General features: G+C 47.3%; 1 long non-coding RNA gene and 1 pseudogene across 1 annotated transcript; both read left to right on the top strand.

Moving 5' to 3' along the window:
- Positions 1 to 2,471: 2,471 nt before the first annotated feature.
- LOC123394268 lies at positions 2,472 to 9,764 on the top strand. The gene is made up of 4 exons (XR_006608990.1): positions 2,472 to 2,856; positions 8,290 to 8,358; positions 8,725 to 8,795; positions 9,148 to 9,764. It is a non-coding gene; the product is annotated as an uncharacterized LOC123394268 (long non-coding RNA).
- Positions 9,765 to 10,133: 369 nt separating this feature from the next.
- Positions 10,134 to 32,876, top strand: LOC123394260 (annotated as a pseudogene).
- Positions 32,877 to 63,086: the final 30,210 nt, after the last annotated feature.

The following is a 63,086-nucleotide window of genomic DNA, read 5'->3' as shown; positions in this document are numbered from 1 at the left end:
GAGGTGACATGCAGAATCAAGTGTACCGATGTGCCCTTGCAATGGCCTTGCTCCCTCATAGCTCAACTGAAATAAAATCAATTGGTCTGATAAGTTTCTTCTTTTTTAATAGGTTTTGGTATCCAGCCATTCATTCAATATATACATTTTTCAATATATACATTTTTTTCATTCAATATTATTTTTTAAAGGTTTTATTTATTTATTTGACAGAGAGACAGCGAGAAAGGGAACACAAGCAGGGGGAGCAAGAGGGAGAAGCAGGCTTCCCAGTGAGCAGGGAGCCCAATGTGGGACTCAATCCCATGACCCTGGATCATGACCTAGCTGAAGACGCTTCATGAGTTAGCCACCCAGGCACTCCTCATTCAATATTTTTTGAATACCACACTGAGAAAGGCATGTAGTCAGGGGCTGAGAGGAAGACAAAGAGCAAAATACGGTCCCTGTCCCCAGGCTAATAACATGTGCAAACAGGAAAAATCCCATTAGAGAGGCCTGTACAAAGCACGATGATACTTTGGGGAAGCCTGAAATCTGAAATCGTTTTATGTTTAAATGACCAACTTAAAGGTTTGAAGAATTGGATGTAGTTAAATGGGGGAAGTTATCTGAAGAAGAAAGAATGATAGGAGCAAAGGCAAATCTCATTAAGAGACAGTAATTTAATACAGCTGAAACTATCTTGCAACTAGAACAGAAGAAGTAAGGCAGGAAAAACAGGGAGGCCAGCGCAAAAAAAACTTTGAAATTTGGCCAAGGTGTTTAGGCTTATTTGGTAGGAAAAAGACAGTGAAAGTTCTGGAATGGGAAGTAAAACAATCAGAGTTGAGATTTAAGATGAAATTGCCACCAGCTTATTGTTTTTAATCACCCCCCCCAAACTACGCACTGCTCAGATGTCCAATTTTGAAGTGATCATCTCCCAGTCGACTATTCTCTTCCACCTCTGTCCACCACCTGGTCTTCAACGGTTCTTCACTAGGGACTTCCCTCCTTGAAATAAAACATTTAGCCTCTAAATTAGCCAATTGTGTGATTAATTACTAGGGCTCCAGAGCTCTGGTTTGAAACTTTGTTACTTGTCACTCCTAACCCAGGTACCTCCAAAGTCCCAGGTTTAAAAGGCCTTTTTTTCCCCCTCCCCCCATCAAAATCCTCAGAGTCAGAAAACAGCCTCACCACCACCTTTACCCCCCCAACCACCGCTTGATTAAATTAGGTTTGAAGGCCTGAGGGTTCCTCGTTTTCCTTGCTCATCATCTTCCTTCATCATTTTGCCAATCCTGGGCCTTTGCCCTACCCTGTATCATGACATCCTATTTTGAAAGACTGAAGGGGATTTTCACTTCCAATTATTCCATTAGGGTAAAGGAATTTTTAAATTACAATTTCGGGGGCAGTTTCCTGAGCAATGAGCACTTCTCTCTTTTGTTCTAATTTCCCTCTCTTCTCCTAATACCACATTCACTGTGAAGCCTTCCTCATTCCTCATAGCACTGCCTGAGGATTCAATGGGGACCGGGAGTAGAATAATAAAAACTAACCTTTAACAAGATCTTTCCATAGACTAGGCAGTTTGATAGATGCTCAATATGCATTGTCCTTTTACTTCAAAACGCTGAGACAGAGATGATTATGCATATTTTACAGATGGGGAACCTGATTTCAGAAAAGTTAAGTAATTGGCTCAAATTTACATACACATTCCTAAGGGGGTGGAACCAAGATTTATATCCCCGTATGTCTGACTCCACAAACCACAATCCTAACTCTTTAAATGATGCTGTCTGGCTACATAGCAAACATTCACTAATGGCAGATACTATCATTAGCTTTGTCTGAGTCTATCCTTTTTATTTTGAATGTTCTCTCTCGTCTATCAGATTCTACGGGGCTTTTTAGTTCGCGAAGGCTTTTGCGAACTCTTCCCCCAAACCCCCTCAGGTTGCTATCATTGTTACTCCCATTTTCCCAATGAAGCCGCTGGGTGGGCGCTTAGAGACTATGTGCCGAGGGCTTCAGGTCAGCGGGATTGGACCATTTATTGAAAGTGCAGCTGGCACTAGGACTTGAGTGCTGGTCTCCTAGCTCCAAAACCCAGCCTCTCTTCAGCATGGTTCCTCTCCCGGTGCCCAGCCTTTTCCGAATCTGAGATCTTCATCATCAGAACGAACGGGAGGTCTTCCGCACTCCGTCTTTGGGGCTTTTACCTAAAGCGCTCGTTTATCCGGGCGCAGACATAGGTTCGCTGTTTCCATGTGCGCCCAGCACGGGGCCTCGTACACAACGGATGTCAAAGGAAACGGACGAAAGCTACCGCGGTTAGCGGTCCGTCCTGCTACGGCACACTACCCACCGAGCAGAGATTCCGCATACAGTAGGCGCTCACCATCGTGAGATTTCAGTTCCCCCCCCCCCACTTCTCTGGGAACGTTAAGGCTGGCGGGGGAGGGAAGAGGCACGCAACTCCTCACCTGAGGGCTCAGCAGCGTCCTCAGGTGCTTCAACTGCCAGACGAACACCTGTCTCTCGGATGCCACCAATCAGCGACAACTCCCGTGGTTACCTGGACAACCCGTAACGCTGCCGCAGCGACTGCCGCTGACGCGCTGTCGCTGACGCTAACGCTGACGCGAGTACAGCGAGACACACTTCGCAAAGTCACCACATAGCTTCGCTGTGAAGCAGAGAGAACGTGCGCAGGCGCCGTGACGTCTAGGGCGGGGCCGAGTGGACGCGAATCCTCTCTTCAACCAATCCTGTCGTCGCTTGCAAACTCAAGCTGAAGCCACGCCCACGAGCCCTCCGCAAACTCGAGGTCCTATGGGTCGCGGTCTTCCTCCCGCCTGCATTGTGAGTGAAGTGTGGCTGAATACTTCTTTTAATACTTACGACCCTGGAGGAAGGCAGGGCGGTTGCTTTCATACGTTTTGGAGCAGCCCGGGTTGAATCCAGATAGGCTCTATGATGTGCACGGGGTATCACAAGGCTAATAATGATAGCTAACCGATTCCTCAGGATGCGTCTGCCAGGTACCGTGCAAAAGGTTGTAGATGCATTATCTCATTTAATCTCAAAGACAGCTTTTGTAGGGGATGGCATTATTAGTTCCATTTCTCATGCCAGGAGACTCGGGATTAGAGGGGTCCCTTAACAAATGAAGAGTAAAGGATGTAACTGGGATTCAACCCAGAGCTGATGCGTTGAAAACAGCCTTTATATTCTGAACTCGTAGCTCCCTATATCTATGCCATGCTTCTATACCCCGTGCCACTTCCATCCCAAGAGATGAGGTGTCCAGAGTCTGCGATGTGAGTGTTTCCGCGCCAGTGGCCAGTGAGAGGTACTACTGCAGAACTGGGTAGCAGTGGATCAAAGACTGCTGCCCAGATCTGGATGCTTTTGTGGTTCAAGGCGGAGGGCAAATGAGAACGGGGCTTATCTGATAGGATGAAGTTAAGTCTTGTGATACGTGGGATTGGAGCTTGGTGAGGTAAAAAGGATAATGACTTCTTGATCTGTTTGGATTGGGGTCCCTTTCAGAATTACTGGTCTAAATTCTTGGAACATGCCAGAGAGGCTGAGATGCAGAAAAGGAGCGTTGATACACCTGCTCTGGAAAGATCAGTGGTTTCCTCTGGAAAAACAGTGGTTTTTCTCTCACTGGCACCATCCCCTCCACCCCGCTTTGGAATTTAAGAAACAGTAGAGGAAAGCCTCTATTTTCACAGGAAGGAAGTAGCCCCAGAGCCCAAAGTATAAGTCTTTTGACAGGGGAGTTCCAACCCTTCAGTTTTATTTCCATCCTCCTCCTCTGGATATAGTGGCAGAGAGTGAATATAAAGTCATTTACACTTTACAGTTATTATTGACTTTGACCGAATCAGCGAGACAGAGGCAGACAGAAAGAAAAGGAAAAGTGAGTGCGGGAAAGACTAGGAGTACAGGAGTGCACAGGATAGGAGCACATGGCACTGAAGGGTCTATTAGCGGAGCTTCTCTTTCATTTGCCTCAAAACACCGTTCAGTCCCTTTCTGGAAATTAACTCGAGGTTGATGGAGGAGTCAGAGGAATCAGTGGTGAAAAGCTTGGGTGTCAATGTGGGCAGTGAAGTTAAAAAGGTTACCGGCCCCTCACATGTGGTATGACCTTCGTTTCCACGGATGCAGGAGAATTTATATACCTCCCCTTCTTTTCCTTCTCCCCCGTTCTCACTGAACAAAACAAAAGGAACTAGGGCTTCAGTTTTCTACAACCATTTCTGTCCTCTCCCCAACCCATTCAAGGCTACAGAATCAAAACAAACACCTTAAAACAATGTTAGTCCTCCTGTCCAGTTGGTGGTGGTGAGAGGCCCTTGTGGTCAGGGTAGAGACAGTGGGGAAGTGTCTTCAGCTTACTGTACAGTATCCCAAACAGTCATCTCCAGTTTGTCCAAGAACATTTATTGGAAAAATGTCCAAGGGGCGAGGTCACCAGCAGCTGGGGGGCCACCAGGTGAGACGGGGAGCCCCTGAGACTCCGTGGAAGACATTGGAGTAGTGCAGTGCAGCATCTGCCTCCAGACCCAGACAATTCCTTTGAGTTGCTGGGGGAAGGGGAGTACCCAAAGAACCCTCCCCCTTTGAGACCCAGAGGCAAGATGTGAGGGCAGCTGGGGATGCCGAGAGTCCTGATGCAGGTGCAATGGGGGCCCATCTGGGACCTAGTGGGATACAGTTGAACAAGTGTCTGTCCCCCGGACGCGGGGGATGGAAGGACATATCCCATCTGATAGCCATTCCCCAGGTCCAGGGACACAGATCCCAAGAGACCTACCTTCTGGCCCTGCTGACAGTGGAAAGAGGATGGGCACCAGGCCTGAGATTGTGGGAGTGTCATTACCCTCTAGGAGATTACGGGATCCTTCAGTCTTGGGCAGATCACCAACTGAGGCTCTCCCTGACCCTGTCCCCATCCCCAGGGTGTTAGTGCATCTGTTTTTGAGTTCGGTTTCCTCACTCATACATACAGCGCGGGCAGAGGGCAGGCGGAGGCGCAGCGGGAGCGGGCCGCGGGGCTGCGGGGGACCCCAGAGCTCCGAGGGGCCGCTTAGTCTCTCCCTGAGCGGGGGGCGGTGCCGGCGCGGCCTGGCCGCTCGCCGGCGTCCCGGTGCGGGAGGCAGTGAGGCCGCTCCGCCGGCCCCTGCAGCGGGATGTGACCATCCCGGCCTTCTAGCCGCCGCCTTCTGCAGAGCTGGCCCCGCTCGCTCCGCCGCAGCTGAACCGGGACGTGCTGGCCCGCCCCGCCCCGCCGGGGTTCTTGCCGTGGTCATCCCCCTACCCCCCCTCCCCCGACCCCATTCTCCAAGGGATCCTCCCAGGACCCTCCCATTGGCGGCCTCCCCGGTCCCCTTGCCTCTGATCCTGGCTCTGTCCAAGGAGCCAGCCGGGGGCGGGGGGGGGGGGGCGTAGAGAGAGGCACAGGTGCGAGGGACTCGGGCTCCCGGGAGGGCCCCTTCCCTGCCCGGGTAGAATTAGCCAAGTTGGGAGGAGGAATCCCACTTCCCCTGCCGGAGGGGACAGAGTGGCGAGATAATTGATGTAAAATCTCCACTTGTAGACTGCGTCAGCTTTTAAATCTCTTCCCCCATGGGTAATCTGATATTGGTTCTCTTCGCTCTCATTCATTCTTTAATTTATTAAAAAAATATTTATTGAGCGTCACCTAGGTGTCTGGGCACGGGAGGAGCTGGAGTCCAGCGGTTAAGACAGCAGGCTGGGTATATAGCGGGGAAGTCTAAATAAAGAGCAGCAACCTATGGTTTTTAGCTCTTCTTCCTGCCTGGTGTGCAGAAATTCGTCGTCTAAGTGTCAGGTTTCCTAAAACCAGAGCGTCCAGAACCTCATAGGGCTGTTGGCAGGATCCAGTGAGATAATGTTGGGGAATGTCTTTATAAATCTTATGACACTGTGTGAGCGAGGGATTATCATGAATTTGCACCAGCGTGTTAGTTACTTCATTCGTTTAACCAACATAAATCCTTAAACTATTTCATGAGATCTGGAGTAACAACCTGGTGGGAGTCCCCTTTCTGTCAACTGTCTGATCTTCAGCAACGACCTAACTTCTCTGAGCCTCTGCTTTACCATCTGTAAAACAAGGGTGTCAGTGTGGTCTCCTTAGTGGGAATGCACCCAGTGAGATACTGCATGTGAAAAGTGAATTGTTCAGTGTAAATAACTGTTGGCTCATGTATTTAGGGCAGATACTTTGGTTTCTAATTCTCATTGCAGCATTTCTATTTCCGTGGCACTTTTTTCCCGTAAATTTCAGTTCAGCGTGTGTCCCCCTGGGGCTCCAAAGCTTCTGTTACCTTCCTTCGGAGATGAAAGAGTGAAATGGAGCAAGAGGGGCCCGGAGTACTGTGTGTTCTGGACATGTGATCAAGCCACGGCTCAGGTCCTCTGACCTCTGCTGTCCCTGAGGACCCTGATCTCTGGCCTGCTGTTTCATCCTTGTCCCAGAAGAATCCTCTGCTCAGGGATTCTCATTGTCATGGGACTGGGTATTACCCTGCACTTCTGAGCTCCAGGTCCTCTGGAGAAGAGGTCATTATTTCCAAAGGTTAAGAGTGATGAACCTCAGGTTTGCCCCTTCATGGGGCAAAACAGAGGCTGGGCAGTGTGCATGTATGCAAAGAGGGAGCCCTAGAGCTTCCCTGGGGTGCCCAGAGGGATGGGGGCCCACTGATAGGGAAAGGGTGTGGGGAGAGATACTCAGAGGGGGCGGTGCTCGGAGAGGCCAGGGTACCTGGGTTAATCATCACTGTGGCTCAGATAAGGCCCCCGCCAGCTGGAAGCAGAGTTAGCGTGACAGAAGCGTTTGTGTAGCTGAAGATGGAGGTACGACAGGGTGTCCAGAGCATGAGACCATGCCAGGCACAAAATGGTTTCAACACGCGATTGAGACCCCAGAGCCTGGCAAGTGGGAGGTGAGACTCCCTCATCCCACCTTCTCCATGTTGGTCTTCTGCACTGATTCCTAGAATCATTTCTCTTCTGGACTTCCCTCCACCCTGGGTTTCTGTTTTCCCTCTCCTCCTTCCCATCTTCCTTCCTGACCTTCCCCTTTAGGCCCAGAGTACCAAGTTCAGGCTAAATCCTTGGATGCTGTGTGGGTGTGTGTGTGTGTGTGTGTGTGTGTGTCCCCAAACCTTGTGCCTGCTGCCGCTCCCACCTCCAGATCCAGAGGCGTGAGCGAGGCCTGGGCTTCCTGTCTGCATCCTTGTGCTCCCTTCCCTCTAGAGGTCTGGGTATGAGGCAGCCCTGCCAATCACAGAGGAGTCAAACCCACTGACCCAGGACCTCGACAAAGCAGATGCCGAGGGAATTGTTCCATTGCTGGGACAATGTGATGCTGAGATCTTCCAGGAGGAGCGGCAAGTCATGCCCACAGACTAGGTAACCCAGACCCATCCCCTGGACACTGAAAATAAAGATGCCAGCTCCATGCCAATGGTCCTTCGTGTTTGAGACCTGAGAGCCCCTCCACCACACCATTCATTCTCCTTCCTCCCCGTCCCCCAAATCCACTGTCCTTTTTTTGGCTTCTGATTCCCACCTGCTCCCTACAGAGACTGTATAGTGAATCAGTTCTGACCACCATGGTCCAAGTGGCTGGCAAAGTGCAGGAAGTGCTGAAGGTACAGTCTCTCTGTCTCCTCCCCTCCTAACTTCTCTCCCTCCCCACTTGATCTCTTTTCTTGGCTTCCACTTCTCATTTTACTCCATCTCCATTCTCCTTTCTCCCAGTCCTCCCTCTGGCCTCTTTATTGTCATCTTATTAATCAACAGTAATTAGAATAACTATTATCTACATCACACTCTGTAATTGACATTGTGCTTTCACACTCATTACCTTTGCAAAAACCTGTGAAATGAGTGTGATTGTTTCCATTTTTTTTTTCAGATAGGAAAACAAAGGACAATCACAGTAGCTTGCCCAAATATATCCAGCTAATAATTGCTGGGTAGCACTGCTTTTTATTGAGTGATTGCTGGATACAAAGCTGCTCTCCGTCCTTTCTGGAATGAGTAAGGTTGGAGTAAGTAGCTAAGCCAGATTTAGGAGTCAGAATGAAGTTTCGTTCTCACATCCAGGCATCTTTCTGTTCCCTTTTGTGGTTAAGGAGGGTTAAGGAGTCTCCCCAGGAGTTCTTCTGTTGCTGCCAAAGAAGGAATGTGCTTCCCCCAAGCTGAGCTAGGAGCTAGGCCTTGGCGACACTGGGAATTTTTCTTTCTCAGGAACCTGAGGGGGAGCTGGTGGTGCTGAGTGGAGGGGGCAGCTCTGGCAGGATGGCGTTTCTCATGTCTGTGAGTATCCTGGTCCCCGATTTTCCTTCCTCTGCCTTCTCGGGGTAACCCTCAGGACCATAAAGCTCATCATAGCTAAGCTCCTAGGTGGCCCTCTTGAGGCCTGGCTCCCTCTCTTCTCAAAGACAGATCTCACCGTGGAACCTCGTATCTTCGGAACCCACCTGGGCCCCACTCCATCTATTGAGGGTGTCTCTACATCCCATGCACCCCAAGCTGTCATCTGCAAGTAGCTTTCGACGTGCCAAATTCCAAGCAGGACTGGCTTAAGCGCTGGCCTGAGGGAATCCTCACACTAGTTGTCAAAATCCAAGGTTACCGCTCCCTTCACTTTCATCACTAACCCGTGTCCTTCCCCGGTGACAGGTCTCCTTCAACCAGCTTTGAAAGGTCTAGGACAGAAACCTCTACACCTACCTCATTGCAAGCAGTGACAGGTAAGCCACGTTGGCCTGTGAATATTTTCTTTGGCCTGGATAGTATTTTCTAGAAATAGAATTTTCAGGCTTTCAGGTGGAGATCGTGCCCAGTTTGCTTTGGTCGCCATTATTTCTTATTGCCTTATCCTCGGCCCATTTCACATACTCATGTCACCTGTCTGGCCCTTGTTGGAATTGGAGTGTCCAGCCCTAAAAAGTGTCTGTTGTGGTGTTCAGCAAATAGTAGGTGTTTCAGTCAATGATATCTTTCCATCATTCCCTTCTCTTAATGCATTCCCTTTTCTTCCCTAGTATACCATAATCTTCTGCTTTCCAACCAGTGCCACTGACTTTGAGTCTGTCCTCTTAGGTCTGTGGTGGCATCTAGAGAGGGGACAGAAGATAGTGCCCTGCACGGGATTGAAGAACTGAAGAAGGTCTGTGTTTTCCCCTGATAGTCAACCAGACGTCTCTGTCTGTTCCTTCTCACGAGGACACTGAATCCCCATCCAGCCAAAGCCCATCCTCTTCCGCAGTCCTGACCCTGACATCGCCATGCAATAGGTTTGTATCCTAGAATTCTCCTGGTGGCACTGTCTCACCCACCCTCCTCTCCTAGGTGGTCTCTGGGAAGAAGAGGGTGATTGTCATTGGCATTTCGGTGGGACTCTCTGTGAGTGTGAAGACAGCCTGGGGGGATCCATTCTACAGGGAGGAAGGGGGTGGGGGCAGAACAACATGGAAAATAGATTGCGGAAGTGGGTACTAGAAAACAGAAAGGGTTCACACAAGGAATTTTGATTTTACTCTCACTAATTGAGACCCAGCTGCATGAATGTGGAATGACAGGGAAAGGATCCGATTCCAGAATACCTGTGTGTCAGTCCATTCAACAAGCAAGGTAGATGGACTAGTCCCAGGGTCAGCAAACCACAGTGGCCATCATGCTGCTGCCTGTTTATGTAAATAAAGTTTTATTGAGACACAGCCATTTGTATTTGAGTAAATACGGCCATAAGATCTATGGCCACTTCATGCTACAACGATAGGGTTGGGTATTGCATAGAGTTCACAGGGGCCCCAAAGCCTAAAATATTTACTCTCTTGCTCTTTACATAAGAAGCTGACCCCTGGACCTGTCCTTTGCTACTTAAGCATGGTCCTTGCTTAGCAACATCAGTATCTCCAAAGATTTGCTAGTAATGTAGAATCTCGCCCCCCACCAAGACCTACTGAGTCTGAATCTGCATTTTAACAAGATTCCAAGCACTGGATTTGGTGTCCCCAATTTTCTCTCACCACTGCAGTATACTGATTCTAACAATTCACTAAGAGAAACAGGTCGAGCAATGCTAGATGCGGAAGGAGACACACAAGGAGGGCAGGACACCGACCTTAAGGAGCATACAATTTAGTCCAGTAGTTTTGAAACTTTACCATGCAGAGGATTTCCTTGGGGGACCATGTTAAAAATACAGGCCTGGAGCTTTCCCCTTCCAAGGCAGATCCAGTAAATCTTCCCTGGGGCTGGAACTCTGCATTTCTAACAAGGACTCGGGGGAATCTGATGGTCCTGCGCCTCAGGAAACACTAGAGTAACCCCTGCGCTCTCATCATACCCTTTTTCTCCCCCTGCCATCAGGCTCCCTTTGTGGCAGGCCAGGTGCACTCCGGCATGGACAGCCCAGGCACCTTCTTACCAGTCCTGGTTGGTTTCAGCCCCGTGAACATGGCCAGGTGAGCCCACTGTAATCAAAGGCAGTGACGGGCCAGGCCCCTGAGGGAGGCTGAGAGGAAACCTGTCAAAATCTACAGTACAGGGGCGAGTGGGTGGCTCGCTCAGTGGGTTAAAGCCTCTGCCTTCGGCTCAGGTCATGATCCCAGGGTCCTGGGATCGAGCCCCGCATCGGGCTCTCTGCTCTGCAGAGAGCCTGCTTCCCCTCTCTCTACCTGCCTCTCTGCCTGCTTGTGATCTCTGTCTGCCAAATAAAAAAATAAAAATCTTTAAAACAAAACAAAACAAACAAACAAAACCAAAATCTACATTACAGCCACGAAGAGGAGGGCATGGTGGCTATGGTCTTGCTCACCACATCTCAGAACATTAGAGTAAATACGGACTGTCCCTGAGCTTATGAGGATTTTGTTTTTGGTGGGTTTTTGTTTTATTCTGTTTTGTTTCTGTTTTTATTTCGTTTTTTTGGTCCACTGGTTGATGTAGTCTCTTCTTTCGGGAAGGACTAAAGGCAGCTTACAGAGGCCACATCAAATACCAGAAAGCAGACATTCAAAACAGGAATGGAGAGACAAGGAAAACAAGGCCCAGGAGATAGAATAGGGTTGGGACGATGCGGACCCCAAAGAGAAGCATCTGTTCAAAGGAGCCGTGGGTGCGGAGTGGCCTCTGATTCCCCTTTGCCCAGCTCCCTTATTGTAGCAACCATTCTCCTTTGTCATCCTAGGCTCCCCTTGGGTCCCCCTCTGGCTACTCAAACCCCACCCTGTCCCCCTTTCCTGAGGACTCTGTGCCACCCAATCACCTCCGCCTTATTGTCTATGTAGATGGCCGCTTTGATCCCAGAGATCAGCATGTGAAAACGATAGTGCTCAGGTGTGGTTCCCTGGATGTTCAGCCTCAGGAGTGTTAAAGCAAGAAGAAAGTAGATTCGTAGGCACTTGTGCGAGAGCTCGGATGTTGTCACTTTGGGGTGAGGCCCTGAAATCCCTTAATTTTTGAGACCACCCCTGGAGATGCTGGTGCCCGGCCAGGAGCGGGGAGCTCTGCTGACTTCACCATTGGCGTGGGCCTCTTGATGAAGCTGAAGGCTTCTGTCGCTGGAATGTTCCATGGAAGGCTTGTGGATTCCTCAAGAGCGGCTCTGCACATGCAGTGGTGGTCCTGGGGGGCGGGGCGGCCGGGTGCTTTCTGAGGTCCTTTTCTCAACTCCCAGATTCCAGGCTTGTAGCGTAATTCAAGTGACGATATAAATGAGTCTGAGATACTGTGAACCCTGCTCCTTTTAATGGAGGACTCTCCTTCACCAAAAATGTATCTGCCGCAGTGGATGCTAATTTCAGGGCCAGTCCCACCGCCACCGCACCCTGGGCCATGGGAAAAGAGCTGGCTTGGGTTTCTTTTTTTTTTTTTTTAATTTTTTATTTTTTATAAACATATATTTTTATCCCCAGGGGTACAGGTCTGTGAATCACCAGGTTTACACACTTCACAGCACTCACCAAATCAAATACCCTCCCCAATGTCCATAATCCCACCCCCTTCTCCCAAACCCCCTCCCCCCGGCAACCCTCAGTTTGTTTTGTGAGATTAAGAGTCACTTATGGTTTGTCTCCCTCCCAATCCCATCTTGTTTCATTTATTCTTCTTCTACCCACTTAAGCCTCCATGTTGTATCACCACTTCCTCATATCAGGGAGATCATATGATAGTTGTCTTTCTCTGCTTGACTTATTTCGCTAAGCATGATACACTCTAGTTCCATCCATGTTGTTGCAAATGGCAAGATTTCATTTCTTTTGATGGCTGCATAGTATTCCATTGTGTATATATACCACATCTTCTTGATCCATTCATCTGTTGATGGACATCTAGGTTCTTTCCATAGTTTGGCTATTGTGGACATTGCTGCTATAAACATTCGGGTGCATGTGTCCCTTTGGATCACTACATTTGTATCTTTAGGGTAAATACCCAATAGTGCAATTGCTGGGTCATAGGGCAGTTCTATTTTCAACATTTTGAGGAACCTCCATGCTGTTTTCCAGAGTGGCTGCACCAGCTTGCATTCCCACCAACAGTGTAGGAGGGTTCCCCTTTCTCCGCATCCTCGCCAGCATCTGTCATTTCCTGACTTGTTGATTTTAGCCATTCTGACTGGTGTGAGGTGATATCTCATTGTGGTTTTGATTTGTATTTCCCTGATGCCAAGTGATATGGAGCACTTTTTCATGTGTCTGTTCGCCATCTGGATGTCTTCTTTGCATAAATGTCTGTTCATGTCCTCTGCCCATTTCTTGATTGGATTATTTGTTCTTTGGGTGTTGAGTTTGCTAAGTTCTTTATAGATTCTGGACACTAGTCCTTTATCTGATATGTCGTTTGCAAATATCTTCTCCCATTCTGTCAGTTGTCTTTTGATTTTGTTAACTGTTTCCTTTGCTGTGCAAAAGCTTTTGATCTTGATGAAATCCCAGTAGTTCATTTTTTCCCTTGCTTCCCTTGCCTTTTGCGTTGTTCCTAGGAAGATGTTGCTGCGGCAGAGGTCGAAGAGGTTGCTGCCCGTGTTCTCCTCAAGGATTTTGATGGATTCCTTTCGTACATTGAGGTCCTTCATCCATTTTGAGTCTATTTTTGTGTGTGGTGTAAGGAAATGGTCCAATTTCATTTTTCTGCATGTGGCTGTCCAATTTTCCCAGCACCATTTATTGAAAAGGCTGTCTTTTTTCCATTGGACATTCTTTCCTGCTTTGTCGAAGATTAGTTGACCATAGATTTGAGGGTCTATTTCTGGGCTCTCTATTCTGTTCCATTGATCTATGTGTCTGTTTTTGTGCCAGTACCATGCTGTCTTGATGATGACAGCTTTGTAATAGAGCTTGAAGTCCGGAATTGTGATGCCACCAACGTTGGCTTTCTTTTTCAATATCCCTTTGGCTATTCGAGGTCTTTTCTGGTTCCATATAAATTTTAGAATTATTTGTTCCATTTCTTTGAAAAAGATGGATGGTACTTTGATAGGAATTGCATTAAATGTGTAGATTGCTTTAGGTAGCATAGACATTTTCACAATATTTATTCTTCCAATCCAGGAGCATGGAACATTTTTCCATTTCTTTGTGTCTTCCTCAATTTCTTTCATGAGTACTTTATAGTTTTCTGAGTATAGATTCTGTGCCTCTTTGGTTAGGTTTATTCCTAGGTATCTTATGGTTTTGGATGCAATTGTAAATGGGATTGACTCCTTAATATCTCTTTCTTCTGTCTTGCTGTTGGTGTAGAGAAATGCAACTGATTTCTGTGCATTGATTTTATATCCTGACACTTTACTGAATTCCTGTATAAGTTCTAGCAGTTTTGGAGTGGAGTCTTTTGGGTTTTCCACATATAGTATCATATCATCTGCGAAGAGTGATAATTTGACTTCTTCTTTGCCGATTTGGATGCCTTTAATTTCCTTTTGTTGTCTGATTGCTGAGGCTAGGACCTCTAGTACGATGTTGAATAGCAGTGGTGATAATGGACATCCCTGCCGTGTTCCTGACCTTAGCGGAAAAGCTTTCAGTTTTTCTCCATTGAGAATGATATTTGCGGTGGGTTTTTCATAGATGGCTTTGATGATATTGAGGTATGTGCCCTCTATCCCTACACTTTGAAGAGTTTTGATCAGGAAGGGATGTTGTACTTTGTCAAATGCTTTTTCAGCATCTATTGAGAGTATCATATGGTTCTTGTTCTTAATTTTATTGATGTGTTGTATCACATTGACTGATTTGCGGATGTTGAACCAACCTTGCAGCCCTGGAATAAATCCCACTTGGTCGTGGTGAATAATCTTTTTAATGTACTGTTGAATCCTATTGGCTAGTATTTTGTTGAGTATTTTCGCATCTGTGTTCATCAAGGATATCGGTCTATAGCTCTCTTTTTTGGTGGGATCCTTGTCTGGTTTTGGGATCAAGGTGATGCTGGCCTCATAAAATGAGTTTGGAAGTTTTCCTTCCATTTCTATTTTTTGGAACAGTTTCAGGAGAATAGGAATTAGTTCTTCTTTAAATGTTTGGTAGAATTCCCCCGGGAAGCTGTCTGGCCCTGGGCTTTTGTTTGTTTGGAGATTTTTAATGACTGTTTCAATCTCCTTACTGGTTATGGGTCTGTTCAGGCTTTCTATTTCTTCCTTGGCCTGAGTTTCTTAGCACACAAAGTCTCACTTGTTTCCTGGGGACCCTGGGCTCCTCAGGTCCCACTGATCTCTGTGCCCACCTGGGACACCTAATCCCTGAGCCCACCTGGGACACCGAAAGCTCACCTCGTTTCAGAAAGTCTTTGGCTGGGGGAGGGCCCAGGTCGTGCAGGAAGAACTCCTTCTGCGGGGGCCTGTGTCTCTGGCCTGGCTCCCAGAATCCCCGCTGACCTCCCCGTCCGCTCCGAGCCCGTCCTCCTCGCCCCGCTCTCTTCATGTCCTTCGGCCTCGGTTGGGTCTTGTGTTCTGCTCACGGAAGTCCTTTCTGTCCTCTGCCCTGCGTTCTGACAGGACTCCCCGCACCTCCGCTAGGGACCAGCAGAACTTAGTTGTCAGGGAATTGTGCCTTCCCCTGGGCAGGGCTGGGTACCAATGCTGTCTAGAGGGGGCCCTGGGCCCGCCCCTGGAGCTGGAGGCCTTTCTCCCAAGTGCCTTCTGGAAATCCTGCGGACATTAGAGCGGGCTCATCAGGTAACCTAAGGTCAAAGCCCGAAGATCGCTGCCCTGACGATGCAAGCCAGCATCAGGTGTGTGGAAACGTATTAGGAGTGGGGAGGTTGCGTGGATGGGGGACTGTCCTGAGAACAGCGGAGACCCTGAGGACTCCTTAACGCGGTGAGGGGAGCAGGTCTGCGTGGTGGAGGGCGCGGTAACCTTTCTGTTGGTTTGCACCTGTGCTTGGCCGTGTGCATCTTGCTCTGATCCCTGATCTTTTCTCACTGCCGTGTCTCCTCTCGTGTCCTGATTTCTGGCCCGTGCTCAGCCTAGAGGAAAAAGGCCGTGTGTACCTGGTTGGCTGGCAGACCCTGGGCATCATGGCTATCATGGATGGAGTGGAGTGTATCCACAGCTTTGGTGCCGGTGGGACCCCAGTCTAGACTTTCTTCCTGGCTCCTCCTGAATGCTAACTGATTTCCTACCCCCATCCGCAGCCCATGGGGGTTCCTCATTCGATGTCCAGACTGTCCTATTTGAATAGGCATTTCAGTCAAATGCTCCTTGCTGTGAACCCCTACTCAGGACTTGGTTCCTCAACTCCCAGCCCCGCTTAGCTGTGGCCTCCCATGTGTGTGATACCTCACCCGCCACCCCTCTGGGCACTTTCCTTCAAGACCCATGAATGTTCCCCCAAGCCTAGAATCAATCTTTCCTATAAAGCCCATCATTCCTTTCTCCCTGTCCTTAAACGTTCCAGACTACCGAGATATCCACGGCTTTCTCACTGGTGATCAGAGTGACATGTTTAACCAGAGGACTGAGCTCATCCACGGGGGCGAGTGTATGACGGGACATGGGGCAGGGTGTGAAGGTGACAGGTGTGCAGGGAGTGGGAGGTGAGGGGCGCTGGGGACAGGTGGGGGAGGAGAGCAGGCAGACAGTCCAGGGAAGGGAATATGGGTTAGAGGTCGGGAGGCTTTGGGGAAGCACAGAGAGGGCGGAAGGTTCTGGATTCTCCCTCTAAAGCTGGCTCTAGTCCAGGGCTCTTCCCTCAACTTGCTGCATCATCTTGGGCAAAACACTTGACCTCGTTGAACCTCGGTTCTTCCATCTGTGTACAAACACGCTGTGTGAGAGGTCCTGTGAGGCCCTCTGTGGTCCGCAGGTCTGTGGGTGGGAGTTCTTCATGGGAGGGGGCCCCCCATTTTCTCGTGCCCAGGGTCCCCAGTTCTCCTTCTCCCAAGAGGACTTCCTGACGTGCATCTTGCCATCTCTCACAGAAATCGGCACCGTGGTCTTCATTTTCACCCTGGATGGTGAGAGGGAAGGCAGGAGTGGTGGGGTGAGCAGAGGGAGGCAGGGGAGTGACTCAGGGGAGCTGTCATTTTTCTGGGTCTTAAAGCACCTGCTCCGAGGGAGGGAGAGGGGCGCGTGTCCTGACAGGACCACAGGGAACAGGAAGAACAGCTTTGGTCTCTGGCGCCCTCCCCTCTCCTAGACAACCTCACGGAGGTGCAGGCGCTGGTGGAGCAGGTGAAGGAGAAGATGGCCCACATCCAGGCCCTGGCGCATAGCACCGTGGGGCAGACCCTGCCGGTGAGGGTCCAGCCTTGGGGACGGAACCTGGGGTGGCAGTTACAGCAAGGCCTTCCTGGGGATGCTGCTCTGGCTCATTCTCTCTCTGTTTCTCCAGACCCCTCTGAGGAAGCTCTTCCCTCCATCATCCGCATCACGTGGCCACTGCTTTTCTTCGAATACGAAGGGAACTTCTTCCAGGTATGGGGAATGAGAGGGTGTTCTCTGTGCTGAGGGACTCAGAGGGGCAAGGGTTCCAGAAATTAGAAAACTCAAGGCTGGGGTGCCTGGGTGGCTGGGTGGGTTAAGCCTCTGCCTTTGGCTCAGGTCATGATCTTAGGCTCCTGGGATTGAGTTCTGTATCAGGCTCTCTCCTCAGCAGAGAGCCTGCTGCCCCCTACCGCTACCTACTTGTGATCTCTGTCTGGCATATAAATAAATAAAATCTAAAAAAAAAAACAAAACAACAACAACAAAATACAACCAAACAAACCTCAAGGCTGGAGGGTGGAAAGCTTTGTTGGACTCCCAGAAAGCCAGCTGGGCAAGTTCTTGTGTTACTGGGTCACTGGTCAGTGTTTCCAAGGAAGTGGCTCAGTTCTCTCCAGGAATATATGAAAAAGACAGGCCAGGCCACCAGTCACCTCACAGATACTCATTTGTCCCTTGTTTCAGGTTCATTGTTGATGTTATAGTCATCCTCACCATACAAAAGTCTTTAAGGTATATCCTTGCAAGGTCACTATGCTGAATTCACTGCAGACAAAATACAGATATTGTCTGTAATATAAGGAAATGATAATTTCACTAGTTTTCACTAATTATAATTGATTATATTTGTAATTATAATTTTACTAATTATAATTTCACTACTGATGCACTGATAATGCTTTAGCAAGACATTATCAGTACAAGCACTGAAAATAATCATAGCAATAATTATCAATTTGGATATACTTTGCATTTTGGTCTGGAGAGGGCACTGGGACATCTGAATATTAGTTCAGCTGTGCTTTGTGGCCCAAGAAAGAAAGCAGTTTTGCATCTGTGGTTCCTCGGTTTTCTCACCTAACTCCTGCCCACCATCCACAGGGCACCGTCAGGGCCCTGAAGGGTTGCGCTGGAGAGATGTGGTCTCATCCATTATCAGATCACCTCTTCCAGGAAGCTTCCTGACTTGACCAAACAGCTGCCATGCTTTCTTACCTGCACTCAGAACTCAAAGGAAGCCCTTCTCCCTGAGCCAGGGGGTCCATGCTCCTTCCAGTGCGTACCTTTGTCTTCCCTTCCAAATGGTGTTCATTGGTCACAGCTCTATTTTTTGGCATACTTTCCACATTCGTTGTCTCCTTTGACATCTCGCATCTCCTGAGAAATCTTCTCTCGATGAAACCCACATTGTCTAGAACCCTCCTTGATGTGAGATGCCTCTTCCAGCTTCCACTGTGCCGTCATCATACCTAATACACACGTAGGACTCTGTACTTTACAAACTATTTCATTTATAATATCATTTCTCATAATGGGTTCATAAGGGATGTAGGATGTAGGTTATTCCCCCCATCTCAGATAAAGAAGCTGAAACTAAGAGATTAAAGCATTGTAATCACAGCCACGTGGCTAAAGCAGGATCCAGGACTGGAACCCTGGCCTTGTGACTCTACGTCTGTGGTTTATTTCACTTTACAGTACAAATTTCCACCATATCCATGAATTGAGCCAGATTCTTTTACTCATTCATTCATTATGTACCTATCACGTGCCTGGTCCTATTCCAGGGATAGGGGATATAGTAGGGAATGTTATCCTGTGATCTTTGAAAAAGATCTGTGTTTTTAAAGAAAATTATAATTATAGTAGCAATATTTTTATTGTAAACACTTTGGAAAATACAGAAATCAAAAGGAGAAAAGCATCCATAAGAACCTTCTTCTAGGGGCGTCTGGGTGGCTCAGTGGGCTCACTGAGCCCCAGTGTTTTCAGGAGACTAAAGGATCTAAGGGATTGCTTATATTCCTTAAATTCGACCTTGACTGTGCCAAGGAAAAGAATAAATCTCAGATACAAATGCTTTTTATTTTTTAATGTTATGAAAACAAAACATCCAGTGTCCCATTTTAAAAACATATCCTTAGAATGGGGTGCCTGGATGGCTGAGTGGGTTAAAGCCTCTGCCTTTGGCTCAGGTCATGATCTCAGGGTCCCGGGATAGAATCCCGCATCTGGCTCCGTGCTCCACAGGGAGCCTGCTTCCTCCTCTCTCTCTCTGCTGCCTCCCTGCATACCTGTGATCTCTCTGTCAAATAAATAAATAAAATCTGTTTAAAACAAAAAACAAAAAAACCCACCCTTCTTCCAAAAAACCACTTAGACAAATTTTGGAGAATGTCCCTCTAGGCTTTTGTATGCATGTGTAAGTGTTTAAATATACTTATACAAAAATAGGACCATCCTTGCCATGCTGTTTTTAACTTGCTTCTCTTCACTGAAAAATAAGAACACTTTTCCATATAAATATATCCATATCATCATTTTTTAAAAATATTTTATTTATTTGACAGAGATCACAAAACTCGAACATAATGGTGAGTGAATATTCAAGACACAAGGAATATATTTTTTAAAAAGATTTTATTTCTTTATTTGAAAGAGATCGCAAGTAGGCAGAGAGGCAGGGAGAGAGGGAGGGAATCGGACTCCCCAGTGAGCAGGGAGCTTGGTGCGGGGCTCGATCCCAAGACCCTGAGATCATGATCTGAACTGAAGGCAGAGGCTTAATCCACAGAGCCACCCAGATACCCTGAAAGACTACATTTTTAAACACATAGAGAAAAAAGTGGGGCACCTGGGTGGCTCAGTTGCTTAAGCATCTGACTTTCAGTCAGGTCACCATCCTGGGGTCCTGGGATTAAGCCCTGTGTCTGGCTCTCTGCTCAATGGGAAACCTGCTTCTCCCTCTCCCTTTGCCCCTCCCCCTGCTTAGAGACTCCTCTCTCTCTCTCACTCTCTCAAATAAATAAATAAAATCCTTTTTATAAGTGTTTGTCAAATTGTACACACGTGTTCTAAGAACCAAAACTGTACCTCGAAGCTTAACCTTAGAACATCAGGCTGGCATATACTAGTAATCTGCCTCGGAAGGTGTGCTCAGCCTATCAAGTATCATTCTTTATAATCTTTATATGACTGCAAAGTCTTTCATAATCTGGACATATCATGTGTTTTTTAACCACTTCCTTGATGATGGGCTTCCTGAGAACATTACTTGGTCTTCCCCAGTGGGTTGAAAATTCTGTGAGGTGAGATACCATCATTGTCTTTTTCAAAAACAGTGCCTGCTATTCAATAGCTATTTAATTGAATTGATCTTCCAATTAGCATTCCTACATGAAAAAAAAAAAAAAAAACCTGGCCCAGTTTTATAGTATAGCACAAGTTGATTCTTTGTAAATCTTGTTTACAGGGAATTAACCATAGAGAATCCAGTTTACTCTGGTTGTAATGACATAATAAATCTTCTGGAAAATGAGACTATGGGTTTTAGAGCTGAGTGATCCTCTAAGATCATTTAATTTCCCTAAGTGACATCTCATCTCTGTTTCAATGCTATAGCAACTAAGAAATGTGTCAATCTTTGGAGTTAGAAACAATATATAATCACAGTTCCTGAGCGTATCTGTACTTACGATAGCCTAGTTTTCCTAAATGTACTTGCCTCAGTATTCTAATTTGTGGTTGGGAACATAGGACAGCAGACCTGGACCTCTAGAGAGTGAAAGGTTCCAGAGTAGATGGTTATAGGACAAGATAAGCCCTTTGGAGGGGCTGCTCCTTTGAAATCTTCCCTCCATACTCTCTATGCCAACTTGGCCAACCCAATCCTAGTAGAATGCTAAAGGAGGTCTTCCCTGAGCATTGGCTGCCAAGGCAGAGCCCATGGGCACCTGCAGGAAGGGGCCTCTGATGGACACATCTCAGAGAAGAGACCCAAGCAGCTCGCACATTGGCTGGGCCCTGTCAGGTTGACCTTGCAATGACCATTGTGCTGTCATATGGAGTCACAGCCTTGAGGGGTAATATTAATTGGCTGAGAGAGGCAGGGGGTTGAGAAATGGCACCGCTTTGGCGGCTGGCCATACCTCCTCCGTCATGTGTCAGCCTTCTACTACTACTTGGCTTATTCCTTTGGAGGCTTTGGCTGCTCTTCTCTGGAAGACAGAGCAGGGAACAGGAGGCAGCCAAGAGAGCCTCAGAGGTATGTGATGCAACCTTCCCTGGAAATCCACTGCTCCCCGTCCCTGCCTCTGAAGCACTGGAAACGCCTACCTCTTGGGCCAGGGGAGGAACTGGGTGGGGGAAGAGGGGAGTTGAGACAGTGCCTATGGATGTCTTCCTAGAAGTGTCAATCATGCTCAGTCGTGTTCCATTCAGTTTATTTCAGCAAACCTTGAGCTCCTATTATGTATGGTGGCGCACTAGACATTGAGGAAAAATAAAACCCCAACCACACCCTCTAGGAGCTCTAGGCGAACCTGGGGGGGAGAGATGGATATATACATAATGAAAGAGAAAATGATAAGAGTTAGTAGAAGTATAAATAGTGCTGAAGGGGTTGGAGGCAGTCTTTTGAAGCAGGGGGATCTAGAAAATGCCTCTGGGGGAGCTCAGGATTGAATTGTGCTTCAGAAGAAGGGAAGGGCTTTGGACATGGATAGGGTGGATGGAAGACAGTAGGGACGACTTTCCAGTTGGAAGGAATGGATTGGGGAAAAGCGGGGGAAACTGAAGAGTGTCGGATATGTTTGAAGAGAGGACACCTATGTGGTTGGAAGGTAGAAGTATAGGGAGGTCAGTGACAGAAAAATCTGGAAAATTGACAGAGGTGACATTGTAGAGGGCTTTCAATGCCTGGCTGAAGAGTTCATACATACATAAATATATGTATGTATATGTACATATATATATATCCATTCTATATGCAATGGGAAGATGTCAGGGGGCACCTGGGTGGCTCAGTTGGTCTGTGACTCTTGATTTAGGCTCAGGTCATAATCTCAGGATTATGAGATCAAGCCTGGTGACCTGCCTTGCGCTCAGCAGGGAGTCTGTCTCTGTCCCTTCCTCCTTTCTCCCCCTCCGTCCCCCTGCTCCACGCTCTCTCTCTCTCAAAAATATAAATAAATCTTAAAAAAAAAAATTATGTCCAAGGGTTTTTTTTATTTTAAGATTTTATTTATTTACTTATTTTTTAAGATTTTATTTATTTATTTGGCAGACAGAGATCACAAGCAGGCAGAGAGGCAGGCAGAGAGAGAGGAGGAAGCAGGCTCCCTGCTGAGCAGAGAGCCCGATGCTGGGCTGGATCTCAGAACCCTAAGATCATGACCTGAGCCAAAGGCAGAGGCTTTAAACCACTGAGCCACCCAGGTGCCTTGTCACTTTTTTTTTAAAGAAAGGAAATTTGTATATTATTTTATAATTTTATAATTTTAATTGCCGTATAGTTAACATACAGTGTTATATTAGTTGCAGGTGTACAATATAGTAAATCAACAATTCTATACATCACTCAGTGCTTATCCAGATAAGTGTACTCTTAATCCCGTGCACCCATCCCCCCACCCCCCACCTCTGGGAACCATGTTTGTTCTCTGTACTTGAGTCTCTCTTTTGATTTCTCTCTTTGTTTTTCCTTTGTTCATTTGTGTTTTGTTTCTTAAATTCCACATGTGAGTGAAATCACGAGGAATTTGTCTTCCTCTGACCAGCTTATTTCACCTCGCGTTATATTCTCTAGATCCATGCACGTTGTTGCAATTGACAAGGTTTCGTTCATTTTTTTCAAGATTTCATTCATTTTTATGACTGAACAATATTCCATTGTGTGTTTGTGTGTGTGTGTGTATCACATATTCTTTATTTATTCATCTGTCAGTGGACACTTGGAGTCCTTCCATCATTTGGCTTTTGTAAATAATGCTACTCTGGGGACACCTGGGTGGCTTAGTTGGTTAAGTGTCTGCCTTCGGCTCAGATTATGAATCTGGGGTCCTGGATCAAGCCCCGTGTCAGGCTCCCTGCTCAGGGGGAGCCTGCTTCTCTCTTTCCCTCTGTCCCTCCGCCTCACTCATCCATTCTCTCTCTGTCAATTGAATAAATAAAATCTTTTAAAAAAATAATGCTGCTATATACATAGTGGTACTATATCCTTTTGAATTCGTGTTTTCAAAGTTTCTGGGTAAATATCCAATAATGCAATTACTGGATAATATAATTCTATTTTAAATTTTTAAAACTATTTTACTTATTTATTTTAGAGAGAGAGAGAGAACACGAGTGTGGGGGATGGGCAGAAGGCCAGCGAGAGAATCTCAAGGAGACTCAGCCCTGAGTGTGGAGCCCAACGTGGGGTTTGATCTCATGATTCTGAGATCACGACCTGAGCTGAGACAGAGAGTCGGACACTTCGCTGACTGAGCCACCCAGGCACCTCTCTTCGGCCCATTTCTAATTGGATTACTTGGTTTTTGGGGGTGTGTGAATTGTGTAATTTCTCTCTCTCTATTGGATAGTAACCCTTTATCAGATATGTCATTAGCAAATATGTTCTCCCACTCAGTAAGTTGTTGTTTGGTTTTGTTGGTTGCTTCCTGTGCTGTGCAGAAGCTTTTAGTTTTGGTGTAGTCCTAACAGTTTATTTCTGCTTTGCTTTCCCTTGCCTCAGGAGACATATCTAGAAATATGTTGCTGTGGCCAATGTCAGAGAACTTACTCCCTGTGCTCTCTTCCAGGATTTTTATGGTTTCAGGTCACACATAGAGGTCCTTTACCTGTTTTGAGTTTATTTTTGTGTATGTTGTAAGAAAATGGTCCAATCTCATCCTTTTGCATTTAGCAAGTCAGTGTTCTCAACACCATTTGTTGAAGAGACTTTTTCCCATCACATATTTCCTCCTTCGTCAAAGATTAATTGACCATATCATCATGAGTTTATTTCTGACTTTCTATTCTGTTCCATTGATCTGTGTGCCTGTTTTTGTGCCAGTACCATACTATTTTGATTGTTAAAGCTTTGTAGTAGTATACCTTGGAATCTGGGATTGTGACCCCTCCAGATGTGTTTTTTTCCTCCCCTAAGATTGTTTTGGCAGTTTGGGATCTTTTGTAGTTCTGTACAAATTTTATGATTGTTCTAGTTGCGTGAAAAATGTTCCCTGACATTTAGTAAGTGCTCCCTGGGTGTCTGTGAAATGAATACATGACTTTTCAATTTTAACCCTGGGTGACGGACAAGATGATGGCATTTTGAACAACATAGGAAACATTAGGCAGACGTTGTGTGGTAGGAGGCTGAAAATGAACTCTACCATTTGAAGTGCTTGTAAAATCTATGCAGAGATGTTCACCTTGCCGCTCAGATTAATTGTCTAGACCTGTGCTACCCAGTCCGGTATCCACTGGCCACGTGGCGCCATTCAAATTAAATTAACCAAAATTACATACAATTTAAAATTCAGTTCCTTACTCGCACTGTGGACGTTTCAAGTATCACATGTGGCTAGAGGCTATCACATTGGGCAGAGCAGATCTTGGATATTTCATCATCATAGAAAATTCTATTGGACAGCATTAGCCTATACTCTAGATCTTGGAGGTAGATGTAGTTATCAACATATTTGGCCACAAAGTTCCTTTCAGTGTTTTTTCTTCTCATAAACATCTCTCAAACACAGCAATCCCACTTGAGTATTACTGTCCTCACTAGGACTTCATCTTTTTATGGTATGCTGGCTGGTCTCCTACCAACTTTTTCCAGCCTAGAGCATAGAACATAGCCCTGGCTTTATGGAAGAGAAAACCACACGCACAGAGCTTCCCACGGCTGACTGTGTCACTCGCCAAAACTGACTGAACCAACAAACAAAATCTCTCAGCACCCCACCCCCTGCAGCAGCTTTTCCCAGCCTGTTTGGACCCTGAAAACTTTCGTTGTCAAAATTTGTCAACCCCTTGGGAATTTATACATCGCTTTATCTCTTTTTCATAATACATGATAAGTGACATTAGGTATATAATATTTTCATTTTAAAGCAGCATGTTTTTTAAAGTTGGAAAGTTCATTTTAACATCTTTAAGAGGAAAAGACGAATGCCCACTTTCCCCCATGTAACAGGTGAGGCATGAAAGTTCATTGACTTTAACAGGTGTGCATTGTTCCAGAACACTTAGAGATATAAGAAAGGGCAAATATAGTTCCTTGTCTACATTGAGTATAATCTGCTTTAAGCCTCCTATGACCTAGGTTGGCTAAAAAGCCCAGGGTCCGTTTTTCCTCCCCCAACCTTTGTACAGTATGGGAGTTCTGGAGCTTTTGCAGTTTATCCCAAATGGTGGAAGGTCATGTCCTTTTTTAAAAAACAAAGATTTTATTTTTATTTATTTAGGGAGAGCGTGTGCGCAAGCAGTGAGGAGGGGCAGTGAGGGGGAGAGAGAGAGAGAAACCTCAAGTCGGTTTCCCACTGAGCATGGAGCCCAATGTGGGGCTTGATCCCATGACTCTCAGATCAGGACACGAGCCCAAATCAAGAGACACTCAACCAACTGACCCACCCAAGTGCCCAGATGGTTAGGTTCTTAAACCATGGGAGTAACTGTTGCTTTTCATCTTGGGCATCTGAAGGCAAAAATGGTGGCTCAAGGGCACCTGGGTAGCTCAGTGGGTTAAAGCCTCTGCCTTTGGCTCAGGTCATGATCTCAGGGTCCTGGGATCGAACCTTGCATCGGGCTGTCTGCTCAGCAGTGAGCCTGCTCCCCACCCCCCTGACCCCCGCGTGCCTCTCTGCCTACTTGTGATCTCTTTCTGTCAAAGAAATAAAAAAATAAATCTTTTAAAAAAGTGCATAATGAATCTTCGTGATTCCATAACCCACATTGTTTTGACAAGGCAAATGTCGGGTAACATAATTTCATTCCTAATTAAATGCGTGTTTCTAAAAGGTAAAGACTCTTTTAAGAGAAAATACTTAATCACAGTATCATTATATGCCTAAAAATTTAACAATCATCTTTGAGTACCATCAAATATCCATCAGTATTCAAATACCAAATGTATCATAAATGATAAAAATCATTTTTGACAGTCTATTTGACTCAAGATCTAAATAAGGTTCACATATTGAGATTGGTTGGTGTGTTTAATTTCCTTATAATTTGTAGATTCCCTACTTCCATATCTTTCTTTTATTCTTTCCATTTATATGTTAAAGAAATGGATCATTTGTCCTCTAGGGTTTTGCATGCAAGATTTTACTGATTAAATACTCATGTTGTTATTTAATATGTTCCATTTTTCTTCTCTATTTCTTTAAATGGGTAAGTTGGATCTAAGTCTTATCAGAATTACTTTGGAGGGATGGGAGACAATTTCAGAGGTCATGATGATTATTAGGAGGGACACAACTCTGGTATTTTATTTTATTATTATTATTACTTTTTAAAAGATTTTATTTATTTATTTGGCAGACAGAGATCACAAGTAGGCAGAGAGGCAGACAGAGAGAGAGGGGGAAGCAGGGTCCCCGCTGAGCAGAGAGCCCAATGCGGGGCTCGATCCCAGGACCCTGGGATCATGACCTGAGCCGAAGGCAGAGGCTTTAACACACTGAGCCACCCAGGTGCAGAGGCTTTAACACACTGAGCCACCCAGGTGCAGAGGCTTTAACACACTGAGCCACCCAGGTCTGGTCTTTTAAATGCCATTTTCTAGGGGCACCTGCCTGGCTCAGTCAGTAGAGCATGTGACTCTTGATCTTGGGATAGTAAGTTTGAGCCCCACACTGGATGTAGAGATTATTTCAAAAAAAAATCTTAAAAAAAAAATGTCATTTTCTAAATTATGTCAACACTTCAAAATAGAGTGCCTGGGTGGCTCAGTTGGTTAAGCAACTGCGTTTGGCTCAGGTCAGGATCCTGGAGTTCCGGAATTGAGTCCCGCATCAGGCTACCAGCTCCATGGGGAGTCTGCTTCTCCCTCTGATCTTCTCTCCTCTCATGTTCTCTCTCACTGTCTCTATCAAAAATAAATAAAATCTTTAAGGATTTCTTTTTATTCAATTATTTGACAGACAGAGATCACAAGTAGGCAGAGAGGCAGGCAGAGGGGAGAGAAAGAGGAGAAGCAGGATCCCTGCCGAGCAGAGAGCCTGATGTGGGCCACCATCCCAGGATCCTGAGATCATGACCTGAGCTGAAGGCAGAGGCTTAACCCACTGAGCCACCCAGGCACCCATAAATAAAATCTTTAAAAATAATAATAAATACCTCAAAATAAAATGGACTTTTCAAAAACAAAAGGGGGGGTTCCTATATTGACCTTTTATCTAAAAATCTTGCTTAATTTGCTTATCAATCCTGAAAATGGATCGGTAGATGCTTTTCCAAAGGCATTTTGTGATTCCCTACACAGTCCCATTGTCTGCATATGATAACTTTATTTCTTCTTTTCTAATCCTATGACTTCTATTTCTTTTCCTTGCTTTGTTGCATGGAGTAAGATTCCCAGTACTGTGTTCAGTAGATAGTGGGGATTTTTATCTTCTTTCTTTATGTAGAGGAAGGTTTTCTTTAACTCACCATGTATGCATAATGTTTGCTGTGTGGCTTTTGTAAATATTGTTTAGCAGATGAAGAAAGCTCCCTTTTACTTCTGGTTGCTAAGAATTTTAGCGTGAATGGGTGTTGAATTTTATCAAGTACTTTTTCTGCCTCTATTGAGATGCTCATATGATTTTTCTTGTTTATTCTATTAAAGTGCTGAAATACAATGAATTTTTAAAGTATTAAACCAACTGTGAATTCCTGAAACAGATATAACATGTTTGTGACACTGTTCATGATCCTTTTTATATATTGTTGGATCACGTTTGCCGATATTAAGTTTAGGAATTTTGCGTCTGTTTCCTTGAAAGAGACTGACCTGTGAGTTTTCCTTTCTAATAATGTCTTGATCAGATTCTAGAATCAAGGTTAATTCAGCCTCCCAAAGTAAAGGGAGAAGTAACTTTTCTTTTCTACCTCATTAGCATAACCAAGGCATTCCTATCACTCAGGAAATTCCCAGTGTTTTTTTTTTTTTAAACAAAGCACCAGACAAGTGTCTCACCAAACCGCTTTTTTTTTTTTTTTTTTTTTCTTATTTAATAAACATATATTTTTATCCCCAGGGGTACAGGTCTGTGAATCACCAGGTTTACACACTTCACAGCACTCACCAAATCACATACCCTCCCCAATGTCCATAATCCCACCCCCTTCTCCCAAACCCCCTCCCCCCAGCAACCCTCAGTTTGTTTTGTGAGATTAAGAGTCACTTATGGTTTGTCTCCCTCCCAATCCCATCTTGTTTCATTTATTCTTCTACCCACTTAAGCCTCCATGTTGCATCACCACTTCCTCATATCAGGGAGATCATATGATAGTTGTCTTTCTCTGCTTGACTTATTTCGCTAAGCATGATACGCTCTAGTTCCATCCATGTTGTTGCAAATGGCAAGATTTCATTTCTTTTGATGGCTGCATAGTATTCCATTGTGTATATATACCACATCTTCTTGATCCATTCATCTGTTGATGGACATCTAGGTTCTTTCCATAGTTTGGCTATTGTGGACATTGCTGCTATAAACATTCGGGTGCATGTGCCCCTTTGGATCACTACATTTGTATCTTTAGGGTAAATACCCAATAGTGCAATTGCTGGGTCATAGGGCAGTTCTATTTTCAACATTTTGAGGAACCTCCATGCTGTTTTCCAGAGTGGCTGCACCAGCTTGCATTCCCACCAACAGTGTAGGAGGGTTCCCCTTTCTCCGCATCCTCGCCAGCATCTGTCATTTCCTGACTTGTTGATTTTAGCCATTCTGACTGGTGTGAGGTGATATCTCATTGTGGTTTTGATTTGTATTTCCCTGATGCCGAGTGATATGGAGCACTTTTTCATGTGTCTGTTGGCCATCTGGATGTCTTCTTTGCAGAAATGTCTGTTCATGTCTTCTGCCCATTTCTTGATTGGATTATTTGTTCTTTGGGTGTTGAGTTTGCTAAGTTCTTTATAGATTCTGGACACTAGTCCTTTATCTGATATGTCGTTTGCAAATATCTTCTCCCATTCTGTCAGTTGTCTTTTGATTTTGTTAACTGTTTCCTTTGCTGTGCAAAAGCTTTTGATCTTGATGAAATCCCAATAGTTCATTTTTGCCCTTGCTTCCCTTGCCTTTTGCGTTGTTCCTAGGAAGATGTTGCTGCGGCAGAGGTCGAAGAGGTTGCTGCCCGTGTTCTCCATTTCCTTACACCACACACAAAAATAGACTCAAAATGGATGAAGGACCTCAATGTACGAAAGGAATCCATCAAAATCCTTGAGGAGAACACGCGCTTTTTTTTTTTTTTTAATAGATTTTATTTATTTACTTGACAGAGACAGACAGATCACAAGTAGGAAGAGAGGCAGGCAGAGAGAGAGGAGGAAACTGCTGAGCAGAGAGCCCGATACGGGTCTCGATCCCAGGACCCCTGAGATATTGACCTGAGCCAAAGGCAGAGGCTTTAACCCACTGAGCCACGCAGGTGCCCCCCCAGTGTTTTTGAAGCTCTGTGTCAGGAGTCTGGGACAAACACCAGATGTGTTATTATAACACCACATAGACACACACACACACACACACACACACACACAGAGTTGGGGGGGAGATTGAAAAATTAGCTGATATTAATATTTTTCTGGAGGCTGATAAATCCCAAATTCTTGAGGCAGGCTGGAAACGTAGGCAGGGTTTCTATTTTCAATCTTTTTAAAAAAAAATTAAATTCAATTATTTATTTTTAAAAATATTTTATTTATTTGACAGAGAGAGAGAGAGACAGTGAGAGAGGGGAACACAAGCAGGGGTGGGAGTGGGAGAGGGAGAAGCAGGCTTCCAGCTGAGCAGGGAGCCAGATGTGGGGCTTGATCCCAGGACCCTGGGATCATGACCTGAGTAGAAGGCAGATGCTTGATGACTGAACCACCTAGGTACCCCTAAGCATCCAACTCTTGATCTCAGCTTAGGTCTTGATATTGATCTTTATCTTGATCTTAGGTCATGAGGTCAAGCTCTCCATTGGGCCCAGTATGCAGCCAACTTAAAACAACAACAACAACAACAACTGATTTTTGTGTGTTGATACTGCATTCTGTAACTTTGCTAAATTCATTTATTAGTTCTAATTGGGTTTCTGTGTGTGTGTTGTGTGTGTGCGTGTGTATTCTTTATGATATCCTGTAAATAAGATTATGTCGTCTGTGAATAGAGATAGAGATTGTTTAACTTTTCCTCTTCAAAGGAAAGGATGGTTTTACTTTTCTTACCTAATTGCTCTGGTTGGAGTTTCTAGCACAATGTTAAAGAAAAGTAGTGAAGAGGTGCCTGGGTGGCTCAGTGGGTTAAAGCTTCTGCCTTAGGCTCAGGTCATAATCCCAGGGTCCTGGGATCGAGCCCCACATCAGGCTCTTTGCTCAGTGGGGAGCCTGCTTCCTCCCCTCTCTCTCTGCCTGCCTCTCTGCCTACTTGTGATCTCTGTCTGTCAAATAAAATAAATAAAATCTGTAAAAAAAAAAAAAAGAAAAGAAAAGAAATGTACTGAAATTGAGCATCCTTGTCTGTTCACTACCTTAAAAGAAAAGCTGTCAGGCTTTCACTATTGAGAATGATATTAGCTATGGGTTTTTCATTAATACCCCTTACTATATTGAGGAAATTCCCTTCTATCCCTAGTTTGTTAAGTGTTTTAATTTTTTTTATTAAATCACGAATAGGTGTTGGATTTTGGCAATCCTTTTTCTCCACCAGTTGAGATAATTGTCCAGTTTTTTTCCCCTTTGTGTTATTAAAGTGGTGTATCACATTGATTTACTTTCTTATGTTGAAACAGGATTCTTGGGAGAATTTTTGCTTTTAACACTTTTATTCAACATTGTTTAGCTAAAACATTTTGGCAATACTATGAATATTATGTAGGCTCTTGTAATACACTCTCCGAGACTGATGTCATGATTCAAAAGGGAGAAATAAAAATTGTTTTATTTGAAATGGTAACAAATGTAATTCTGCCTTTAAAGTGACTTGGAACGTGCTTGCAAAAAACTCAGGAGTTTATGTTACTGATCGGGAAATTCTGCCCTATAGGATAAAATAAAAATTCCATCATTTGGCAAAATCTGGCTTCCACTTCTATTTTCAGCTTTTGTCTTAGCAAATGTGCACCTGACACTCATGACTTTATAATCTTCTTGGGGATGTTGCTTTGGACTTGCCTGGAATGCTCTTTTTTCACCTAAAAAAAACTTTCTGCTGATTTTTCAGACTCCAGTACAATTGGCCACTTCTGGAGTAACTTTTCCCATCTCTCCCAGGCAGTGAATCCCTGTCCTTTTATTCTCTGACGCTTATATTTCTGTTATATATTTATTTATTAATATACCTATAAATTTAAATTTATTTATTAATATATTGAGATGTTTCTGTTCTATATTTATTTACATGTGGTTTATGTGCTCTATATTTACCACACTGTATTATAACTTAGGTGTTTAGACATCTGTTTTCCCTATTAATGTGAATTCCCAGAATACAGGGGTCATATTTACCTTTGTAGTCCTAGCACCCAAGCTACTGCCTAGAACTTAGTAAGCACTCATTAAATGATCTATGAATACATGAATGGGGTGCCAGTTGTGCTGTGGTTATGGACACCGAATGGATCAATATTTGTGTCTGTAAGAGGAAATGTGCTCTTGATTCTCTAACCTAGAACATTTTCTGATTTTATTCTTTTCTCTTTGTGCCTCTCTAGACTTCAAAGAAGCATAAATTCAAAAAGATCCAGAAACTCACAGGTCAGAAAGATCCTATCCTTGATTCTTCAGCTCAAGGCTACTGACAAATCAACTGTGGGTCTGCTTTAAGACTCCAGACTTTAATAACAGGTTGAGGGAGGGAATTGGAAAAGGATTATGTAAATGAAAGAAATGTGCTTATTCTTTCTAGCATCTCCAAAGATGCCAGATTCTTTGGAGCAACTTCCAAAGAGATGTAAACAGATTGATAATTCTTCCTATGCTTCCTTTCCCCATGCTTTCTTGCCTAATTTTCCTTTTGTGTAGAACTCAAAGTATCAGGAAAGAAATTGGGTGAGATTAATGTTTGGTGCAGGAAGTTCCGATAACTTTTTCCCCTGTCATAGGCACTGGATAGAATCCTTTGGGGGAAAAAATATGTGTTATGAACTTTGGTTCCCCTACTCCAACTCCCTACTCGCATGATTGTTCCTGCTCTTTCCAACAGCTTCATCTACTCCACGGTGAAGGCAGCATAGTAGAGTTCAAAATATAAAAACTTGAGCCCTGGGTTAAGTCTGAGCTCTACCACTAATTAACTTAATGACCCTAGGCATGGTTTCACCTTTGTTTTCTTATGTGTACAACAAGGGGGTGGAACAAGGTAGAGGTGGTATCAACCATTAGGGTGCTAAAAGCTTCTTTATCTCTGCTCCCAGCTTCCCAGTGGGAAGAAAATCTTAGGATGAGCTGCTCCGAAGCTAATGGGACACAGTGAGTAGAGTTGACCTTCACTATCTATTCCTCCTCTCTTCAGCTTACTCTACTGATAAGCTCTGTAGGAGTGAAGAGAAAGGTACCTAGTACTGTTTTACTTCCTTCAGAATGATTGCTGTTCCTTTTCTAAGTCAAGTCACTATTCTTACTGGTTTCCTTACTAGTACTTTAATATCACTTCAGTGACATTGACCTACTCTTGTATCCAGATTTTCAGGTCTCCCTATGGGATGGGCCCAGGAGTACGCATTCTGGTCAATGGAGAGAAGTCTTCAACAGATCTTCCAATATCTGGAATGTGCAAGGTCAGGGAAGGTCGTTTCTGGGAGGAGGTTGGGTGGTGGAAGTTTTTGTTTTTGTCTTAAGTAAACTCTACTTGAATTGAATTGAATTCTAGAGATCAAGAATTGCATGCTCTACCAACCAAGCTAGCCAGATGCCCCAAAGGGGGTAGAACTTGTAAGAGGGAGGTTGGAAGAGACCGAAAAGGGAGGTTGGAAAGAGGGAAAGAGGGAGGGAAAAAGAGAGGGAAAAGAGAGATTGCTAGTTGGTTGCTTATTTACTTAGTTTGGGCGGTAAACTATGGCTCCGGATTTGCCGGGTTGTTCCTTTAGAAAAGACTGGAAGGTGGGACCCGCTGGAGTTGCTGCATAATGATCCAGAGGAGCTGCTGTCCTTAGGAGAATGTTTTGCCTGCTTACAGCCACAACAGGGTAGAACAGGCTCCTGAGGTGCAAGCACAGAGGAGGTTGAGGAAGAAATGTGGGAAAACCTATCTCCCTGTCTTGAGGTGAGAGGACACACACCTACTGAGGGAACACAGCACAGGTCCTCTGAGAGGAGTGGTCACAGTTCCTCAGATAGAAATCACTGTAGTCCCCCTGAAAGAAATGGATGCAGTCCCACTGAGAGGAACAGAGACAGTCATTCTGAGCAGAGCCAACAGAACCAATTTGAAAGGGGCCAGAACAGTTCATGTGGGAAAACTTATCTCGGTGTCTTGGAGGTGAGAGGACACAGCCCTACTGAGGGAAGACTGCACAGGTCCTCAGAGAGGAGTGGTCGCAATTCCTCAGATAGAACTCACTGTAGTCCGCCTGAAAGAAATGGACGCAGTCCCTCTGAGAGGAACAGATACGGTCATTCTGAGCAGAGCCAACAGAAACAATTTGAAAGGGGCCATTACCGTTCATGTGGGAAAACTTATCTCCGTGTCTTGGAGGTGAGAGGACACAGCCCTACTGAGGGAAGACAGCACAGGTCCATTGAGAGGAGTGGTCACAGTTCCTCAGATAGAACTCACTATAGTCCCTCTGAAAGAAATGGATGCAGTCCCTCTGAGAGAAACAGAGACAGTCATTCTGAGCAGAACCAACAGAATCAGTCTGAAAGGGCTAGTACAGTTGGTGTGGGAAAACCCATCTCAGTGCCTTGGAAGTGAGAGGACACAGCCCTATTGAGAGAAGACAGCACAGACCCTCTGAGAGGAGTGGTCGCAGTTCCTCAGAGACAAGTCACTGTAGTCCCTCTGAAAGAAATGGACGCAGTCCCTCTGAGAGGAACAGAGACAGTCATTCTGAGCAGAGCCAACAGAACCAATTTGAAAGGGGCCAGTACAGTTCATGTAGGAAAACTATCTCACTGTCGTGGCGGTGAGAGGATACAGCCCTACTGAGGGAAGACAGCACAGGCCCTCTGAGAGGAGTGGTCGAAGTTCCTCAGAGAGAACTCACTGTAGTCCCTCTGAAAAAAATGGATGCGGTCCCTCTGAGAGGAACAGACACAGTCATTCTGAGCAAAGCCAAAAGAACCAATTTGAAAGGGGCCAGTACAGTTCATGTGGGAAAACTTATCTCCGTGTTTTTGAGGTGAGAGGACACAGCCCTACTGAGGGAAGACAGCACAGGTCCTCAGTGAGGAGTGGTCGTAGTTCCTCAAATAGAACTCACTGTAGTCCTTCTGAAAGAAATGGACGAAGTCCCACTAAGCAAGCAGAGATAGTCATTCTGAGCAGAACCAGAGAACCAGTCTGAAAGGGCCAGTACAGTTGGTGTGGGAAAACCCATCTCAGTCCCTTGGAATTGAGAGGACACAGCCCTATTAGGAGATACAGCACAAGCCCTCTGAGAGGAGTGGTCCCAGCTCCTCAGAGAGAACTCACTGTAGTATCTCTGAAAGAATGGACGCAGTCCCTCTGAGAAAAGAGACACAGATATTCTGAGTAGAGCCAAAATAACCAATTTGAAAGGGGACAGTACTGTTCGTGTGGGAAAAACTATCTCCGTGTCTTGGATGTAGGAGGACAAATCCCTACTGAGGGAGGACAGCACAGGTCCTCAGAGAGCAGTGTTCTCAGATCCTCAGATAGAACTCACTGTAGTCCCTCTGAAAGAAATGGATGAGGTCCGTATGAGAGGAACAGACACAGTCATTCTGAGCAGAGCCAATAGAAGCAATTTGAAAGGGGCCAGTACAGTTCATGTGGGAAAACTTATCTCCGTGTTTGGAGGTGTGAGAACAAGCCCTACTTAGGGAAGACAGCACAGGTCCTCAGAGAGGAGTGGTTGCAGTTCCTCAGAGAGAACTCACTGTAGTCCCTATGAAAAAATTGGACGCAGTCCTATGAGAGAAACTGAGACAGTCATTCTGAGCAGAGCCAAGAACCAGTCTGAAAGGGGCCAGTACAGTTTGTGTGAGAGGACACAGCCCTATTGAGAGGAGACAGCAGAGGCCCTCTGAGAGTAGTGGTCACAGTTGCTCAGAGAGAACTCACTGTAGTCCCTCTGAAAGAAATGGACGCAGTCCCTCTGAGAGGAACAGACACAGTCATTCTGAGAAGAGCCAACAGAACCAATTTGTAAGGGGCCAGTATAGTTCATGTGGGAAAACTTCTCTCCGTGTCTTGGAGGTGGAGGACACAGCCCTACTGAGGGAAGATACCACAGGTCCTCTGAGAGGAGTGGTTGCAGTTCCTCAGATAGAACTCACCGTTGTCCGCCTGAAAGAAATGGACGCAGCCCTCTGAGAGGAACAGACACAGTTATTCTGAGCAGAGCCAAAGAACCAATTTGAAAGGGGCCAGTACAGTTGATGTGGGAAAACTTATCTCCGTGTCTTGGAGGTAGGACACAGCCCTACTGAAGGAAGACAACACAGGACCTCTGAGAGGATTGCTCGCAGTACCTCAGATAGAAATCACTGGAGTCCACCTGAAAGAAATGGACACAGTCCCTCTGAGAGGAACAGACACAGTCATTCAGAGCAGAGCCAACAAAACAAATTTGAAAGTGGCCAGTACAGTTCATGTGGGAAAACTTATCTCCTTGTATTGGAGGTGAGAGGACACAGACCTACTAGGGAAGAGAGCACAGGTCTTCTGAGAGGAGTGGTCGCATTTCCTCAGATAGAACTCACTGTAGTCCGTCTGAAAGAAATGGACGCAGTCCCTCTGAGAGGAACAGAGACAGTCATTCTGTCAGAACCAACAGAACCAATGTGAAAGGGGCCAGTACTGTTGGTGTGGGAAAACCCATCTCAGTCCCTTTCAAGTGAGAGGACACAGCCCTATTGAGAGACGACAGCACAGGTCCTCCAAGAAGAGTGGTCTCAGTTCCTCAGAGAGAACTCATTGTAGTCCGCCTGAAAGAAATGGACACAGTCACTCTGAGAGGAACAGAGACAGTCATTCTGAGCAGAGCCAACAGAACCAATTTGAAAGGGGCCAGTACAGTTCATTTGGTAAAACCTATCTCCTTGTCTTGAGGTGAGAGGAGAAAGCCCTACTGAGGGAAGACAGCACAGGTCCTCAGAGAGGAGTGGTCGCAATTCCTCAGATAGAACTCACTGTAGTCCGTCTGAAAGAAATGGAAGCAGTCCCTCTGAGAGAAACAGAGACAGTCATTCTGAGCAGAACCAACAGAATCAGTCTGAAAGGGCTAGTACAGTTGGTGTGGGAAAACCCATCTCAGTGCCTTGGAAGTGAGAGGACACAGCCCTATTGAGAGAAGACAGCACAGACCCTCTGAGAGGAGTGGTCGCAGTTCCTCGGATAGAACTCACTATAGTCCCTCTGAAAGAGATGGACGAGTCCCACTGAGAAGAACGGAGATAGTCATTCTGAGCAAAAACAACAGAACCAGTCTGAAAGGGGACAGAACAGTGGGTGTGGGTAAACCCATCTCAGTCCCTTGGAAGTGAGAGGACACAGCCCTATTGAGAGAAGACAGCACAGGCCCTCTAAGAGGAGTGGTCGCAGTTCCTCAGAGAGAAATCACTGTAGTCCCTCTGAAAGAAATGGATGCGGTCCTTCTGAGAGGAAAAGACACAGTCATTCTAGCAGAGCCAAAAGAACCAATTTGAAAGGGGCCAGTACCGTTAATGTGGAAAAACTTATCTCCGTGTCTTGGAGGAAAAGACACAGCCCTACTGAGGGAAGAGAGCACAGGTCCTCTGACAGGAGTGGTCGCAGTTCCTCAAATAGAACTCACTGTAGTCCCTCTGAAAAAAATGGACGCAGTCCCACTGAGAGGAACGGAGATAGTCATTCTGAGCAGAACCAACAGAACCAATTTGAAAGGTACCAGTACAGTTCACTTGGGAAAACCTATCTCCGTGTCATGGAGGTGAGAGGACACAGCCCTAATGAGGGAAGACAGCACAGGTCCTTAGAGAGGAGTGGTCGCAATTCCTCAGATAGAACTCACTGTAGTCCCTCTGAAAGATTGGACGCAGTCCCTCTGAGACGAACAGAGACAGTCATTCTGAGCAGAGCCAACAGAACCAATTTGAAAGGGGCCACTACAGTTCATGTGGGAAAATTTATTTCCGTGTCTTGGAGGTGTGAGGACACAGCCCTACTGAGGGAAGACAGCACAGGTCCTCTGAGAGGAGTGGTCGCAGTTCCTCAAATAGAACTCACTGTAGTCCGTCTGAAAGAAATGGACGCAGTCCCTCTGAGAGGAACACAGACAGAGACAGTCATTCTGAGTCATTCTGAGCAGAGCCAACAGAACCACAGTGGATGCGGTCCGTCTGAGAGGAACAGACACAGTCATTCTGATAAGAGCCAACAGAACCAATTTGATGGGGCCAGTACACTTCATGTAGGAAAACTTATCTCCGTTGTTTGGAGGTGTGAGGACAAGCCCTAATTTGGGGAGGCAGCACAGGCACTTTGAAGGTGTGGTCGCAGTTCCTCAGAGAGAACTCACTGTACTCCCTCTGAAAGAAATGGACGCAGTACCTCTGAGAGAAACAGAGACAGTCATTCTGAGCAGAGCCAGCAGAACCAATTTGAAAGGGGCCATTACAGTTTATGTGGGAAAACGTATCTCCGTGTCTTGGAGGTGAGAGGACACGGCCCTACTGAGGGAAGACAGCACAGGTCCTCTGAGAGGAGTGGTCGCAGTTCCTCAGAAAGTACTCACTGTAGTCCATCTGAAAGAAATGGACGCAGTCCCTCTGAGAGGAAAAGAGACAGTCATTCTGAGCAGAGCCAACAGAACCAGTCTGAAAGGGGCCAGTACAGTTGGTGTTGGAAACCCATCTCAGTTGCTTGTAAGTGAGAGGACACAGCCCTATTAAGAAAAGACAGCACAGGCCCTCTGCGAGGAGTGGTCGCAGTTCCTCAGATAGAACTCACTGTAGTCCGTCTGAAAGAAATGGAAGCAGTCCCACTGAGAGGAACAGAGACAGTCATTCTGAGCAGAGCCTACAGAACCAATTTGCAAGGGGCCAGTACAGTTCATGTGGGAAAACCTATCTCCGTTTCTTGGAGGTGTGAGGACACAGCCCTACTGAGGGAAGACAGCACAGGTCCACTGAGAGGAGTAGTCGCAGTTCCTCAGATAGAACTCACTGTAGTCCCTCTGAAAGAAATGGACGCAGTCCCTCTGAGAGGAACAGAGATAGTTATTCTGAGCAAAACCAACAGAACCAGTCTGAAAGGGGCCAGTATAGTTGGTGTTGGTAAACCCATCTCAGTAGCTTGGAAGTGAGAGGACACAGCCCTATTGAGAGAACACAGCACAGGCTCTCTGAGAGGAGTGGTTGCAGTTCCTCAGAGAGAAATTACTGTAGTCCTTCTGAAAGAAATGGATGCGGTCCGACTGAGAAGAACAGACACAGTCATTCTGAGCAGAGCCAACAGAACCAATTTGATCGGGCCAGTACACTTCATGTAGGTAAACTTATCACCGTTGTTTGGAGGTGTGAGGTCAAGCCCTAATTTGGGGAGACAGCACAGGTCCTCTGAGTGGAGTGGTCGCAGTTCCTCAGAAAAAACTCACTGTACTCCCTCTGAAAGAAATGGACGCCCTACCTCTGAGAGAAACAGAGACAGTCATCTGAGCAGAACCAACAGAACCAGTCTGAAAGGGGCCAGTACAGTGGGTGTGAGAGGACACAGCCCTATTGAGAGGAGACAGTACAGGCCCTCTGAGAGGTGTGGTCGCAGTTCCTCAGAGAGAACTCACTGTAGACCCTCTGAACAATTGGACGCAGTCCCTCTGAGAGGAACAGAGACAGTCATTCTGAGCAGAAACAACAGAACCAGTCTGAAAGGGACCAGTACAGTTGGTGTGAGAGGACACATCCATATAGAGAAGACAGCAGAGACCCTCTGAGAGGCACAGAGACAGTCATGCTGAGCAGAGCCAACAGAACCAATTTGAAACGGGCCAGTACAGTTCATGTGGGAAAGCCTATCTCCGTGTGTTGGAGGTGAAAGGACACAGCCCTACTGAAGGAAGACAGCACAGGTCCTCTGAGAGGAGTTGGCTCCATTCCTCAGATAGAACTCACTGTAGTCTGTCTGAAAGAAATGGACGCAGTCCCTCTGAGAGGTACAGACACAGTCATTCTGAGAAGAGCCAACAGAAACAATTTGAAAGGGGCCAGTACAGTTCATGTGGAAAAACTTGTCTCCGTGTCTTGGAGGTGAGAGGACACAGCCCTACTGAGGGAAGACAGCACAGGTACTCTGAGAGGAGTGGTCGCAGTTTCACAGATAAAAATCACTGTAGTCCCTCTGAAAAAAATGGACACAGTTCCACTGAGAGGAACAGAGATAGTTATTCTGAGCAGAACCAACAGAACCAGTCTGAAAGGAGCCAGTACAGTTGGTGTTGGAAACCCATCTCAGTTGCTTGAAAGTGAGAGGACACAGCCCTATTGAGAGAAGACAGCACAGGCCCTCTGCGAGGAGTGGTCGCAGTTCCTCAGAAAGAACTCACTGTAGTCCGTCTGAAGAAATGGACGCAGTCCCTCAGAGAGGAACAGAGACAGTCATTCTGAGCAGAGCCAACAGACCAATTTGAAAGGGGCCAGTACAGTTCATGTGGGAAAACCTATCTCTGTGTGTTGGAGGTGCGAGGACATAGCCCTACTGAGGGAAGACAGCACAGTCCCTCTGCGAGGAGTGGTCGCAGTTCCTCAGATAGAACTCATGTAGTCCCTCTGAAAGAAATGGACAAAGTCCCACTGAGAGGAACAGAGATAGTCATTCTGAGTAGAACCAACAGAACCAGTCTGAAAGGGGCATGTACAGTGCTGTGAGAAAAACCATCTCAGTCCCTAGGAAGTGAGAAGATACCGCCATATTGAGAGAAGACAGCACAGTCCCTCTGAGAGGAGTGGTCGCAGTTCCTCAGAGAGAACTCACTGTAGTCCCTCTGAAAGAAATGGATGCAGTCTCTCTGAAAGTAATTCTGAGCAGAATCAACAGAACCAGTCTGAAAGGGACCAGTACAGTTGGTGTGAGAGGACACAACTCTATTGAGAGAAGACAGCAGAGGCCCTCTGAGAGGAGTGGTCGTAGTTCCTCAGAGAGAACTCACTGTAGTCCCTCTGAAAGAAATGGGCACAGTCCCACTGAGAGGAAAGGAGATAGTCATTCTGAGCAGAACCAACAGAACTAGTCTGAGAGGGGCATGTTCAGTGGTGTGGGAAAAACCATCTCAGTCCCTAGGAAGTGAGAAGATACCGCCATATTGAGAGAGGACAGCACAGTCCCTCTGAGAGTAGTGGTCGCAGTTCCTCAGACAGAACCCACTGTAGTCCCGCTGAAGGATATGGACGCCGTCCCACTGAGAGGAACAGAGATAGTCATTCTGAGCATAGACAATAGAACCAATATGAAAGGGGCCAGTACAGTTCTGGTGAGAAATCTTATCTCCGGTGCTTGGAGGTTTGAGGACAAGCCGTACTTAGGGAAGACAGCACAGGTCCTCTGAGAGGAGTGGTCGCAGTTCCTCAGAGAGAACTCACTGTAGTCCCTCTGAAAGAAATGGACGCAGTCTCTCTGAAAGAAACAGAGAAAGTCATTCTGAGCAGAAACAACAGAACCAGTCTGAAAGGGACCAGTACAGTTGGTGTGAGAGGACACAACCCTATAGAGAAGACAGCAGAGGCCCTCTGAGAGGAGTGGTCGTAGTTCCTCAGAGAGAACTCACTGTAGTCCCTCTGAAAGATTGGACTGAGTCCCTCTGAGAGGCACAGACACAGTCATTCTGAGCAGAGCCAACAGAACCAATTTGGAACGGGCCAGTACAGTTCATGTGGGAAAGCCTATCTCCGTGACTTGGAGGTGAAAGGACACAGCCCTACTGAGGGAAGACAGCACAGGTCCTCTGAGCGGAGTTGGCTCCATTCCTCAGATAGAACTCACTGTAGTCTGTCTGAAAGAAATGGACGCAATCCCTCTGAGAGGAACAGAGACAGTCATTCTGAGCAGAGCCAACAGAACCAATTTGAAAGGGGCCAGTACAGTTCATGTGGGAAAACCTACTTCCGTGTGTTGGCGGTGAGAGGACACAGCCCTACTGTGGGAAGACAGCACCTGTCCTCAGAGACGAGTGGTCGCAGTTCCTCAGATAGAACTCACTGTAGTCTGTCTGAAAGAAATCAAAGCAGTCCCTTTGAGAGGAACAGACACAGTCATTCTAAGCAGAGCCAACAGAACCAATTTGAAAGGGGCCAGTACAGTTCATGTGGGAAAACGTATCTCCGTTTCTTGGAGGTGAGAGGACACAGACCTACTGAGGGAAGACAGCACATGTCCTCTGAGAGGAGTGGTCGCAGTTCCTCAGATAGAACTCACTGTTGTCCTTCTGAAAGAAATGGACGCAGTCCCTCTGAAAGAAACAGAGACAGTCATTCTGAGCAAAACCAACAGAACCAGTCGGAAAAGGGCCAGTACAGTTGGTGTGAGAGGACACAGCCGTATTGAGAGAAGACAGTACAGGCCCTCTGAGAGGAGTGGTCACAGTTCCTCAGAGAGAACTGACTGTAGTCCCTCTGAACGATTGGACACAGTCCCTCAGAGAGGAACAGAGACAATCATTCTGAGAAGAGCCAACAGAACCAATTTGAAAGGGTACAGTACAGTTTATGTGGGAAAACGTATCTCCATGTCTTGGAGGTGAGAGGACACGGCCCTACTGAGGGAGGACAGCACAGGTCCTCTGAGAGGAGTGGTCGCAGTTCCTCAGAAAGAACTCACTGTAGCCCGTCTGAAAGAAATGGACGCAGTCCCTCTGAGAGGAACAGAGACAGTCATTCTGAGCAGAGCCAACAGAACCAATTTGAAAGGGGCCAGTACAGTTCATGTGGGAAAACCTATCTCTGTGTGTTGGAGGTGAGAGGACACAGCCCTACTGAGGGAAGACAGCACAGTCCCTCTGAGAGGAGTGGTCACAGTTCCTCAAATAGAACTCATGTAGTCCCTCTGAAAGAAATGGGCACAGTCCCACTGAGAGGAAAGGAGATAGTCATTCTGAGTAGAACCAAGAGAACTAGTCTGAAAGGGGCATGTACAGTGGTGTGGGAAAAACCATCTCAGTCCCTAGGAAGTGAGAAGATACCGCCATATTGAGAGAAGACAGCACAGTCTCTCTGAGAGGAGTGGTCGCAGTTCCTCAGATAGAACTCACTGTAGTCCCTCTGAAACATATGGACGCCGTCCCACTGAGAGGAACAGAGATAGTCATTCTGAGCATAGACAATAGAACCAATATGAAAGGGGCCAGTACAGTTCAGGTGAGAAATCTTATCTCCGGTGCTTGGAGGTGTGAGGACAAGCCGTACTTAGGGAAGACAGCACAGGTCCTCTGAGAGGAGTGGTCGCAGTTCCTCAGAGAGAACTCACTGTAGTCCCTCTGAAAGAAATAGACGCAGTCTCTCTGAAAGAAACAGAGAAAGTCATTCTGAGCAGAAACAACAGAACCAGTCTGAAAGGGACCAGTACAGTTGGTGTGAGAGGACACAACCCTATAGAGAAGACAGCAGAGGCCCTCTGAGAGGAGTGGTCGTAGTTCCTCAGAGAGAACTCACTGTATTCCCTTTGAAAGATTGGACTGAGTCCCTCTGAGAGGCACAGAGACAGTCATTCTGAGCAAAGCCAACAGAACCAATTTGAAAGGGGCCAGTACAGTTCATGTGGGAAAGCCTATCTCAGTGTGTTGGAGGTGAAAGGACACAGCCCTACTGAGGGAAGACAGCACAGGTCCTCTGAGAGGAGTTGGCGCAATTCCTCAGATAGAACTCACTATAGTCTGTCTGAAAGAAATGGACGCAATCCCTCTGAGAGGTACAGACACAGTCATTCTGAGAAGGGCCAACAGAACCAATTTGAAAGGGGCCAGTACAGTTCATGTGGGAAAACTTATCTCCGTGTCTTGGAGGTGAGAGGACTCAGCCCTACTGAGGGAAGACAGCACATGTCCTCTGAGAGGAGTGGTCGCAGTTTCACAGATAAAACTCACTGTAGTCCCTATAAAAAAAATGGACACAGTCCCACTGAGAGGAACACAGATAGTTATTCTGAGCAGAACCAACAGAACCAGTCTGAAAGGGGCCAGTACAGTTGGTGTTGGAAACCCATCTCAGTTGCTTGGAAGTGAGAGGACACAGCCCTATTGAGAGAAGACAGCACAGGCCCTCTGCGAGGAGTGGTCGCAGTTCCTCAGATAGTACTCACTGTAGTCTGTCTGAAAGAAATGGTAGCAGTCCCTTTGAGAGGAACAGACACAGTCATTCTGAGCAGAGCCTACAGAACCAATTTGAAAGGGGCCAGTACAGTTCATGTGGGAAAACCTATCTCCGTTTCGTGGAGGTGTGAAGACACAACCCTACTGAGGGAAGACCCCACAGGTCCACTGAGAGGAGTGGTCGCAGTTCCTCAGATAGAACCTACTGTAGTCCCTCTGAAAGTAATGGACGCAGTCCCTCTGAGAGGAACAGAGACAGTCATTCTGAGCAGAACGAAAAGAACCAGTCTGAAAGGGGCCAGTATAGTTGGTGTGGGTACACCCATCTCAGTCCATTGGAAGTGAGAGGACACAGCCCTATTAAGAGAAGACAGCACAGGGTCTCTGAGAGGAGTGGTCGCACTTCCTCAGAGAGAAATCACTGAGGTCCCTCTGAAGAAATGGATGCGGTCCGACTGAGAGGAACAGACACAGTCATTCTGAGCAGAGCTAACAGAACCAATTTGATGTGGCCAGTACACTTCATATAGGAAAACTTATCTCCGTTGTTTGGAGGTGTGAGGACAAGCCCTAATTTGGGGAGACAGCACAGGTCCTCTGAGAGGAGTGGTCGCAGTTCCTCAGAGAGAACACACTGTACTCCCTCTGAAAGAAATGGACGCAGTACCTCTGAGAGAAACTGAGACAGTCATTCTGAACCAGTCTGAAAGGAGCCAGTACAGTTGGTGTGAGAGGACACAGCCCTATTGAGAGAAGACAGTACAGGCCCTCTGAACTCACTGTAGTCCGATGAAAGAAATGGACGCAGTCCCTCTGAGAGGAACCGAGACAGTCATTCTGAGGAGAGCCAACAGAACCAATTTGAAAGGAGCCAGTACAGTTCATGTGGGAAAACCTATCTCTGTGTGTTGGAGGTGAGAGGACACAGCCCTACTGAGGGAAGACAGCACAGTCCCTCTGCGAGGAGTGGTCGCAGTTCCTCAGATAGAACTCATGTAGTCTCTCTGAAAGAAATGGACACAGTCCCACTGAGAGGAACAGAGATAGTCATTCTGAGCAGAACCAACAGAACCAGTCTGAAAGGGGGATGTACAGTGGTATGGGAAAAACCATCTCAGTCCCTAGGAAGTGAGAAGATACCGCCATATTGAGAGAAGACAGCACAGTCCCTCTGAGAGGAGTGGTCGCAGTTCCTCAGATAGAAGTCACTGTAGTCCCTCTGAAGGAAATGGACGCCGTCCCACTGAGAGGAACAGAGATAGTCATTCTGAGCATAGACAATAGAACCAATATGAAAGGGGCCAGTACAGTTCATGTGGGAAATCTTATCTCCAGTGCTTGGAGGTGTGAGGACAAGCCGTACTTAGGGAAGACAGCACAGGTCCTCTGAGAGGAGTGGTCGCAGTTCCTCAGAGAGAACTCACTGTAGTCCCTCTGAAAGAAATGGACGCAGTCTCTCTGAAAGAAAGACAGTCATTCTGAGCAGAAACAACAGAACCAGTCTGAAAGGGACCAGTACAGTTGGTGTGAGAGGACACAGCCGTATTGAGAGAAGACAGTACAGGCCCTCTGAGAGGAGTGGTCACAGTTCCTCAGATAGAACTCACTGTAGTCCCTCTGAACGATTGGACGCAGTCCCTCTGAGAGGAACAGAGACAGTCATTCTGAGCAGAGCCAACAGAACCAATTTGAAAGGGGACAGTACAGTTTATGTGGGAAAACGTATCTCCGTGACTTGGAGGTGAGAGGACATGGCCCTACTGAGGGAGGACAGCACAGGTCCTCTGAGAGGAGTGGTCGCAGTTCCTCAGAAAGAACTCACTGTAGCCCGTCTGAAAGAAATGGACGCAGTCCCTCTGAGAGGAACAGAGACAGTCATTCTGAGCAGAGCCAACAGAACCAATTTGAAAGGGGCCAGTACAGTTCATGTGGGAAAACCTATCTCTGTGTGTTGGAGGTGAGAGGACACAGCCCTACTGAGGGAAGACAGCACAGTCCCTCTGAGAGGAGTGGTCGCAGTTCCTCAAATAGAACTCATGTAGTCCCTCTGAAAGAAATGGGCACAGTCCCACTGAGAGGAAAGGAGATAGTCATTCTGAGCAGAACCAAGAGAACTAGTCTGAAAGGGGCATGTACAGTGGTGTGGGAAAAACCATCTCAGTCCCTAGGAAGTGAGAAGATACCGCCATATTGAGAGAAGACAGCACAGTCCCTCTGAGAGGAGTGGTCGCAGTTCCTCAGATAGAACTCACTGTAGTCCCTCTGAAGGATATGGACGCCGTCCCACTGAGAGGAACAGAGATAGTCATTCTGAGCATAGACAATAGACCCAATATGAAAGGGGCCAGTACAGTTCATGTGAGAAATCTTATCTCCTGTGCTTGGAAGTGTGAGGACAAGCCGTACTTAGGGAAGACAGCACAGGTCCTCTGAGAGGAGTGGTCGCAGTTCCTCAGAGAGAACTCACTGTAGTCCCTCTGAAAGAATTGGACGCAGTCTCTGAAAGAAACAGAGACAGTCATTCTGAGCAGAAACAACAGAACCAGTCTGAAAGGGACCAGTACAGTTGGTGTGAGAGGACACAACCCTATAGAGAAGACAGCAGAGGCCCTCTGAGAGGAGTGGTCGTAGTTCCTCAGAGAGAACTCACTTTAGTCCCTCTGAAAGATTGGACGGAGTCCCTCTGAGAGGAACAGAGACAGTCATTCTGAGCAGAGCAAACAGAACCAATTTGAAACGGGCCAGTACAGTTCATGTGGGAAAGCCTATCTCAGTGTGTTGGAGGTGAAAGGACACAGCCCTACTGAGGGAAGACAGCACAGGTCCTCTGAGAGGAGTTGGCTCCATTCCTCAGATAGAACTCACTGTAGTCTGTCTGAAAGAAATGGATGCAGTCCCTCTGAGAGGTACAGACACAGTCATTCTGAGAAGAGCCAACAGAACCAATTTGAAAGGGGCCAGTACAGTTCATGTGGGAAAACCTATCAGCGTTTCTTGGAGGTGTGAAGACACAACCCTACTGAGGGAAGACAGCACAGGTCCACTGAGAGGAGTGGTCGCAGTTCCTCAGATAGAACTCACTGTAGTCCCTCTGAAAGAAATGGACGCAGTCCCTCTGAGAGGAACAGAGAGTCATTCTGAGCAGAACGAAAAGAACCAGTCTGAAAGGGGCCAGTATAGTAGGTGTGGGTCAACCCATCTCAGTCCATTGGAAGTGAGAGGACACAGCCCTATTAAGAGAAGACAGCACAGGGTCTCTGAGAGGAGTGGTCGCAGTTCCTCAGAGAGAAATCACTGAGGTCCCTCTGAGAGAAATGGATGCGGTCTGACTGAGAGGAACAGACACAGTCATTCTGAGCAGAGCTAACAGAACCAATTTGATGTGGCCAGTACACTTCATGTAGGAAAACTTATCTCCGTTGTTTGGAGGTGTGAGGACAAGCCCTAATTTGGGGAGACAGCACAGGTCCTCTGAGAGGAGTGGTCGCAGTTCCTCAGAGAGAACTCACTATACTCCCTCTGAAAGAAATGGACGCAGTACCTCTGAGAGAAACAGAGACAGTCATTCTGAGCAGAACCAACAGAACCAGTCTGAAAGGAGCCAGTACAGTTGGTGTGAGAGGACACAGCCCTATTGAGAGAAGACAGTACAGGCCCTCTGAGAGGAGTGGTCGCAGTTCCTCAGAGAGAACTCACTGTACTCCCTCTGAACGATTGGACGCAGTCCCTCTGAGAGGAACCGAGACAGTCATTCTGAGGAGAGCCAACAGAACCAATTTGAAAGGGGCCAGTACAGTTCATGTGGGAAAACCTATCTCTGTGTGTTGGAGGTGAGAGGACACAGCCCTACTGAGGGAAGACAGCACAGTACCTCTGCGAGGAGTGGTCGCTGTTCCTCAGATAGAACTCATGTAGTCTCTCTGAAAGAAATGGACACAGTCCCACTGAGAGGAACAGAGATAGTCATTCTGAGCAGAACCAATAGAACCAGTCTGAAAGGGGCATGTACAGTGGTGTGAGAAAAACCATCTCAGTCGCTAGGAAGTGAGAAGATACCGCCATATTGAGAGAAGACAGCACAGTCCCTCTTAGAGGAGTGGTCGCAGTTCCTCAGATAGAACTCCTTGTACTTCCTCTGAAGGAAATGGACGTCATCCCACTGAGAGGAACAGAGATAGTCATTCTGAGCATAGACAATAGACCCAATATGAAAGGGGCCAGTATAGTTCATGTGGGAAATCTATTCTCCGGTGCATGGAGGTGTGAGGACAAGCCGTACTTAGGGAAGACAGCACAGGTCCTCTGAGAGGAGTTGTCGCAGTTCCTCAGAGAGAACTCACTGTAGTCCCTCTGAAAGAAATGGATGCGGTCCGACTGAGAGGAACAGACACAGTCATTCTGAACAGAGCCAACAGAACCAATTTGATGGGGCCAGTACACTTCATGTAGGAAAACTTATCTCCTTTGTTTGGACGTGTGAGGACAATCCCTAATTTGGGGAGACAGCACAGGTCCTGTGAGAGGAGTGGTCGCAGTTCCTCAGAAAGAACTCACTGTACTCCCTCTGAAAGAAATGGACGCAGTACCTCTGAGAGAAACAGAGACAGTCATCTGAGCAGAACCAACAGAACCAGCCTGAAAGGGGAGTACAGGTGGTGTGAGAGGACACAGCCCTATTGAGAGAAGACAGTACAGGCCCTCTGAGATGAGTGGTCGCAGTTCCTCAGAGAGAAATCACTGCCGTCCCTCTGAACGATTGGATGCAGTCCCTCTGAGAGGAACAGAGACAGTCATTCTGAGCAGAGCCAACAGAACCAATTTGAAAGGGGCCAGTACATTTTATGTGGGAAAACGTATCTCCGTGTCCTGGAGGTGAGAGGACACGGCCCTACTGAGGGAAGACAGCACAGGTCCTCTGAGAGGAGTGGTCGCAGTTCCTCAGAAAGAACTCACTGTAGTCCGTCTGAAAGAAATGGACGCAGTCCCTCTGAGAGGAACAGAGACAGTCATTCTGAGCAGAGCCAACAGAACCAATTTGAAAGGGGCCAGTACAGTTCATGTGGGAAAACCTATCTCTGTGTGTTGGAGGTGAGAGGACACAGCCCTACTGAGGGAAGACAGTACAGGCCCTCTGAGAGGAGTGGTCGCAGTTCCTCAGATAGAACTCATGTAGTCTCTCTGAAAGGAATGGACACAGTTCCACTTAGAGGAACAGAGATAGTCATTCTGAGCAGAACCAACAGAACCAGTCTGAAAGGGGCATGTACAGTGGTGTGAGAAAAACCATCTCAGTCCCTAGGAAGTGAGAAGATACCGCCATATTGAGAGAAGACAGCACAGTCCCTCTGAGAGGAGCGGTCGCAGTTCCTCAGAGAGAACTCACTGTAGTTCCTCTGAAGGAAATGGACGTCGTCCCACTGAGAGGAACAGAGATAGTCATTCTGAGCATAGACAATAGACCCAATATGAAAGGGGCCAGTACAGTTCATGTGGGAAATCTTAACTCCGGTGCTTGGAGGTGTGAGGACAAGCCGTACTTAGGGAAGACAGCACAGGTCCTCTGAGAGGAGTGGTCGCAGTTCCTCAGATAGAACTCACTGTAGTCTGTCTGAAAGAAATCAAAGCAGTCCCTTTGAGAGGAACAGACAGAGTCATTCTGAGCAGAGCCAACAGAACCAATTTGAAAGGGGCCAGTACAGTTCATGTGGGAAAACCAACTCCGTTTCTTGGAGGTGAGAGGACACAGCCCTACTGAGGGAAGACAGCACAGTCCTCTGAGTGGAGTGGTCGCAGTTCCTCAGATAGAACTCATGTAGTCCCTCTGAAAGAAATAGACACAGTCCCACTGAGAGGAACAGAGATAGTCATTCTGAGCAGAACCAACAGAACCAGTCTGAAAGGGGCATGTACAGTGGTGTGGGAAACACCATCTCACTCCCTAGGAAGTGAGAAGATACCGCCATATTGAGAGAAGTCAGCACAGTCCCTCTGAGAGGAGTGGTCGCAGTTCCTCAGATATAACTCACTGTATTCCCTCTGAAGGAAATGGACGCCGTCCCAATGAGAGGAACAGAGATAGTCATTCTGAGCATAGACAATAGAACCAATATGAAAGGGGCCAGTACAGTTCATGTGGGAAATCTTATCTCCAGTGCTTGGAGGTGTGAGGACAAGCCGTACTTAGGGAACACATCACAGATCCTCTGAGAGGAGTGGTCTCAGTTCCTCAGAGAGAACTCACTGTAGTCCCTCTGAAAGAAATGGACGCAGTCCCTCTGAAAGAAACAGAAACAGTCATTCTGAGCCGAAACAACAGAACCAGTCTGTAAGGGACCAGTACAGTTGGTGTGAGAGGACACAACCCTATAGAGAAGACAGCAGAGGCCCTCTGAGAGGAGTGGTCGTAGTTCCTCAGAGAGAACTCACTGTAGTCCCTCTGAAAGATTGGACGGAGTCCCTCTGAGAGGAACAGAGACAGTCATTCTGATCAGAGCCAACAGAACCAATTTGAAACGGGCCAGTACAGTTCATGTGGGAAAGCCTATCTCTGTGTGTTGGAGGTGAAAGGACACAGCCCTACTGAGGGAAGACAGCACCGGTCCTCTGAGAGGAGTTGGTGCAATTCCTCAGATAGAACTCACTGTAAAACCCTCTGAAAAAAATGGACGCAGTCCCACTGAGAGGAACAGAGATAGTTATTCTGAGCAGAACCAGCAGAACCAGTCTGAAAGGGGCCAGTACAGTTGGTGTTGGAAAACCCACCTCAGTCGCTTGGAAGTGAGAGGACACAGCCCTATTGAGAGAAGACTGCACAGGCCCTTTGACAGGATTGGTCCCAGTTCCTCAGATAGAACTCACTGTAGTGCGTCTGAAAGACATGGAAGCAGTCCCACTGAGAGGAACAGAGACAGTCATTCTGAGCAGAGCCTACAGAACCAATTTGAAAGGAGCCAGTACAGTTCATGTGGGAAAACCTATCTCCGTTTCTTGGAGGTGTGAGGACACAGCCCTACTGAGGGAAGACAGCACAGGTCCACTGAGAGGAGTGGTCGCAGTTCCTCAGATAGAACTCACTGTAGTCCCTCTGAAAGAAATGGACGCAGTCCCTCTGAGAGGAACAGAGACAGTCATTCTGAGCAGAACGAACAGAACCAGTCTGAAAGGGGCCAGTATAGTTGGTGTGGGTAAACCCATCTCAGTCCCTTGGAAGTGAGAGGACACAGCCCTATTGAGAGAAGACAGTACAGGCCTTCTGAGAGGAGTGGTCGCAGTTCCTCAGAGAGAACTCACTGCAGTCCCTCTGAACGATTGGACGCAGTCCCTCTGAGAGGAACAGAGACAGTCATTCTGAGCAGAGCCAACAGAACCAATTTGAAAGGGGCCAGTACAGTTTATGTGGGAAAACGTATCTCCGTGTCTTGGAGGTGAGAGGACACGGCCCTACTGAGGGAAGACAGCACAGGTCCTCTGAGAGGAGTGGTCGCAGTTCCTCAGAAAGAACTCACTGTAGTCCCTCTGAAAGAAATGGACGCAGTCCCTCTGAGAGGAACAGAGACAGTCATTCTGAGCAGAGCCAACAGAACCAATTTGAAAGGGGCCAGTACAGTTCATGTGGGAAAACCTATCTCTGTGTGTTGGAGGTGAGAGGACACAGCCCTACTGAGGGAAGACAGTACAGGCCCTCTGAGAGGAGTGGTCGCAGTTCCTCAGATAGAACTCATGCAGTCTCTCTGAAAGGAATGGACACAGTTCCACTTAGAGGAACAGAGATAGTCATTCTGAGCAGAACCAACAGAACCAGTCTGAAAGGAGCATGTACAGTGGTGTGAGAAAAACCATCTCAGTCCCTAGGAAGTGAGAAGATACCGCATATTAAGAGAAGACAGCACAGTCCCTCTGAGAGGAGTGGTCGCAGTTCCTCAGAGAGAACTCACTGTAGTTCCTCTGAAGGAAATGGACGTCGTCCCACTGAGAGGAACAGAGATAGTCATTCTGAGCATAGACAATAGACCCAATATGAAAGGGGCCAGTACAGTTCATGTGGGTAATCCTATCTCTGGTGCTTGGAGGTGTGAGGACAAGCCGTACTTAGGGAAGACAGCACAGGTCCTCTGAGAGGAGTGGTCGCAGTTCCTCAGAGAGAACTCACTGTAGTCCCTCTGAAAGAAATGGACGCAGTCTCTCTGAAGGAAACAGAGACAGTCATTCTGAGCAGAAACAACAGAACCAGTCTGAAAGGGACCAGTACAGTTGGTGTGAGAGGATACAACCCTATTGAGAGAAGACAGCAGAAGCCCTGTTTAGGAGTGGTCGTAGTTCCTCAGCAAACTCACTATAGTCCCTCTGAAAGATTGGACGGAGTCCCTCTTAGAGGAATAGAGACGGTCATTCTGAGCAGAGCAAACAGAAGCAATTTGAAAGGGGCCAGTACAGTTCATGTGGGAAAACCTATCTCCGTGTGTTGGCGGTGAGAGGACAAGCCCTACTGAGGGAAGACAGCACCTGTCCTCAGAGACGAGTGGTCGCATTTCCTCAGATAGAACTCACTGTAGTCTGTCTGAAAGAAATCAAAGCAGTCCCTTTGAGAGGAACAGACACAGTCATTCTGAGTAGAGCCAACAGAACCAATTTGAAAGGGGCCAGTACAGTTCATGTGGGAAAACCTATCTCCGTTTCCTGGAGGTGAGAGGACACAGCCCTACTGAGGGAAGACAGCACAGGTCCTCTGAGAGGAGTGGTCGCAGTTCCTCAGATAGAACTCACTGTAGTCCCTCTGAAAGAAATGGACGCAGTCCCTCTGAAAGAAACAGAGACAGTCATTCTGAGCAAAACCAACAGAACCAGTCGGAAAGGGGCCAGTACAGTTGGTGTGAGAGGACACAGCCGTATTGAGGGAAGACAGTACAGGCCCTCTGAGAGGAGCGGTCGCAGTTCCTCAGAGAGAACTCTCTGTAGTCCCTCTGAAAGATTGGTCGCAGTCCCTCTGAGAGGAACAGAGACAGTCATTCTGAGCAGATCCAACCGAACCAATTTGAAAGGGGGCAGTACAGTTCATGTGGGAAAACTTATCTCCGTGTCTTAGAGGTGAAAGGACACAGCCCTACTGAGGGAAGACAGCACAGGTCCTCTGAGAGGAGTGGCCGCAGTTTCACAGATAGAACTCACTGTAGTCTGTCTGAAAGAAATCAAAGCAGTCCCTTTGAGAGGAACAGACAGAGTCATTCTGAGCAGAGCCAACAGAACCAATTTGAAAGGGGCCAGTACAGTTCATGTGGGAAAACCTATCTCCGTTTCTTGGAGGTGAGAGGACACAGCCCTACTGAGGGAAGACAGCACAGGTCCTCTGAGAGGAGTGGTCGCAGTTCCTCAGATAGAACTCACTGTAGTCCCTCTGAAAGAAATGGACGCAGTCCCTCTGAAAGAAGCAGAGACAGTCATTCTGAGCAAAACCAACAGAACCAGTCGGAAAGGGGCCAGTACAGTTGGTGTGAGAGGACACAGCCGTATTGAGGGAAGACAGTACAGGCCCTCTGAGAGGAGCGGTCGCAGTTCCTCAGAGAGAACTCACTGTAGTCCCTCTGAACGATTGTACGCAGTCCCTCTGAGAGGAACAGAGACAGTCATTCTGAGCAGGGCCAACAGAACCAATTTGAAAGGGGCCAGTACAGTTTATGTGGGAAAACGTATCTCCGTGTATAGGAGGTGAGAGGACACGGCCCTCTTGAGGGAAGACAGCACAGGTCTTCTAAGAGGAGTGGTCGCAGTTCCTCAGAAAGAACTCACTGTATTCCGTCTGAAAGAAATGGACGCAGTCAATCTGAGAGGAACAGAGACAGTCATTCTGAGCAGAGCCAACAGAACCAATTTGAAAGGGGCCAGTACAGTTCATGTGGGAAAACCTATCTCTGTGTGTTGGAGGTGAGAGGACACAGCCCTACTGAGGGAAGACAGCACAGGTCCTCTGAGAGGATTGGTCGCAGTTCCTCAGATAGAACTCACTGTAGTCCCTCTGAAAGAAATGGACGCAGTCCCTCTGAAAGAAACAGAGACAGTCATTCTGAGCAAAACCAACAGAACCAGTCGGAAAGGGGCCAGTACAGTTGGTGTGAGAGGACACAGCCGTATTGAGGGAAGACAGTACAGGCCCTCTGAGAGGAGCGGTCGCAGTTCCTCAGAGAGAACTCACTGTAGTCCCTCTGAACGATTGGACGCAGTCCCTCTGAGAGGAACCGAGACAGTCATTCTGAGCAGAGCCAACAGAACCAATTTGAAAGGGGCCAGTACAGTTCATGTGGGAAAACCTATCTCTGTGTGTTGGAGGTGAGAGGACACAGCCCTACTGAGGGAAGACAGCACAGTCCCTATGAGAGGAGTGGTCGCAGTTCCTCAGATAGAACTCATGTAGTCCCTCTGAAATAAATGGACACAGTCCCAATGAGAGGAAGAGAGATAGTCATTCTGAGCAGAACCAACAGAACCAGTCTGAAAGGGGCATGTACAGTGGTGTGGGAAACACCATCTCACTCCCTAGGAAGTGAGAAGATACCGCCATATTGAGTGAAGACAGCACAGTCCCTCTGAGAGGAGTGGTCGCAGTTCCTCAGATATAAATCACTGTATTCCCTCTGAAGGAAATGGACGCCGTCCCACTGAGAGGAACAGAGATAGTCATTCTGAGCATAGACAATAGAACCAATATGAAAGGGGCCAGTACAGTTCATGTGGGAAATCTTATCTCCAGTGCTTGGAGGTGTGAGGACAAGCCGTACTTAGGGAAGACATCACAGATCCTCTGAGAGGAGTGGTCTCAGTTCCTCAGAGAGAACTCACTGTATTCCCTCTGAAAGAAATGGACGCAGTCTCTCTGAAAGAAACAGAAACAGTCATTCTGAGCAGAAACAACAAAACCAGTCTGAAAGGGACCAGTACAGTTGGTGTGAGAGGACACAACCCTATAGAGAAGACAGCAGAGGCCCTCTGAGAGGAGTGGTCGTAGTTCCTCAGAGAGAACTCACTGTAGTCCCTCTGAAAGATTGGACGGAGTCCCTCTGAGAGGAACAGAGACAGTCATTCTGAGCAGAGCCAACAGAACCAATTTGAAACGGGCCAGTACAGTTCATGTGGGAAAGCCTATCTCTGTGTGTTGGAGGTGAAAGGACACAGCCCTACTGAGGGAAGACCGCACAGGTCCTCTGAGAGGAGTTGGTGCAATTCCTCAGATAGAACTCACTGTAAAACTCTCTGAAAAAAATGGACGCAGTCCCACTGAGAGGAACAGAGATAGTTATTCTGAGCAGAACCAACAGAACCAGTCTGAAAGGGGCCAGTACAGTTGGTGTTGGAAAACCCACCTCAGTCGCTTGGAAGTGAGAGGACACAGCCCTATTGAGAGAAGACTGCACAGGCCCTTTGACAGGATTGGTCCCAGTTCCTCAGAAAGAACTCACTGTAGTGCGTCTGAAACATTGGAAGCAGTCCCACTGAGAGGAACAGAGACAGTCATTCTGAGCAGAGCCTACAGAACCAGTTTGAAAGGAGCCAGTACAGTTCATGTGGGAAAACCTATCTCTGTTTCTTGGAGGTGTGAGGACACAGCCCTACTGAGGGAAGACAGCACAGGTCCACTGAGAGGAGTGGTCGCAGTTCCTCAGATAGAACTCACTGTAGTCCCTCTGAAAGAAATGGACGCAGTCCCTCTGAGAGGAACAGAGACAGTCATTCTGAGCAGAACGAACAGAACCAGTCTGAAAGGGGCCAGTATAGTTGGTGTGGGTAAACCCATCTCAGTCCCTTGGAAGTGAGAGGACACAGCCCTATTGAGAGAAGACAGCACAGGCTCTCTGAGAGGAGTGGTTGCAGTTCCTCAGAGAAATATCATTGTAGTCCCTCTGAAAGAAATGGATGCGGTCCGACTGAGAGGAACAGACACAGTCATTCTGAACAGAGCCAACAGAACCAATTTGATGGGGCCAGTACACTTCATGTAGGAAAACTCTCCTTTGTTTGGACGTGTGAGGACAAGCCCTAATTTGGGGAGACAGCACAGGTCCTCTGAGAGGAGTGGTCGCAGTTCCTCAGAAAGAACTCACTGTACTCCCTCTGAAAGAAATGGACGCAGTACCTCTGAGAGAAACAGAGACAGTCATCTGAGCAGAACCAACAGAACCAGTCTGAAAGGGGAGTACAGTTGGTGTGAGAGGACACAGCCCTATTGAGAGAAGACAGTACAGGCCCTCTGAGAGGAGTGGTCGCAGTTCCTCAGAGAGAACTCACTGCAGTCCCTCTGAATGATAGGACGCAGTCCCTCTGAGAGGAACAGAGACAGTCATTCTGAGCAGAGCCAACAGAACCAATTTGAAAGGGGCCAGTACAGTTTATGTGGGAAAACGTATCTCCGTGTCCTGGAGGTGAGAGGACACGGCCCTACTGAGGGAAGACAGCACAGGTCCTCTGAGAGGAGTGGTCGCAGTTCCTCAGAAAGAACTCACTGTAGTCCGTCTAAAAGAAATGGACGCAGTCCCTCTGAGAGGAACAGAGACAGTCATTCTGAGCAGAGCCAACAGAACCAATTTGAAAGGGGCCAGTACAGTTCATGTGGGAAATCCTATCTCTGTGTGTTGGAGGTGAGAGGACACAGCCCTACTGAGGGAAGACAGCACAGTACCTCTGCGAGGAGTGGTCGCAGTTCCTCAGATAGAACTCACTGTAGTCCCTCTGAAAGAAATGGACGCAGTCCCTCTGAAAGAAACAGAGACAGTCATTCTGAGCAGAGCCAACAGAACCAATTTGAAAGGGGCCAGTACAGTTCATTTGGGAAATCTTATCTCCGGTATTTGGAGGTGTGAGGACAAGCCCTACTTAGGGAATACAGAACAGGTCCTCTGTGAGGAGTGGTCACAGTTCCTCAGAGAGAACTCACTGTAGTCCCTCTGAAAGATATGGACGCAGTCCCTCTGAAAGAAACGGAGACAGTCATTCTGAGCAGAACCAACAGAACCAGTCTGAAAGGGACCAGTACTGTTGGTGTGAGAGAACACAACCCTATTGAGAGAAGACAGCAGAGGCCCTCTGAGAGGAGTGGTCGCAGTTCCTCAGAGAGAACTCACTGTAGTTCCTCTGAAGGAAATGGACGTCGTCCCACTGAGAGGTACAGAGATAGTCATTCTGAGCATAGACAATAGACCCAATATGAAAGGGGCCAGTACAGTTCATGTCGGAAATCTTAACTCCGGTGCTTGGAGGTGTGAGGACAAGCCGTACTTAGGGAAGACAGCACAGGTCCTCTGAGAGGAGTGGTCGCAGTTCTTCAGAGAGAACTCACTGTAGTCCCTCTGAAAGAAATGGACGCAGTCTCTCTGAAGGAAACAGAGACAGTCATTCTGAGCAGAAACAACAGAACCAGTCTGAAAGGGACCAGTACAGTTGGTGTGAGAGGACACAACCCTATTGAGAGAAGACAGCAGAAGACCTCTGAGAGGAGTGGTCGTAGTTCCTCAGAGAGAACTCTCTGTAGTCCCTCTGAAAGATTGGTCGCAGTCCCTCTGAGAGGAACAGAGACAGTCATTCTGAGCAGATCCAACCGAACCAATTTGAAAGGGGGCAGTACAGTTCATGTGGGAAAACTTATCTCCGTGTCTTAGAGGTGAAAGGACACAGCCCTACTGAGGGAAGACAGCACAGGTCCTCTGAGAGGAGTGGTCGCAGTTCCTCAGATAGAACTCAGTGTAGTCCCTCTGAAAGAAATGGACGCAGTCCCTCTGAGAGGAACAGAGACAGTCATTCTGAGCAGAACGAACAGAACCAGTCTGAAAGGGGCCAGTATAGTTGGTGTGGGTAAACCCATCTCAGTCCCTTGGAAGTGAGAGGACACAGCCCTATTGAGAGAAGACAGCACAAGCTCTCTGAGAGGAGTGGTTGCTGTTCCTCAGAGAGAAATCATTGTAGTCCCTCTGAAAGAAATGGATGCGGTCCGACTGAGAGGAACAGACACAGTCATTCTGAACAGAGCCAACAGAACCAATTTGATGGGGCCAGTACACTTCATGTAGGAAAACTTCTCTCCTTTGTTTGGACGTGTGAGGACAACCCTAATTTGGGGAGACAGCACAGGTCCTCTGAGAGGAGTGGTCGCAGTTCCTCAGAAAGAACTCACTGTACTCCCTCAGAAAGAAATGGACGCAGTACCTCTGAGAGAAACAGAGACAGTCATCTGAGCAGAACCAACAGAACCAGTCTGAAAGGGGAGTACAGTTGGTGTGAGAGGACACAGCCCTATTGAGTGAAGACAGTACAGGCCCTCTGAGAGGAGTGGTCGCAGTTCCTCAGAGAGAACTCACTGCAGTCCCTCTGAACGATAGGACGCAGTCCCTCTGAGAGGAACAGAGACAGTCATTCTGAGCAGAGCCAACAGAACCAATTTGAAAGGGGCCAGGGCAGTTTATGTGGGAAAACGTATCTCCGTGTCCTGGAGGTGAGAGGACACGGCCCTACTGAGGGAAGACAGCACAGGTCCTCTGAGAGGAGTGGTCGCAGTTCCTCAGAAAGAACTCACTGTAGTCCGTCTGAAAGAAATGGACGCAGTCCCTCTGAGAGGAACAGAGACAGTCATTCTGAGCAGAGCCAACAGAACCAATTTGAAAGGGGCCAGTACAGTTCATGTGGGAAAACCTATCTCTGTGTGTTGGAGGTGAGAGGACACAGCCCTACTGAGGGAAGACAGCACAGTACCTCTGCGAGGAGTGGTCGCAGTTCCTCAGATAGAACTCACTGTAGTCCCTCTGAAAGAAATGGACGCAGTCCCTCTGATAGAAAAAGAGACAGTCATTCTGAGCAAAACCAACAGAACCAGTCGGAAAGGGGCCAGTATAGTTGGTGTGGGTAAACCCATCTCAGTCCCTTGGAAGTGAGAGGACACAGCCCTATTGAGAGAAGACAGCACAGGCTCTCTGAGAGGAGTGGTTGCAGTTCCTCAGAGAGAACTCACTGTAGTCCCTCTGAAAGAAATGGACGCAGTCCCTCTGAAAGAAACAGAGACAGTCATTCTGAGCAAAACCAACAGAACCAGTCGGAAAGGGGCCAGTACAGTTGGTGTGAGAGGACACAGCCGTATTGAGGGAAGACAGTACAGGCCCTCTGAGAGGAGTGGTCGCAGTTCCTCAGAGAGAACTCACTGTAGTCCCTCTGAACGATTGGACGCAGTCCCTCTGAGAGAAACAGAGACAGTCATTCTGAGCAGAGCCAACAGAACCAATTTGAAAGGGGCCAGTACAGTTCATGTGGGAAAACCTATCTCTGGGTGTTGGAGGTGAGAGGACACAGCCCTACTGAGGGAAGACAGCACAGTCCCTATGAGAGGAGTGGTCGCAGTTCCTCAGATAGAACTCATGTAGTCCCTCTGAAAGAAATGGACACAGTCCCACTGAGAGGAAGAGAGATAGTCATTCTGAGCAGAACCAACAGAACCAGTCTGAAAGGGCATGTACAGTGGTGTGGGAAACACCATCTCACTCCCTAGGAAGTGAGAAGATACCGCCATATTGAGAGAAGACAGCACAGTCCCTCTGAGAGGAGTGGTCGCAGTTCCTCAGGTATAACTCACTGTATTCCCTCTGAAGGAAATGGACGCCATCCCACTGAGAGGAACAGAGATAGTCATTCTGAGCATAGACAATAGAACCTATATGAAAGGGGCCAGTACAGTTCATGTGGGAAATCTTATCTCCAGTGCTTGGAGGTGTGAGGACAAGCCGTACTTAGGGAAGACATCACAGATCCTCTGAGAGGAGTGGTCTCAGTTCCTCAGAGAGAACTCACTGTAGTCCTTCTGAAAGAAATGGACGCAGTCTCTCTGAAGGAAACAGAGACAGTCATTCTGAGCAGAAACAACAGAACCAGTCTGAAAGGGACCAGTACAGTTGGTGTGAGAGGACACAACCCTATTAAGAGAAGACAGCAGAAGCCATCTGAGAGGAGTGGTCGTAGTTCCTCAGAGAGAACTCTCTGTAGTCCCTCTGAAAGATTGGTCGCAGTCCCTCTGAGAGGAACAGAGACAGTCATTCTGAGCAGATCCAACCGAACCAATTTGAAAGGGGGCAGTACAGTTCATGTGGGAAAACTTATCTCCGTGTCTTAGAGGTGAAAGGACACAGCCCTACTGAGGGAAGACAGCACAGGTCCTCTGAGAGGAGTGGTCGCAGTTTCACAGATAGAACTCACTGTAGTCTGTCTGAAAGAAATCAAAGCAGTCCCTTTGAGAGGAACAGACAGAGTCATTCTGAGCAGAGCCAACAGAACCAATTTGAAAGGGGCCAGTACAGTTCATGTGGGAAAACCTATCTCCGTTTCTTGGAGGTGAGAGGACACAGCCCTACTGAGGGAAGACAGCACACGTCCTCTGAGAGGAGTGGTCGCAGTTCCTCAGATAGAACTCACTGTAGTCCCTCTGAAAGAAATGGACGCAGTCCCTCTGAAAGAAGCAGAGACAGTCATTCTGAGCAAAACCAACAGAACCAGTCGGAAAGGGGCCAGTACAGTTGGTGTGAGAGGACACAGCCGTATTGAGGGAAGACAGTACAGGCCCTCTGAGAGGAGCGGTCGCAGTTCCTCAGAGAGAACTCACTGTAGTCCCTCTGAACGATTGTACGCAGTCCCTCTGAGAGGAACAGAGACAGTCATTCTGAGCAGAGCCAACAGAACCAATTTGAAAGGGGCCAGTACAGTTTATGTGGGAAAACGTATCTCCGTGTACAGGAGGTGAGAGGACACGGCCCTACTGAGGGAAGACAGCACAGGTCTTCTAAGAGGAGTGGTCGCAGTTCCTCAGAAAGAACTCACTGTAGTCCGTCTGAAAGAAATGGACGCAGTCAATCTGAGAGGAACAGAGACAGTCATTCTGAGCAGAGCCAACAGAACCAATTTGAAAGGGGCCAGTACAGTTCATGTGGGAAAACCTATCTCTGTGTGTTGGAGGTGAGAGGACACAGCCCTACTGAGGGAAGACAGCACAGTCCCTATGAGAGGAGTGGTCGCAGTTCCTCAGATAGAACTCATGTAGTCCCTCTGAAAGAAATGGACACAGTCCCACTGAGAGGAACAGAGATAGTCATTCTGAGCAGAACCAAGAGAACCAGTCTGAATGGGGCATGTACAGTGGTGTGGGAAAAACCATCTCACTCCCTAGGAAGTGAGAAGATACCGCCATATTGAGGGAAGACAGCACAGTCCCTCTGAGAGGAGTGGTCGCAGTTCCTCAGATATAACTCACTGTATTCCCTCTGAAGGAAATGGACGCCGTCCCACTGAGAGGAACAGAGATAGTCATTCTGAGCATAGACAATAGAACCAATATGAAAGGGGCCAGTACAGTTCATGTGGGAAATCTTATCTCCAGTGCTTGGAGGTGTGAGGACAAGCCGTACTTAGGGAAGACATCACAGATCCTCTGAGAGGAGTGGTCTCAGTTCCTCAGAGAGAACTCACTGTTGTCCCTCTGAAAGAAATGGACGCAGTCTCTCTGAAAGAAACAGAAACAGTCATTCTGAGCAGAAACAACAGAACCAGTCTGAAAGGGACCAGTGCAGTTGGTGTGAGAGGACACAACCCTATAGAGAAGACAGCAGAGGCCCTCTGAGAGGAGTGGTCGTAGTTCCTCAGAGAGAACTCACTGTAGTCCCTCTGAAAGATTGGACGGAGTCCCTCTGAGAGGAACTGAGACAGTCATTCTGAGCAGAGCCAACAGAACCAATTTGAAACGGGCCAGTACAGTTCATGTGGGAAAGCCTATCTCTGTGTGTTGGAGGTGAAAGGACACAGCCCTACTGAGGGAAGACAGCCCAGGTCCTCTGAGAGGAGTTGGTGCAATTCCTCAGATAGAACTCACTGTAAAACCCTCTGAAAAAAATGGACGCAGTCCCACTGAGAGGAACAGAGATAGTTATTCTGAGCAGAACCAACAGAACCAGTCTGAAAGGGGCCAGTACAGTTGGTGTTGAAAACCCACCTCAGTCGCTTGGAAGTGAGAGGACACAGCCCTATTGAGAGAAGACTGCACAGGCCCTTTGACAGGATTGGTCCCAGTTCCTCAGATAGAACTCACTGTAGTGCGTCCGAAAGACATGGAAGCAGTCCCACTGAGAGGAACAGAGACAGTCATTCTGAGCAGAGCCTACAGAACCAATTTGAAAGGAGCCAGTACAGTACATGTGGGAAAACCTATCTCCGTTTCTTGGAGGTGTGAGGACAGAGCCCTACTGAGGGAAGACAGCACAGGTCCACTGAGAGGAGTGGTCGCAGTTCCTCAGATAGAACTCACTGTAGTCCCTCTGAAAGAAATGGACGCAGTCCCTCTGAGAGGAACAGAGACAGTCATTCTGAGCAGAACGAACAGAACCAGTCTGAAAGGGGCCAGTATAGTTGGTGTGGGTAAACCCATCTCAGTCCCTTGGAAGTGAGAGGACACAGCCCTATTGAGAGAAGACAGCACAGGCTCTCTGAGAGGAGTGGTTGCAGTTCCTCAGAGAGAAATCATTGTAGTCCCTCTGAAAGAAAGGGATGCGGTCCGACTGAGAGGAACAGACACAGTCATTCTGAACAGAGCCAACAGAACCAATTTGATGGGGCCAGTACACTTCATGTAGGAAAACTTCTCTCCTTTGTTTGGACGTGTGAGGACAAGCCCTAATTTGGGGAGACAGCACAGGTCCTCTGAGAGGAGTGGTCGCAGTTCCTCAGAAAGAACTCACTGTACTCCCTCTGAAAGAAATGGACGCAGTACCTCTGAGAGAAACAGAGACAGTCATCTGAGCAGAACCAACAGAACCAGTCTGAAAGGGGAGTACGGTTGGTGTGAGAGGACACAGCCCTATTGAGAGAAGACAGTACCGGCCCTCTGAGAGGAGTGGTCGCAGTTCCTCAGAGAGAACTCACTGCAGTCCCTCTGAACGATAGGACGCAGTCCCTCTGAGAGGAACAGAGACAGTCATTCTGAGCAGAGCCAACAGAACCAATTTGAAAGGGGCCAGTACAGTTTATGTGGGAAATCTTAACTCCGGTGCTTGTAGGTGTGAGGACAAGCCGTACTTAGGGAAGACAGCACAAGTCCTCTGAGAGGAGTGGTCGCAGTTCCTCAGAGAGAACTCACTGTAGTCCCTCTGAAAGAAATGGACGCAGTCTCTCTGAAGGAAACAGAGACAGTCATTCTGAGCAGAAACAACAGAACCAGTCTGAAAGGGACCAGAACAGTTGGTGTGAGAGGATACAACCCTATTGAGAGAAGACAGCAGAAGCCCTGTTTAGGAGTGGTCGTAGTTCCTCAGCGATCTCACTGTAGTCCCTCTGAAAGATTGGACGGAGTCCCTCTTAGAGGAATAGAGACGGTCATTCTGAGCAGAGCAAACAGAAGCAATTTGAAAGGGGCCAGTACAGTTCATGTGGGAAAACCTATCTCCGTGTGTTGGCGGTGAGAGGACAAGCCCTACTGAGGGAAGACAGCACCTGTCCTCAGAGACGAGTGGTCGCAGTTCCTCAGATAGAACTCACTGTAGTCTGTCTGAAAGAAATCAAAGCAGTCCCTTTGAGAGGAACAGACACAGTCATTCTGAGCAGAGCCAACAGAACCAATTTGAAAGGGGCGAGTACAGTTCATGTGGGAAAACCTATCTCCGTTTCTTGGAGGTGAGAGGACACA

This window comes from Mustela putorius, unplaced genomic scaffold (genome assembly GCF_011764305.1).
Source record: "Mustela putorius furo isolate JIRA1106 unplaced genomic scaffold, ASM1176430v1.1 tig00002118_pilon_pilon_pilon, whole genome shotgun sequence".
Classification (NCBI taxonomy): domain Eukaryota; kingdom Metazoa; phylum Chordata; class Mammalia; order Carnivora; family Mustelidae; genus Mustela; species Mustela putorius.
The sequence above is the reverse complement of the archived record's forward strand: the minus strand, read 5'-3'. Positions and strand labels throughout refer to the sequence as shown.